The sequence below is a fragment of the Engraulis encrasicolus genome, chromosome 6 (assembly GCF_034702125.1).
Source record: "Engraulis encrasicolus isolate BLACKSEA-1 chromosome 6, IST_EnEncr_1.0, whole genome shotgun sequence".
Taxonomy (NCBI): domain Eukaryota; kingdom Metazoa; phylum Chordata; class Actinopteri; order Clupeiformes; family Engraulidae; genus Engraulis; species Engraulis encrasicolus.
The window spans coordinates 29,937,783-30,006,994 of record NC_085862.1 but is presented as its reverse complement, the minus strand read 5'-3'; the positions used below and the strand labels follow the sequence as shown (position 1 = coordinate 30,006,994).

At 43.0% G+C, this 69,212-nt stretch overlaps 1 long non-coding RNA gene across 1 annotated transcript; it reads left to right on the top strand.

Moving 5' to 3' along the window:
• Positions 1-27,473: 27,473 nt before the first annotated feature.
• Positions 27,474-28,814, top strand: LOC134450326 (uncharacterized). The gene is made up of 3 exons (XR_010035068.1): positions 27,474-27,712; positions 28,420-28,518; positions 28,679-28,814. It is a non-coding gene; the product is annotated as an uncharacterized LOC134450326 (long non-coding RNA).
• Positions 28,815-69,212: the final 40,398 nt, after the last annotated feature.

Sequence of the window (69,212 nt, the reverse complement as noted above, 5' to 3'; positions counted from 1 at the left end):
AATAGCTGGAAGAGTTAGCCAAGTCTGAACGAGCAAGCTTTATAAACTTAGGCCACCAACATATGCAAAAAATCAAGCTATCAGTCTTAACAGTTGCTGCATTTATCCTCTAATTCCTTATTATTCCGGCTGCAGCTTCTAGGTGCTCTCGAATTACAATAGAATAGCAGACAGATCTTTCCCTGAAGGCCGTACCGAACCGCCGTATTTTTTAATTACGGCTTAAAAGTTTAATGCTAACTGTGCACAGAATTCCTGGGTTGCGGTGGGGGGTGAGGGTGGGGATTATCATAACTAATGTACTTTATTAAAGACCAGGTTCAGCGTCACTGAGAGGTTGATTATATGGGTTGGAGGGGCTGTGATCTCAAAGGCTTTGGGCAGGGGGGGGGACGTAATAGGGATTTATAGCACCCCAGCCCCACCTCCTATCCCCAACAGGGGGCTTTCATGAGCATCTTTCAGGGTGGCGAAGGGTTCATTAAACCACATACAAAATGAAAAAAGAAATCTGCCTGCCTGCCCACTCTGCTGTCATGCCTTGGCACGATTCAATTATAAATGATGGAGAAAAATGATTAAATATTCTGTTTTAGTTATTGAAGCTGTTAAGCATCGTAAATGATATATTATTTACCGCATGTAGCAACATTATTTTCATATGTCAATACATATCCGTGGGTGTGTGCTTACAATTATTAATTTCACACATAAGGTCGGTGAGACTTTTCAAATTGCTTGTGAGAAATACTGTACATGGAGTGCTTTCCTTCCACGCATCGAACTGACGTCATACACAGTCTGCCTGTTTGATTTTCGAGATCAACATCTCTCTGGATGCAGCTAGAGATGAATATGCGTATCGATCAGAGACACACAGCTGCAGCAGAAGCAAAGTATGGAAATGCTGATGCTGATGCTGATGCTGATGTGTTAATCACTTGGTGCTGGAGCACGATGAAAGAGCACTGACTCTCTTTTTTGTCTCTTCATTGATTGGTGCCTCAGGTGCCAATACTGACAGGGTGGAGAAAGGTCCAGAACTAAACAAATACGTAGGTGCATACAGTGTAGAGCATGATGGCCAATGAATGAATTCAGTGGCAGAACAATGGCACACAAGGCCCCCCATCATACAGCCTGCCAAGGTCATGTTTGGGCCCCCATCACCAAATACAGGAGTGCCTTGGGCCCAGTGGCAAATTTCCCTCTTGCTTCCCCTATAGCTCCGCCCCTGAATGAATTTTGAAAGTATACTGTACTGGTTGAAATAGACGTGTCGTTTACTTGTTTTGAACATTTAAAATGAAATGTGATGTAAAGTTTGTAAAATGAACCCTTGGAAAAGTGCTGAACATGTTATACCGGTAGTTTGAAGGTCTTCAATTTGAACTCATTTTACTGTATGCACTGCAGGTACATGTCTTGTTATTGCTCTGAAGTCCAACTCATATGTGCATGTTTTCTTGCATGTTGTTCTTAAATAACACATTTTCAAGTGCTGCATAAATAATCTCTCAGTGGTCTAAAGTCTTCTTGGTATTTTAATTATTAGCTAGATGTGCTCCTGTTTGACAAGGTTGGTTGAGTGGTAGATGTGGAATCACCTTGAGACATCACCTTGCGACATCACCCCACCCAAACACAAACAATGATGAAACAGCCTACAGGAAAGAAATAAACAACCTCATGGAGTGGTGTAGAGGAAACAACTTATCTCTGAATGTGTCCAAGACAAAATAATTAATAGTTGACTTCAGGAGGAAAGAACACCAGTTTGAAACGATTAACATCAGCGGTGAGACAATGGAGATGGTGAGAGACTTTAATTTCCTTGGCGTTACCATCTCAGAAGACCTCCCCTGCATGGGACAGTCACACACAGCGCAAAAAGCCAGCAACGTCTGTACCACCTCAGACGATTGAGAAAGTTTGGGATGAGACCCAAGATCCTGAGGTCGTTTTACAGAGGCACCATTGAGAGCCTTCTGACGGGGACCATTATTGCATGGTATGGGAACTGCTCTCAAGCGAACAGGAGAGCTCTTCAGAGTGTTGTGCGTACAGCTCAGAACATATGCGGCTGTGACTTACCCTCCATACTGGAGCTATTCGAGGGAAGGAGCATCAGGAAGGCAAAAAAAAATCTTGGCTGATCCTAGTCACCCCAACCATGAACTGTTTTCTATATTACCATCTGGGAAACGGTACAGAAGCCTGAAATCTCACACTACCAGACTCCAAAGTAGTTTCTTCCACCAAGCAGTTAGATTACTGAATTCATGCTGAAGACAACAAGGCACTTTCTTTGCACTCCCCCCCCCACCCTCTCTTTTTTATTTTTACTTTTTAATTTTTTTTCTTTTTGAGGACACAAAAAACACAACAATTTTTACTCTTTATAGGCTTCAAACCTATAATATGACGTAATAAACTAATCTTGAATCTTGAACATTGAAATCTTAAAACCCTGGTGGTTGCTGCATGCTTCACTCATACTGACAGCTGACATACAGTACGTATACATAAAGAGATCCACTAGAATCACTGAATATAACATCAGCACTGTCTACAATAAAGATGATAATGTACAAGTCATCAAACATGAGCATCAAGAACCTTCTCATGGAATACTACAATATATACGTAACTGGTTGTTGGTCTGTTTTGTTGGCTTGGTGTTTTGAGTGGAAACAGGAATGAACAGGCTGGAATGTGCTCTGTGTAAGGTGATGAGACACTCATTCAATATGACATGAACAAGGCTATGGCATATGCATAGGAAGCATGTGTGTTACCGGCTGTGTCCTGGGCACTGAGCCTCATGGGCTTGCTATGCTATGGTTTACATGCCTGACTGGAATGACAACATGGAAGTGTCCGATGAGTCATTTATTTTTAAAAGAGTGGTTTCCCAAGATGCCTGTTTGACCTGAAGGGGTCTTATACTACACAGCCGGTTCTGGAGTAAACCAGGTTAAGTTAAGAGGTAAATCATCTTAAGAAAATGAGGACTCCAGGCTCTTCTATTAGATGTTTTACCTCTTAACTTAACCTGGTTTACTCCTGAACTAAGGGTGCGTTTCTCGAAAGTGTAATTGCTAGCCAGTTAGCAACTTGGGTAGTTGTCAGTGGGATAGCACTGCAAACAACAAAGTAGCTAACGTATAGCAACTATGATTCATGGAGAAATGCACCCCAGCTTTGTAGTGTAGGCCCAGGTAGCCTGCCTTCAGCACCATGGACAGCGCCCCCAGCAGCTGCAGCATCACACGTGGTGGAAGGTAGGTCTGCACACTGCACACTGCGGAATGAGCTCAAGTTCAATCACCCTGGATCTTCGTCAGGCACATGCAGGGTGATCCAAATGTTGCTGTTTTAATTTAATTAACTTTATTTTTTAGGGCTTATTCCGTAGTGTGCAGACCTACCTTCTTGAACTGTCTGAAACTTCCATCTGGGACCTGCAACAAGTGACATTGGATGTGCGCACTCCTACCCAAAACCGAAAACGGCACAATGATTCTTTTGCCAAACATGGGGCTTAATGGACTGCCTTGGTGGGGGAAAGAAGGAAAAAGAGAGCGGAAGGGGAAGGGAGACAAAGTACAGTAATTCTTTTTTATAACGTGCTTTAAAACCTGCTCCTGCAAAAGGAGCTCCATAATAGCAGTGGATTGTTTTGTCTGAATACAGTCATCTACAGGAATAATTTTATTATATTAATATTCAGTATCAGAGTTACCTAGAAGTAGAAAAGAAGGACAGAATAAATAAATAGTTAGCAAGAAACATCACAATTAAAAAATATATATGGGGGTGGTGAAATATAGCATTACATTAAATGTTATATTTATGTTTTCTTCCTTTATTCAATACCACATATTTTCCTAGTTTTTGGACTGGCAATGAAAGGGTTAAGTAACGTTTTCAAACTCGCTGTGACCCACCCCGAATCCCTTCATGCCTTGCCAGGCTGGGCCCTTCTAGTGCAACATCTTCAGTGTTGCTTCTAGTCAGGCCAGGAGCAATGTAGTTTCTGAGCTCCTGAAAAATTGAGAACCACTTTGTCGGGAAACAAACAACCAGTAGCGAACTAAGGGAGGCGGGTCAATGTCATTTGGGAAAATCATTATGCTCTTGCTCAGACCAAATCTCGAAGAGATTTGAAAGTCGATGATAATCAGGCTATCCATGCCCCACTCCTAACCCACCAGTTTAAGAAACACTGGTCTGACAGCTGTTGGTTTCTTTACCATGCATAGGTGCTAATGTCTCTGATTTGTGTGTGTGTGGTCCTTTGGTGTCCTTTGGTGCTGTGGGCAGAGATCAGATTGAAATATGAAATACACACACACACACACACACACACACACACACACACACACACACACACACACACACACACACACACACACACACACACACACACACACACACACACACACACACACACACACACACACACACACACACACACACACACACACACACACACACACACACACTGCAGATACATTCTCATGATGGCTTTGTTCCTTATATGCTGTATGAAGGCCTATGTTGATGTTAGGTTTCAAATTCAGGTTTTCTGGTTTTTAGCCATGCAGACCCTAAATCTAGTGAATATTTCATAGACGATTTGGAATGGAACATCCTAGAAAGTTGAAACATTTGATGCAACCCTTTTAAACCCTGTTTAAATATTACCCGCAAACATATCCCCTTACAGTAGGCTCAACCCACCAACACGTGCTATTTTGCAGTAATACTGTGATGTTAACAGCATCGGTCATAAGATATTTAGGCAATGGGGGTGTAGTCTACATAGTGGACTGCTGTGAAGTGTAAATATTACAGGCTAGAATCCAGCGCTGGACCAGGAACAAAAAAAGGGGCATGGGCATTTTGGCATAGACCAAATGTGGGCCGGTCTCTAAGGAAACAAAATAAAACAACAACAACAACAAAAAACAACAACAACAAAAACAACAACAACAACAACAACAAACAAACAAGAACAACAACAACAACAACTGAAGAGTCAGCCCCTGAGGACTGGCTGCCCACCAGGAAAATGCCTTATTCCACATTACCAGTCCAGCCTTGCAAGGATGCGGATGTCCTAGTTGCGGGTGAAGTTGTCTACACTGGCTGGCTAGGCCTGGCTAACGTGTGTTGTGGTTGGGGTGGAAGAATCAAGATCAAAGACCCATGCACGATTGCCCTTTGGGAGCGGACTAACCCCGCAAATAACAGCATCTCCATTTTGAACAGTTTCTAGTGAAGCGCACAATAACACTCCCCGCACCATCTTTTCAGATCAAGTCTGATTTTTTTTTTTAAATTACCAGTTCATTTCCTGTGAATAATGTGAACATCAATCCCCCTAAAGCGTGCTATTTTTCACTTACATTAAAAAAAAAAAAAACTTGTTTGAATGTTGGTCATGGACTGCCAAGCATCATTATCGACAAATCCGACAAAGCCTTTGTAAGAATCCTCCCAAAAACGTCTTAATAAAACACTAAGTCAATGATCCTTAAAACACAGTTGGACCTTCCCCACAGGTATTATACCATAATACAACAAGAGAAACCAAATCTGTTGCAAGCGTGTTGGTGGGAGGGGAGAAATCATTATCATTTGAACCTTTCAAAAAACAAAAAGCACCCCCAACTCCCTTGTCCTTTGTGGAAGCCATTTCACATATCAGGGGGGGCTTCTCTGCTGCGCTGTGCTGTGCTGTGCTGTGCTGTGCTGTGCTCTGCTCGGCTCGCTCTGTCCGCCAAGGTAAAAATGACAGCTTTCCGAAGGCTGGAGCTGGGGGAAGAGCATCCTGGAATGTGTCTCTGTTTCGCAGGGGGAGTGTATTGGGGGGGTGGTGTGTGTGTGTGTGTGGGGGGGGGAGGTGAGAGCGGAGCACTGCGGGGAGGGAATACATTAATCATCCCGGTGACTGTGAACCCCTGAAGCTTCACCGCTCGGCTCCTGCCACCCCTGAACACGTCTGCGCTTCAAAGATCCACCACTCTCACCTCCCTCCCTACCTCACCTCCGTACCTCCCTCACTCTCTCATCTCTTCCGCCCTCACTCTCTCATTCTCTTCCTCCCTCTCTGTCTCTTTTCCCTTCCTACGTACCTACCTCACTCACTACCTCACTCTCTCCCTCTCTTCCTCCCTCACTCTCTTCATTTTCTTCCTCCCTTTCTGTCTCTTCTATCTCCCACTCTCCATGTCTCACTCTCTTTTTCTCTCTTTCTCAATCTCTCTTCTTTTCTTTCTTTCGTCCTCTTTGTCTCCTCAGTCTATTTCTCTCACTTCCTTCCTCTCAGTCTTTTCCTCTCTTCCTCTCCCTCTTTCTTCCTCTCGCAGTCGCTATCTCCTCCCCTTTTCTTGCTTTTTCTCTGTCTCTGTTATCTCTCTCTCTCTCTCTCTCTCTCTCTCTCTCTCTCTCTCTCTCTCTCTCTCTCTCTCTCTCTCTCTCTCTCTCTCTCTCTCTCTCTCCCCTTGTCTCTCTCTCTCCCTCCCTCCCCGCATTGACGAGGCTTAACATCATTATGCATCACTGTGAATAAGGCTGTGTGTTCTTTTTGAATTATTGAAATCCCCCATAGAAGTGATTGAAAATGAGTGATGGAGAAACAAATGCCGAGATATGGAGAGGGGAGGGGAGATGGACTGAGCTGCTTTTTGTTCCCTGCGATCACCATGTTCCTGTGAATTACCTTCAGACGTTAGCTGTGGGTCACACACACACACACACACACACACACACACACACACACACACACACACACACACACACACACACACACACACACACACACACACACACACACACACACACACACACACACACACACACACACACACACACACACACACACACACACACACACACACAGGCAGCCAAAAGAGCTACAAGGGACCCGGCGTGGATATTTACAGCTTGTGTGTGTGTGTGTGTGTATATAGCTGTCAGTGGGGGTGACAGTATAATGCCATGGTAATGAGATGTGATCAGTGCCACAGGAGGGCTGACTTTCACAGGTCCGATTTTGACAAGACACATCAATTTCAGATTTATTTCAAATAATTTATTCATTCAGTTGTTGCCATAGGGACATACAAGAGAAAAAAACAACATCAGTCAGGACGAATGAAATAGTAAAAAAGGACCAAAAAAAAAGTCTATGCACATGTTCAGTCCATTTTTAAAGATCTTGTATTTGTTCTCACTGCAATACACGTGAAGGACACTTTGTTGCTGTTAACCACATTTTTTTGATATCACATTGCTCCCATAGATTATTTTGGGGGTACAGTACAATAAATTAATTTCAGTGGCTGGCTTAGTCTTCAAAATTAAAGATTTGAAGGTCATTCACTTCCAATGGAACATTGAAACAATATTTTCAGCACTTCTTCGAAAATATCGAATAAATACCGACGACTGATGAACATGTTCGCCCCGTAGTTCAGTAACTAAAGGCCTTTCATGGATTTATAGCCACAAGTGATGAAGACTGACACTAAAACAAAGTCCTCCTTTTATGAGCGGAATTTATTTTTAATTGGGTCATTATTCAGTGAAATTGCATCCTCAAACTTCCCCTGATTGCCACAGCTGCGGTGCATGCTGTGTCAATACCCGTGGAAACACAAGGTTGTAAGAATGCTGAGAGCCTTCCGGAATCAGCAGATGGAGCCTTTCATTCCGATTTGTGTGGAAATATTTGGGATTTATCGAAGCCTTTCCGGATTTATTGGAGCCATTTCCCTCTCCAATCCCCCCCATCCCATCCAATGCATAATGCTTAACTATTAACGTTGACAAAGGAAGAGCAAGATCAGGACAGCAACATCAATATTCACTGTTTGATCTGCAACAACAAACCCCACTGATGGAGTCAAATGACCGACTGTATTCAGTGCTATGGGGATTGCCATGCTATGTATCACCGTTTCCACGCTTTCGCCCTGCCATATAATACGCTTTGAGTTTTCAGTCTTTAGCTCTGAAATGTCAGACCAAACACACACACAACAGACACCGGATCTCTCTTTTGTAGGTCACGTGGTAGAGAGAGAGAGAGAGAGAGAGAGAGAGAGAGAGAGAGAGAGAGAGAGAGAGAGAGAGAGAGAGAGAGAGAGAGAGAGAGAGAGAGAGAGAGAGGGAGAGAGAGAGAGAGATAGAGAGAGGGAAGGGCAAAGCATCTGTCTGTCTATCCTGTCTGTCTGAGTAAGAGACAGATAGTGCAAGAGAGAGACATACAGAGAGAGAGAGAGAGAGAGAGAGAGAGAGAGAGAGAGAGAGAGAGAGAGAGGGAGAGACAGCGAGAGAGAGAGAGAGAGAGAGAGTGAGAGAGAGAGAGAGACAGAGACAGGCAGGGGCAGAGACAGACAGAGACAGAGACAGACAGAGACAGAGAGGGAAGAGGGCAAAGCATCTCTCTTATCCTGTCAGACAGAGCCCGGCTGTTTTTATCAGACACACAGACATACTGTATATGAGGCAGCTCACACACACCACCCTGCTGCCTTTGAGGGAGACAGGAATTTCAGAAATGGATTTAGCCAGCACAGCGCCATGGCCATCATCAAGAGATCGCAGAGGCACCCGCACAGTGCTCTCACAAACAACTCTTTACCCACACCGTGTCTAAACCCAAAGACTTCAGTTGCCCATTCCACCTTTGTGTACATACGTTGTTTCAACGAACCTCGATAAACCTTGATGAATGGCTTGATAGAAACTCATTATATACTCTGGAAGAGAATGCTGTCACTGACAGGCAGAAACCTTGTATCTCCATCTTTCAAAAAAAAAACAATTCATAATGTATTCATTTTATTTATTCAGTTGTTTATTTTAATAATGAATAAGTAATATTGGTCGGTTTCCATGTGTATATGAGTTTTATAATGCCAACTTTGATTGTTACAAGGTTTCTCCCGGACAGTTACGATATGATGCCTGCTGTGGCTACCATCTTATAAACCCTACAATTTGTCCACCTCACTGTGAGTGTGCAGCCCCCTTTTTGTGTTTTTTTCCACGTCACCCAGACAAGAAAACAGCATGGCACATCATTCCCTATCCTCTTGGGTAGAATTAGAGCATCTTTTGGAAGTGCACTGTAGTCTGTGCCGACTTCTTCTCCACCACAGGGACTACTCACTGTGAGGGTGTCTTCTCATCTCCGGCTTTTGTTCGAAAACTGAAGAAGCTGTTCAGTGTGCTTATGGCTCCATGTGTGTGGGTTTGAGTGGCACATGCATGCTGTGTGTGTGTGTGTGTGTGTGTGTGTGTGTGTGTGTGTGTGTGTGTGTGTGTGTGTGTGTGTGTGTGTGTGTGTGTGTGTGTGTGTGTGTGTGTGTGTGTGTGTGTGTGTGTGTGTGTGTGTGTGTGTGTGTGTGCGTGTGTGTGTGTGAGCGTGCATGCGTGTGACGTGCGTGCGTGCTTGCGCGTGTGTGTGTGTGTGTGCGCGCGCACGCGTTTGTACAGTATTTGTGAGTGGGTGGGTGGGTGTATGAATGTGCATAATATTACATATGTCTCAGAATGTTTCATGTGTTTTTGATCAGGATGTAGGCCTACATGGACGTGGGAACAGTTTGCCAATCACTCTATCTATTCTCCTCTCTATCATCGCAGGCCAAGATATATACCTGTCTGTCTGTCAATTTCAGTCTGGCTACGGGAGTCCATTGATTTTTCCCTCTGCCGGGCGGCAAAAGCTGAATTGATTGACGTTCATCTCCAACTGTGATTGTGTTCATGCAGCGCTGGAGAGTCAATTCTGCGGGTTTTAATTTTAAGAAAGAGCCGCCTTAACTTCACTGAAAAGAAAATTGATGTGCTTCTTCACAGTATTGCCGGAGTAAGTCACTAAATGTTTTCCCTGGACATTTTTTTTCCTTTTTTTCTCTTTATTGGAAAGGTTATTGGTTTTCTTTGGTTTGTTTTTTGTCTCAGAAATGGATTATATACAGCATGTCACAAATAAATATATATTGAACGACACAACACACAATATTCACACGCACAGGGAAGCTGACAGTGGGGGACACAGGGGTCAGTTGTCCCGGGCCCAGGGAGAAGGGGGCCCAGAATTGGGTTTCTCATTACATTGCATGTCTTGGGTGATGGGGCCCTTTCAGATGACTTTGTCCCGGGCCCAGCCAAAGCTGTCAGCTGTCCTGCACACGCATGCGCGCATGCCCACACGCTTGCACTAATGCGCCCACATGTCCGCCTGCCCGCACGCACACACGCATATATGCACAGACACACACACACACACACACACACACACACACACACACACACACACACACACACACACACACACACACACACACACACACACACACACACACACACACACACACACACACACACACACGATATATATATACAGTATATATATGTATAGGCCTACGGTATGAGCAACAAGAGAATGAAGAGACATCAATTGATAGACACAGAGAGGGAATTATTCTGAGACAACATTTTGCTGATCTGCAATGAGGTATCAAACAGCTTTCACAAACTAACCTTTTCGGGGCCCCTGTACAGCCTCAAAGCAATCATTTTGCTAAAAAAAAAGCCAAAGTCAGAGTTTGACATTGAATCAGATTGTCTCTATGGGGGAGTCAGTTGCTCAGCTATGTGATATTTGCAAACGTTGACATCCCGTGGCTAAGGCCTGAGCAGCAGTGCTCAAGGCTGTATCACATACAGTACGTAGAGCATCACTTTAGGCTCTGTGAACACGGGCACCGCAAAAATAGTGATTATTCATATTAAAAAACTTAATTAATTGTACTTATAGCCTCCTATATTGGGCTACTGACAGGACTATTAACATTGTCTTTGCTGAAAACACTCCACACCATCATAACAACATTCTCATGACATGATAAAGCAAGTCTGAAGTAGCCTACCAGATTACAACATGGTCATTACTCGTTACCATTTCTGTGACAGTGATGTTATGGCAGTGCTCTTCATTCTGACATATCCCTGTTAACAGACATATATAAATAACATTCTTTGTGAACCCTCTTTCTTTCCTCTTCCATTCTCTATTTCCCAATTTCTATTTCCCATCTTTCCTGACCCTCGAGTTTAATTCTTCTGTTTTATTTTAGTGGGTTAGCATGACAGACAGACATTTTGGCCTTGGAGTAGCTTTTCTACAAGAAATACATATCTGTTTGCTCGCACCAGGCCATTTGCTACACCTATGACCCTTTCCCCTTGAACTTCAAACCCTTGGTATGTTATAACCCTACTGTCACCAAAATTGTAATGGATATGTCTTAACATATTCTCTGTAATGTTATAGCAATGTTGCTAGGATGAAGTTAAGTATTTTCAGCAAGTAGTGAATAGGCCCACCAGCGACCCCATCTGCAGTGAGAGGCTACGTGCAGCGACTCCAAATCCACACACAAACACTGTATTATGAAAGAAATTGTCCAAAAAAATGACAAAAGTGGATTTCCATGTACCAACCTAATTCACATAATTTGGAGAGAAAGAGCAAAAAATTAATTTGCTGATAAAAAGAAGCTGAAGAAAAAGCAGATCCAACAAATATGGACCTTGTGCACGCTGATTTTCAAGTTTCATGATATTGATTTAAAACAGCAGAAAAGTAGATCAACATTTAACAGTGAACACATTTTGTGACTCGTGTTCTTTTCTGAGAATGTGTTGGTTAGCTCGCCTTGTATTTTGAATGATCACGTAGACAGTAGGCTACAGCCGTCCTCTTTCAAGATTAAGTACAAAGCTTGGATTATCCTATTACCCTGGCACACCCTTTGTGTTGTTTTGTTTGCTAAATAAGACAAGCCGTCTATCACGTACCTGCTTTAGTGCATTGAAGTGACACTACCTCCGTCTGAAAGCAGATTCAAATGGCAATAAGATAAAACTGCAGTCTTGGGAACAAGGGTGTACGTTTTGTCAGGAAGATGTGATTTGTCTAATAAGTATTGCAATGCTTTCGTCTGCTTAAATTATCTCCACCACAACCAACCCTGCCCCCCAACATTCACGCACGCACGCACACACACACACACACACACACACACACACACACACACACACACACACACACACACACACACACACATGCGCGCGCACACATATATATACACACACACACACACGCACACACACACACACACACACACATACACACACACACACACACACACACACACACACACACACACACACACACACACACACACACACACACACACACACACACACACACACACACACACACACACACACACACACACACTCATTCATTCATTCATTCATTCATTCATTCAGTCATTCATTCATTCATTCAATCAATCACCAATTTCATGCCAATGGGATGGTTGCAGGTGTCTTCAAATCTTTTTACTGCAATTCTTCTCTCCACCAATTCCTCGTTCCTTTCTCCTCTTCTCCGGTTAGGTCAGCACCAGATGATGGACCACATCTACAGGTACGCTCAACTGAAGACTCAGGCCCCTGCTGTTTCGAGTGCAAGGAAAGCAGGGACATGCACCTAAAATAACCCTATTTCCTGTCAGCACTCCATGATATCTCTTGTATCACTTTAAGCAATCTTCAGTAAATTATACTTTTATCTTTGTCCGTCGAGGCTTTCTGATAGAAACCTTTTTTTCGGTGTGAGGAGGATACTGTTATTTTTGTGGAATACTGTCATTCCCTCTGGCATAGCCTACCAGAGGCTTGAACGTTTGTCTACATTTTACATACTGTCTGCTGTATGAGATTCCCTTAAGGTGCTCTTGACAAAATACAATTTTAGCAATTTTAGCTTTTCTCAAATAAACTGTTTGAACAAAACAGAAAACATCAGCGGAAGCTGCTGCCGTATTTATTTCACACTGGGTTTATGTTACTATGTACATTTTGTATTTTTTCTGTTTATTTAGATGAATTACAGTAAATGCCTTATCTGGCTCCAAGTTAATTCAGTTGAATGATTCCTTTTTATTACTGTAGCAGTATTGATTTAGGGTTCAAGTCCACCATTAAAAGGGACGCTATGCAGTTACTTTGGCAAACAGAGTAGGCTAGAGCTCAGAAGAAGACATTAGTATTCAGGGCGAATACTAATGAATTGTTTTAGTCATCTTATATACTCATAGAGTAAATGTCTCTATTCGCCATACTAAAACTACTATGTACTAAGCAGGACACATTTCTACATAGGCCTAAATAACCTCTGCAATAAACTAGGCCTACTGTAATGGAATGTAGACATACAGCTGAAATACAGCTTTATAAAACATATAACATATGATGTATAGATAATGTATATACTGTATAAAACATATAATTTTATTGGTAGACCAGATATGTGACGAGGTCCATACAACAGCATGCAGTATACTACATCCTGTACAGGTACATGTGATATGTGGATGCTCCCAGCGGTGCACAAGTGGTTTAATGCCCTTTCATCAGAGGCAGTTCGGGTGGACAAGTACGAACTTGACCTGGCCCATGCCACCTGGTATTTCACTTGTCTGGCAGTGGTGGGATTGCTGGGCGGCTGCCGGCTGGGGCCCCTTCTCCTGTTGGTTGCAAATGAGTTTTTGGTCACATACAGAGCAATCCTGATTGCCTGAGGTCAACAGAGACACTGCTGTGCACTAGCAAAGAGCAGGGTCTGGTTTGCTCATGTCTGCCATCAGACAGTACAAGACTGGTAGCAGATAGTCCAGAATAAGGTAGCGGTGGAGGCAGGGGCGTAGCAGCAATTTTTGGGCCCTATAGTACAATCATCTCCAATGGACCCCCCAGCCATTTATCTTCATAAATCAGACTGTGTGTGGGCCCCCTTATACATGGGGCCCTGGTGGCACAGTCACACTTTGCCCCCCTGAACGACACCCCTGTGTGGTGGTGGTGGTGGTGATACATCTGGTGTTCAATCAGAGCGAAAAAAAGGGCATGTCACTCCACTATTTTATCAGTTTCCACCGGCTCCCCGTGGCCGCTCACATTAGATTCAAGTCACTAATGCTCAGCTACAAAGCCGCCACCAGATCGACAGCCATCAGAAGTCCTGTCATTCTCGTCTATTCTTCTACGTGTATGCCACCATCCCGCAGCGGCGGCTGCTGACCTTGCCTGCCTCTATCACGCCTGTCAGCAAATGTCAGCCCTCAGATCCACCCGCCCCCTTTTCGTATGGGTCCCTGGATCGTGTTGAAGTAGTCTGGTGATAGTCTCACCATGCCGTACACATACAAGGCCAAAAGTCCTTCAAAATGAGCTGGAAAACATTTATTTCAGTAATGTAATATATGTCAATGGAGTTAGATGCATGAATGATTAATCAATAATAGGCAAACTAATATTCAATTCAATTCTTTCTTTAGTTCAGACCTAGGGGGATCCATATCACATTAAAAACAAAACATCTCCACACATCACACACAAATCACAGTAATATTCACCCGACCAATGTGTGGACTGAAATGTAGTGCAGTGCTCAAGGAGTTGAGGTCCAACTTTGTTCGGTGAAGTGCTTTAAAGACCTAATGCTACTGTAGGCCTATGTCTGTAAATTAGCTTTTCCTTCCACCTTTACTCTGTGGGCACGTTACAGTAAGTAACTGTAGACTGAGCGCTCTAGAACTGCATACGGTATATCTCCAGTGGCTAACTCTTGAGTCCTCATTTCTTTCGAGTGCTCCTTCACCTCGCACTTACCTTGGATGAAACATCTCAGAGGTGACTACTGGCAAAATATGAGAGGAAACTGTTCCGTGTTACCCCAGGTGTTGTTGCGGCTGATAAAAGAAAAAAAAGTAGAAGAGGAATCGCTCGCTTCACTTCGTTGTTCATTTCCTCCTTTGCGGCTCGACAATGACACTTTGGAGCTTATTCACCTTGCGAGAAGGCAGAGCACTAAAGCGTTTGGCTCTGACCTACTTCCTCTGTGCCAGGGGGTCAGGGTTCTTCGTGTGCTGTAGCTCTATGGCTAGCTTCTTGAAGCATATAGGTGGGTTTATTTTGTTACACATTCGAATTGTTAGAGGGCGTGTATGCATGTGTGTGCTTTTCTGTTTACATGTGTGTATGTTTGAGACCAGTTGTTGGCAAAAATTCTGTGTGTGCGTTCGTGCGTGTGTGTGTGTGTGTGTGTGTGTGTGTGTGTGTGTGTGTGTGTGTGTGTGTGTGTGTGTGTGTGTGTGTGTGTGTGTGTGTGTGTGTGTGTGTGTGTGTGTGTGTGTGTGTGTGCTTGTGCTTGTATGTCAGTGGCGGCTGGTAGTCTGTCAAACAGGGGAGGCTGTTCAATTACAATATGTCCAGAACGCAAAAAAAAAAGGGGGGGGGGGGGCAATTTTGACACACATCTTATATTGGTCCTGAGCCACATATGGCCTCACACACTAAAGGACTCTTGTTGAAACAAATTTGTTAATCATTAATCATTATCCCCCTTGTAGCCTATTCATAGGGAAATGTTTTTTTTTATTATTGTTTGAGGGGATTAAGTGAGGTGGTTCTTGGATATTTCAGAACGCCGTGGAGAGTCGGTCAGAACTCTTATGAATGCACATGAGTCCGGTATTTCCTTAAGTGAATGTTCTTTATTCTTGAAGAAGGGGTTACAACTTAGCCATTGGGCTTGATGAAAGGACTGTATAGTTGTGTGTGGTCTCCAAGAAACAAATATACAATAAAGTATGATGAGTACTTGAAATACAGACGAATGACCTCAGCTACATATACACACGGGCTACATAACCGAGTGGCCAGATAAGGTGCCTAACGCACGGCAGCATCAATATGACACACAAATATCTCGACTGAAACATAAAAGGCACTTCTTCTCTTACTTCTGATTACTTACAAGAAATCTACATAAAGACTGCATGTACAACTTAGCGATTTCACTCGGCAAATAATTAGTAGGCATACGTTACGAGTTCAAACATTCAAACAGTAACGTCTCACTCGACTGACATTCGACATTTTAACTTTACATTCGGCACAAAATCACCGTCTAAATATTAATAACAAACATACAAGACATGACAGCATTACTCACTGTTTTCAGGACGCACACTTCTTGACTTAAACAGCAAACTAAAATGGCTAAAACATGTCAAATTAACTGTAGACTTAAAACTTAGCTGGCGGCTCCGAGCTGCGCTGGCATCTTCTTCCTGGCACTGCAAGCTCGCGCAGCCAACGTTCTCAATCAGAATGCGCTCTCGCGCTCAGTCCAAAGCTGCCTTAAAGAGCCAGACGCCCTTTTTAACAGCCGCCCCCGAATTCACGGAGGGAATTCGCACCCCAAAAAAAGGGCTGCAGTCACTTCTCCTCAGGGAGGACAGGAAGGCTGATCAGCCTTGCCACAGGCCGAACGTACTTCTTGTCCTTCACTGCTACCTCCGCCGATCTGATCCTCTTGTCTGCTCCCGGGAAGACCTGGACGACCTTCCCCACTGGCCAGAGAGCGCGGGGTAGTTGATTGTCGACGATCATGACGACTTCGCCAACTTGTAGCTCCGCTGCCTCGGTCCGCCACTTCTGGCGAGCCTGGAGACCTGGAAGGTAGTGGGTCAGGAAGTGCTTCCAGAAGTGGTCTGCTAATACTTGGCTATGTCTCCATCTTCTTCGTCCCAAAGTCTCTGGGCCCTCGTAGACGACCTGAGGCAGGGAAGTGTCCCGCCGGCCCATCAAGAGACAGTTGGGGGTGACTGGGTCAGGGTCAGCTATATCAGAGGAAGTGTACTCCAGGGGTTTGGAATTCAGGATACCCTCGATTTCCACAAGGACGGTGCGTAGCACCTCTTCAGATACAGTCTGGGCCCCTATGGTGACACGAAGTGCAGATTTGAGAGAACGGATCTCTCTCTCCCAGCAACCTCCAAAATGAGGAGCTGCTGGTGGATTGAAGACGAATCTGATCTGCTGGCTGGCTAACTGAGCTTGGAGCTCAGGGTGGAGAGCGTTGAAGGCTTGCCGGAGCTCCCTCTCTCCTCCTTTGAAGTTTGTGCCCTGGTCGCACAGGAGCTCATAGGGTTTCCCTCTTCGCGCTACAAAGCGCCTCAGTGCCATTAGGAAGGTGTCGCTATCCATGTTGCTGAGTAGATCGAGATGGACAGCCCGGGTGGTCATGCACTTAAAGATGACTCCCCACCTCTTCTCGTTCCTACGGCCAATCTTGACAACGAGGGGGCCAAAACAATCTACTCCAGCCGAGTAGAAAGGGGGCTTGAAGATGCGTTGCCTCGATGGTGGAAGGTCAGCCATCTTGGGTGGGTCTGGACGCGCTCTCCACTGTTGGCACTTGCCACACTTCTTCTGGTATCGACGCACTGCCTCACGCCCTTGAAACACCCAGTATCGCCTCCTGATCTCTGTGAATACCCTCTCAGGCCCAGGATGACACAGCTTCTCATCATAGTCTTGGATGACCAACTTGGTGAGCGGGTGCTTAGAGTCAAGGACGATAGGGTGAGCTTCTTCTGAGGCTAGGTCAGTGCAGCGGCGAAGCCGTCCACCCACCCGTATCAGACCGGTAGACTCATCGAGCTCTGGGGCGAGTGACAGTAGACGACTTGACTTTGACACTGGCTTACCAGCTTTGAGTAGGGCAACCTCGTCAGGGAAAGAGTCCCTCTGGGCCTGTTGCAGAGCTGCTACCTCAGCAGACTTGAAGGCATCTGCGGTGAGGGGGATGTCGGCGTCAGCCGCCCCGTGAAGCTGACGGGCAGCGGCTTGCAGGTAGCTGCTGAGGGTCTCATGTTGCTCCGGATCTGGTAACGGTGAGGTCGTGGATGCCAGGACGCTGGTCGTAGTCATTATCGTAGCCTTCTTTAACTCACACTCAGGTTCCTGGACTACGAAGGATGGTTGGTCAGGCCACTGAGCGGAGGGTGACTTCAGGAATTTGGGGCCATATGCCCATCGACTGTCATCGCGCATGACTTGAAGAGACAGTCCTCTTGTGATATCGTCGGCAGGATTATCCCCGGTAGGGACATATCGCCAGGAGGCGGATTCTGTCAACTCTTGAATCTCTGCTACACGCGTACCCACAAAGACCTTGTAGCGACAGGAATCTGACAGCAGCCAGGTAAGTACAGTCAGTGAGTCAGACCAGAGTGTGCTGGAGTTGATCTTGAGGGTCAGCTCTGTGGATATGACTTTGAGGAGCTGTGCTCCTGTCAGAGCTGCACACAGCTCTAGTCTGGGAATCGACTGCTGCTTACGGGGTGCTACCCGGGACCGTGCAGCAAGGAAGGAGACCTCCACTTCACCATCTGGATCCTCAGTCCTGAGATACGCAACAGAACCGTAGGCTTGTTCTGAGGCATCGCAGAACACATGGATGTCGCGAATGCTGCTTGGATGGTCCATTCTGGGAGTGGAGTAGCACCTGGGCAGTGTTATCTCAGGTAGGTGTTCCAACTCTGCTTCCCAGGAATGCCAGGAATCCAGCAGATCTTCGGGCAGTTGCGGATCGTCCCAGTCGCGCTTCTTATCCCATAAACGCTGCACCAGGACTTTCGCTCTCGTCGTGTATGGGACTAAGTATCCGAGGGGATCGTATTGGCTTGCGAGGACCTTGTAGATGTTCCTCATCGTGACGGCAGAATACTCCACCTTGCGGACCTTGTACGAGAGCGTGTCTGACTTGCAGTTCCAGTGTAAGCCAAGGGCAGACTCCTGCACATCCGACTGGCCTTGGCTGAGCCACAGCTCACAGCTGGTGGACTTCAAGTCGGAGGGAAGGTGGCTGATGATGGACGGGTCATTACTGGCCCACTGCCTCAACTCGAATCCTCCCTCGACTAGGAGATGCTGGAGTCTGTCTATAAGGTCCTTGGCCGCTTCTGGGGAGGTAAGGCTATGTAGACAGTTGTCCACGTAGAACGCTTGGTCGATGACAGCTCGAACTTCCTCCTCTGGCTGGGTGTTGTCGTGGACGTGCCTCTGTAATGCATATGTAGCACAACAGGGGCTACAGGTCGTGCCAAAGGGGAGTACCTGCCACTCGTACACATCTGGTGCTCTGTCCCGATCCATGTCTCTCCAGAGAAACCGCAGCAGTGGCCGGTCAGAGGGGAGCAGTCGTACCTGGTGGAACATGGCACGTACATCACTGCTGAAGGCAATTGCGTGTTGTCGGAAACGTAGCAGCACGGCCAAGAGAGAGGAGCCTAGGGCAGGGCCAGGGAGGAGGAAGTCATTCAGGTTAAGGCCTCCGTACTGGAAGGAGCAGTTATAGACCACCCGGTTCTTTCCATTGTGCTGGACTATGTGGTGTGGTATATACCATGCTTCCTCTGTGCCTTCAATCTGATGTGGCTCCAACTTGACGGCGTATCCTGCTTCCTTAAGCTTGTCTATCTCAGCTTGGTATGCTGCGGCTTGCTCCGGCAACTTCGTCAATCGTCGCTCGATACCCCTCAGGTGTGGTAGCACTGCTTCTGGTGAGGCATGTAGCCGGGGCATGTTCTTAACTCTGAGGAGGGGTGTGGCGTAGCGTTTGACACCACCGATGTCTACCCTCACTGTCTGCTCTTGGAGCAGGGTCATGGCTTCCTGGTCTTGGCATGACCTGACGACCACCTTCTCATTGCGATACGGGATCACGTCAAGCTGCCACAGTTTCTCAACACATGACATCAGGTCAGATGTGGGAGCTGTTGATGTGAAGAGGCACTGTGGTGAGCTATGGCAGAGGCTGAGGTCTTGGGCTGGCCCTTGTAGCGTCCATCCCAAGCGTGTCTTCACGGCCGCAGGTGCACCCACAGGACCCAGTCGAACTGGTTCTATCGGCGTGATAAGGTGGGTGTAGTCAGAGCCGATCAGTAGCATGGGGTGGACTCGGTTCAAGGACTGGAGAGGTAGCCCAGCCAGATGCTTGTATCTTTCCTGGAGCGTACTCACAGGATGGGTGTGTTCAGCTAGCCCCAGCTGCTCAGCAGAGAATGCGTTCTGTATCTCATAGCTCTTCTTGGGCTCTGAAGCCGGGGATATCGTGAACGAGATGGCCGCCCCATGAAGGACCTGCAACTCCTGTCTGACTGTGCGGAGGGCGAGCTTCTCAGGTTTGCCTATGAGGCCTAGGTCTTGCACTGCAGAATGGAGGAGAATCGTCCGCTCCGAACCGTCATCAAGGACAGCGTAGGCCTCCATGGATCGGTTCCCGTTCCTGATGATGACTTTGCTGATCTTCAGGAGCACTTTACAGTTGTAAGTGGGACGATCGGCATACAGAACCTGGCTGACTGTGTTTGTGAAGCAGCTCTCTGCTTTAGCTTCTGCTGGGGGTTGCGTCTCATCCTCTCTCTCGTTGACCTCATGCAGGACAAGCAGATGTCTCCTGTTGCATGTCTTGCAGGGTGCCTTCAGCGTGCATTTAGCAGCTTGGTGACCACGGCCGCAGCGCCAACACCGGTTATTGCCCTTTATCCATGCCACCTTCTGCTCTTTGCTAAGTTCCTTGAAGTTAGCACAGCTGTTCAGAAAGTGCTTGTCGTTCTCGCAATATGGACAGTAGGCCTTTCCCTTCTGCTCGTTCGTGTTCTTATTGGCTGAAGGTTCAGCTGCAGAGGGCGCTGTAGAGGTGCTGGGCTTGGCAGTGGCATCTGTACCCAGGAGGACAGTTGTGGTCTTAATGCCCTGCTTTGGCTCTCGCTTGTGGTCTTTCTTCCTGTTTTGTGGCTCCTCACTCTTGACACTACGGGGTTTCCCATTGTCATCTTGCATTTCGAGTTCATACTCGAGCCACTCAGAGAAGTCGACGAGGGTAGGAATCTGCACTTTCCTGGGATAGATGTACCTCTTAAAGCTGTAGGTAAGGTCGTAAGGTAGCTTACTTAGTAGCCTCGACACGTGAGAACCACATAGCAGTTCCAGATTGCCTCCTCTCCCTAGCTGCTGTAACATGCCCACAAGGGAGCGCACTTGAAGAGCGAACATGTTAAAGGCTTTCACATCGCCAGTACGGACACTTGGGCCATCCATCACTTCCGATATACGCTGTAAGGCCAGTTTGTGTGGTTGCCCATACATCTTGGTGAGGGCCAGCATCGTATCGGTGTATGGGTGCCAGGAGTTCACATATGAATCAGCCACGAGAAGGGCTTCCTCACACTTGAGATGGTCAGTGAGGATTTGATACTTGTATCTCTCTGTGGCGTCTTCCGGCAGAATGTTCTCAAGTGCTGTCTTCATCCTGGAGAACTGTCTGGGGTCAGGTGAAGTCATACACGGGATGGTTGCCTTGGGCCCCCTGTATACAGTTTCACGTGTAGGGGACACATGCCTATGACGGGAACGATAGGGGGTGTAACCGGGGTCTGCATTGTGCATGCTATCGTATCTTGAGTCATAGGGGGTATGTGAGGACTGAGCTTGCAATCTCTGGCCATACTGGTCTACACCAATGAAGCTGGGATGGGGAGAAGCGTAAGCGTAGTTTGCTCTCTGCTGCTGCGGGGGCTGGAGAGGGGCGTGGTCACCTGCTACCCCGTAATGGTGGCTAGGAAGATGAGCGTGGGGGTCACCATCCTGTGGAGCAGGTGTCTGTGTCAGGCGGGATGAGGGGTGTCTGTACACTGTTGTCTTGGTGGCCGTAAGTGTTGTGACGACACTGGAGCAGCATGTTGGGGTGGAGCTCTGATCTCATTTCCTGGTGAACCAGTAGCCTGTAAGTAACAGGCTACTGGTACACTGCCCTCTCACGCCTCTCCGCAGGCGTGGTTTAGTCAAAAGATGCTTGCACGTGGTTGGAGCAACCTCATATGAATGACATGGCACTTCGACCACTCACGTTGAAGCTTTGTGACGTAGGACGTGTCGTCACCTAAGCGCCGCCAGGTCGTACAGGTCGGGAATCAAAACAGTTACAGCGTGTTAGAGAAGAGACTAGCAGAGAACATAATGGCTGTAAATGACCGATGTCGTCTTTGCAAGGAAAATCTCAGGATAAAAGGTGTCATTACAAACAGCAGGATTTTCCAGAAGGACACTAATGCAAAATCAATCGAGGAACGGCTGGCAGAAATCGGGTTGACATTAGCAAATGTCCAGGAGCGTTCGTTTCGAATTTGTCAGAAGTGTTTTCGCTTCATTGCTAGGCTAGAAGAGAGTTTGAGTACTTTCAGAGAATGGCAAGACGCAGAAAAAGAACCGAATCACCCTACTATAGGCCTATCCAGTTTAACATCAGCCACGACGACCGCGAGTGCAGCAGACACCACCACGGCCTCGGCCTAGGCAATCGCAAGCAAACGGGACAGAGCCCGAACCCCATCGGAGCAACCACCGACCCCTACGGCCCCCCAGCTCCGAAATTACCGAGGCCAGCAGCCACTGACAACACCCCAGCTCGACAAAGCGTTACAGAGGTGAGAAAATATATTGGGTTGTTAGACAATAACCAATGATTTGCGCCAGTGCAAATACAATAAGCATTTAGCCAATTTAATGGCTACTCAACCTGCTTATGTTAGCTCCACGCATCAAGCCAAGTCTACTTAGCACCATGCCATGGTAAGATAATGGTAGACAACTGTACCGAGAAAATCTCAACTGTCTTACAACTACTAGCTGTACGCCTGGTTTAAGCAAGTCTTGATTAGACGTGTGTGTGTGTGTGTGTCAGTGTATTTGAAGAGCTCTTTTCCACAATGCTGTAAATCCATTTTCAAAAATATTCCAAAATGAAGTGTTTTTGTAGTCTATTTATTGCTAATATCACTGAAATGTGTTTTATAATGTTTACATTTGTTCTGAAAATACCACATAACATTAAACCAGTTCCAATTTTCCCAAATGCCATCATAAAGTTGGATTTAAAAAATAAAATAGGAATAAAATGACTTCTCATTTTGGAAAAGAGCTCTTCATTTGGTGTTGGTGTTGGTGGTGTGTGTGAGAGAGAGAGAGAGAGAGAGAGAGAGAGAGAGAGAGAGAGAGAGAGAGAGAGAGAGAGAGAGAGAGAGATCAGTCCACCAAGCTCACCAGTCCACACATTTGCTTGTGGTGCCCATCCCCCATTGTCACCCCTCTCTGCCCCTCTCCCACTTTCACAAGATCTTCTGTTCATAGTCCTCTCCTGTCCATCTCCTGACCACAGACAACATTAGTTGTTGTTTACTTTTATTAATTCCCAACAGACCATTCAGGTACTTCCACATTTCCCAAGTAACCCATGTTTTATGTTGGTCTTTTTGATTTAACCGTGAAGTCAATTGAACTACATGTTGTATGAGTTGTGTTATATAAATACATGTTATTATTATCATTACTTTTATTATTGTTATTGGAGTATCTTAAAACACTTTCAGTGTTATGTGCATATACTAATATAGTATGCACTACTAATATAGTAGTATTTAAGTCAATTAACTCGTATTGTATTGTAAAAAAAAAAAAAAAAGTAATCATGTAAAAACTGTCCCTGACTATATTTTTTGGGTGTGTGTTACAGGTGGTTGTCTATTACCCCACCAGAAGTAAAGGTGAAAGGATGGTGTGTCCAGATGGCACAGCGGTAGTAGTGGAGGCCCTGGCAAGAAAAAACTGGAACTGGGCAGCCAAACAGATAACGAAACACCAAGAGCTGTTTGGACCACTCACAGAACACATTCAAAACATTCTGGAGGAAGAGTGCAAGAAGATATGCAGCCCTTTCACCCATTTCATGCTGGCCAATACATTGGCTGACAGTTTTAAGGCATTTTCATTTCACAAATTGCAAGCAGATTTTCAGATTTTTTTTTGTGATACCTCAGCATACTAAGATGGATATGTGTACCATGATGTGCATAATGCAGAAGTCACTTGCCCTACAACCAAGGACACTTCCAGGGCCCAAACACCTTACACTGAGACACAGCTAGAGACTGTTGATGGCCCATTGGTTATGTACCTGTGAATTTAACAGGCTCCCTCTTGATGTCTGTTCAGCTGAGTGGAAACAGATTTTAAAGGGTTGTATGGTGAATGTATATTCTATTCATGCCATTCATGCCGTCTTATCATTGTACAGTTAATACAACACCCAGATTGGCACAATAACACTTTTATTTACATATGTCACAATAAAAAATATTTACATTTTCTCCAAAGACTTTTGTACATCATTATTTCCATTCTTGTATTTACATTGCTACAACAGCATGTGATAACATTTTGCTAGTTGGACCCAGAACTACTGCTGTGTTGCGTCTCAGTTTCAGACTCATCATCAGACTCATCAAAATAGCCAGTGAAATCAATGTCTGGCACTAAGAAAGTGTCATCAGGGAGAGTTTGCTCTGTTTACTCAAAGTCATCAAACACCTCACTTATTATAAGTAGAATTTCCTGAGCATGCCGTAGCCTACACACTGGTAAGTTGTTTGTTATGTAAGTGATATCAAAGATGTAAGGACTATGGTTGACTGCTGCTTCTATTAGCTTTGTTCCAAACCCGGTGCAGAAAGCCTTGCTTGTGACAAGTGGCATGTTTGGTACTAATGTACGCCTGTACTGCTGCAAGCAGGCCCTGATAACATTCTTGTCATCTTCTGTCACATCTCTAGATCTTTGTGGGGTAGTAGTGCACACCTGTGTTTGCACAGACTCAGAACAAACACCAGATGAACACAAACAAATGGAATGGCAATAGGTGCAACAACTATGACCAGGCTCCAAATTTGTGACATGCATGTCGAAGTGGCTAAATAAGGCTCTCCTTAAACAGCCTTGTGTGCCTGCCTTAATCACTTCTCTCACTGTCTTGTCAACCCTAGGTGATCCTTTGATTGCATACAAGACTGCATGTGAGGGTAGAGGGTATTACTAGATACATGTTTCAGGCCAAGCCTGATGTTATGTCTATTTGGGCTCACTGTCACCCGGGTTGCATTGTGCATGTGTAGCAGCTTGATGACCCTCTCTCTGTTGACAACTTCTGCTGAAGCCGTCAAAGCCATGACAGGTGTGCCTGAAAGATAACATATGCATTCTGTTAGTCATCAATAACCAAACAGCTATAGGCCGGCTCAGCGGCCCTTGACGGGCTTTTGCTTCCCATATCTGATTTCTATTAATACTTTATTTATGGAGGCTTTATCATGTACTGGGTTTGCAAAACAATTGGGGTAGTTTTATTGCACAGAGTCATAATTGGTTATGCCATTAACAGTAACAGTTAACATTACATTACACTTAACAGACGCTTTTATCCAAAGTGACTTACAGGCGGTTGAATTACATACAGAGGGTCAGTGCAATGTACTCTGAAAGTTAATACAATGTGTATTAAGTACAGTAAAAACAACAGCAATAAAAAACTGTAAAGGACCTGTTGATAGACAAGGGTTAAGTAGGTTGGCAGATTTTTTAGAAGGTTTGCTATTAAGCAGTGAGTTTTATTTACAATGTCTGACCTTTCTTTCACAACTGAGCAGAGTTGTCCCAGGCGAGAAAGGCTCTCTCAATGCTGGATTCCCCTTTACACCGTTGCCCCTGAAACAAAGAACGATCTCCGTGAGTACATTGAAATTGCTGGATGTTAGCACACCTTTAGCACAACTGGGTGGGGGAAGGGGTTTGTTCACACCGAACTTCACAAGGCTCTGGCGTCAGCACTGGGCATAGCAAACAGCGAAATGGCCTGATTATGAAACGTTTAAACTACGCCCAAACCAAAACAATCCCTTTACTTAATCTGACACTAAAGTTTCACGACCTGGTTTACCAGCAATGCTTCCTGGTAAACCAGTAGCCTTTAAAAAACCTTGGGCGTCAACAAATAGCTTCTGGTTCAGCAGAAAAGCAGAAATGTGTTGAGTCACAAGTTCAATAAAAACGTTCCAATAAGCCTTACGGGCGTCCAAGGGAAGTGTTTAGTCTGGGTCTCATTCCCATGGGGTATCTGAATCCCGAATCAAAATAGCATGCGTGTTTCTCCAGCACTCACGAGTGTGCTACATGAGCCACAATTTCACATAAAGCACAATAAATAATTGCTAATAACAACCTTGTTTTTTCACTTACCATCTGTAGATTACGTGAACTTCATCCACAACAATTCCCACCAGGTTTTTTTGATAGACTTCAGAAGAAAGCATAGCCAGCCACTTCTTCTTTAGCCATGACTCGGGACTGCTCCTCCTTTAGAGAATCAACTTGAGGTATTTTGGATAACACCGCTGAAATTGCTGCTTCCATCCCGACGCATGATAACTCCTCGCACGCCGCCATTACTGTTGTGATTCAGTGAGGGGGCGGGCACAGCCGAACTACCCTGGGGGAAGGTGTCGCGTTCGATAAACGTCATACCCACTGAAATCCCTCCCTCATATCCTGATTCGTCGTGCTGCCCCGTTCATTTCGTGAACGGAGGAGGAGAGCGAATCACAGGTGTACCAGAAGGTTTGTGTAGCCCAGCCCCCGCCCTGGGCGTCAACACATAGCTTCTGGTTCACCAGGAAACTGATCTCAGCCGGCTCTGAAACTGATGCTGGAGAGTGACATTCTGTTGCCTCACTTCTTGAACGACAGCTACTAATTCAGACATATTGATACTCTGATTGCTCAGAGGAATATTGGTTTGGTGGGTTTGCTGGCGTGGTGTAGGTGCATGAGTCAACGGATGGTTTTGGCTTGTGTCACTTGGGTCTTCCTGCAACAGTTGTATGGTTTCAGGGCCAGTGGGCTGTGTTGCTGGATCAGTTTGGCTTACTGGTGATTCAGATCTGTTGCTGGCCACTTCCTCCCTTTCATACTGTTGTTCGACCACTTGCTGCGACACCGGTGCATGGCCCCTCATTGCTGATCCTGGTCCACTCAGGTCATAATCCAGAAGGTATGGTGGAACATTTCCCTCTCTTCTTCTGGTGACCATGTGCTGTGTCTCATTTGCATCCATCTTCACACAGCTATCTGCTCTATCCAGGCTCGAAGGACCAAATTGTTTGAGGGGATTAAGTGAAGTGGTTCTTGGATATTTCAGAACGCCGTGGAGAGTCGGTCAGAACTCTTATGAATGCACATGAGTCCGTTTTGTCCTTAAGTGAATGTTCTTTATTCTTGAGGAAGGGGTTACAACTTAGATAGCCATTGGGCTTGATGAAAGGACTGTATAGTTGTGTGTGTGTGTGTGGTCTATAAGAAAGAAATATACAATAAAGTATAATGAGTACTTGCAAGGAATTACCTCAGCTACTATACAAACGGGCTACATTACCGAGTGGCTAGATAAAGTGCCTAACGCACGACGGCATCAATATGAAACACAAATATCTCGACTGAAACATAAAGGCACTTCTTACTTACTTCAAATTACTTACTGGAAATCTACATAAAGACTGCATTTACAGCATAGCGATTTCACTCGGCAAACAATTACTAGGCATACGTTACGAGTTCAAACATTCAAACAGTAACCCCACACAGCAGAGGACTCCGATGCGGAGCCGCGTTCAAGTCACCACATCCGTGTCACTGTCACATTCCTTTGGGTTCCACTTGGTGGATCAGGGTCGCCACCGTGCGCCGCCCCAAATTCTACTGTCAAAACGCGGACCATAATCGCATCCATATCTGATTCACAAACGCGGACGCGCTGTAAAATCTAACGGACGTTGGTACAGTTTTTGTTGGGGCAGACACGACCGAACAGCGCTCTCCAGTAAGTATTAATTTATTTATATTAGGTGATACACAAAGGTACAAAAAGTATATCTGAAGCTTTTATACTATCAATGCTTATTGATATTTCGTAGGATTTTGTTTTATGACTTTAAAAAGTGTATGTTAACCCTAGTTGTTTTCAAAACGAGACAGCTAGTTCATTCATTCAAAGACATGGAGAACTACATTGGCTATTGTAGTATTTCCTAAATGCTGTTAAAATATGATGCCATCCGATACATGGAGGAAGTGCAGTTGAATAAAAATTATCTACATTGTGCCCATTTTAACAGCCTTGTTTACGTTAGCTTGCTAGCCAGCTACTAGCAAACCGGTTGACTGAAGCAAACTTTTGTAAAGTTAAACGTAGGTCTAAGTGTTCAAATACTCTTATGAAACGGCTATATTGGTCTGAATTTGGCTCGTGGTACACTTTTACACGGATTGGTGATGCTCTCAACAGGTTTGGCACCAACTGTGTTTTTAACGGCACAAATCCTAAAGCGGTGGCATCATGTTTTCCTCACGTTAACGAAATCCAGGCTAATTATTTATTAGCAATTAATGGATGGCCATGAACTGCGCCCTCGTCCCATATGCTGTCCATCATTGGTGAATGAATGAAGTAGCTGGGCTCATAGTTTGATACAGATGTCCGTGGTTGGGCTACAAATATCTGAATTTGTTCTTAATCTTGTGCAACAGTAAACAGGTGGAAATACCTCTGGGTCGGACAGGGCTAGCCGGCTGTAATCCACCCTGCTACAGTGATGCCCGCCTGCCTCCCGGCTTTTACGACCAAGAGTAAGTAGGACATTGTACATCTTATAATATTCAACATCATTACTGTCACGGGATAGAGATGTGAAAGAGCGTTGGCCATTCCATATGCATGCAATGTCTGATTGTCATCTTACGAAATGTAAATGAAAGCTCTAAGTTTAGCTCTGTGTTGCCTTTTCAGATCGGAGCGCTGATGTGATGTTTCCCCGTCGACTGATGAGGGAAGGAAGAGAAGGCAGCCACGACACGCGATTGTTCAACATGACAGTGAGACAGAAAAATAATGTCAAGATAAATAAAAAATCATGATGAGTGAAGTTCTTCGTCAGGTTGTGTTTTTTTCGGGATCTTATTTAAACGGTGTCTAGGCCAGGTCTGTGTTATCTGTAGAATTAAATCTAAATGCTGTTTGTAACGGTTAACTGGTTTAGTGTTCGTTTATTGGGATTATAGCATAATAAGAAAGTAACTTTATGAGCACGGATCCAAAATGGTCCCGGCCCGGAACATCTATGAGTCCGGAATGGGTCCGTAACTGATAAAAAGTAGTGGAACCGTGACGGATGCAATAAGTGGACACGTAATGAGTCCGCATCGGATGTCGCGCCTCCGAACCGGGCTCACTGCGGAGGTACGCTTCTGCACGCGGACCCGTTGCGGGTGACAAACGGGTCCCTTTTGACTCCGCACCACGCCTCCGCGTCGGATGATAGGCGGCGTGCAAGTGGACGCCGATACGGCCCCGTTTACCGGATCCGTTCCGGAGGATGGCCTCCGGATGGTGGACTCCGGGGCGGATCCATTACGGTGTACTTTTGCTGTGTGGGACGTCTCACTCGACTGACATTCGACATTTAAACTTAAATTTGGCACAAAATCACCGTCTAAATATTAATAACAAACATACGAGACATGACAGCATTACTCACTGTTTTCAGGACGCACACTTCTTGACTTAAACAGCAAACTAAATGGCTAAAACATGTCAAATTAACTTCAAACTTAAAACTTAGCTGGCGGCTCCAAGCTGCGCTGGCATCTTCTTCCTGGCACTGCAAGCTCGCGCAGCCAACGTTCTCAATCAGAATGCGCTCTCGCGCTCAGTCCAAAGCTGCCTTAAAGAGCCAGACGCCCTTTTTAACAATTATTATTATTATTATTATTATTATTATTATTATTATTAGGCCTACCTCCGCCACATAATTGATGTGATTGATTTTGCCTATGTCTTTGTTCATTACTGGGTGCACGACTTAAGAGGTCGCAAAATCTTTAATTATTTACCAGACATTGCCAACACAGTAGGAAACAAGGACTCGCCTATCACGGGACAGTTAACCAGTTGATCAGACACCACGAAAGCTCAAAAGAAACGGTTGTTCTTCCCTACCTTTTTCACCAAGTCAATATTAGGCAGTGCTCTGCTCTGCTCCTTGATATTCATTTTCTCCTCATAAGGACGACTGGAATTCGCCAGAATTTAATCCACAATGCTTGGCATTTTGCATAGCTCTCTTAGCTTTCTTGCAAGCTAGCCCTAACAAAAAGTAGGCAAGTTAACCTCAACTTTTGAATTGGGAGATTGAAAAGGATAAGGACTAATAATGCCACTATTAAGACTTTATTCGCAACACTAGGTTTACAAGAATATGTACACAAAACTGGAGTACACCGCAATGAATAGCTTCCCCGCTGGTTACACGACGAAACTTCTCAGTCAAATTAATAACATATCCGCATTTCGAAATGAAATCAACTACTGTAGCCTACTGACACGGGGTTCACCCAATCACAAGCCGGAGCTTCAGTCTCCGGTACCTCCCCCCTCCTCTCTCTTCTCCATTCACTCCCAGTGAGGCTCAGTCTCAAAATCAAAAAAATTTCACGGCAATAGCCAATGACCGTTTAGCATTTTGCCATTGGAAAAGCGTACAATTCCACATGCCATTGAAGTCCATTGAGACTCGACTCGCTTGCGTTGTCATGAGCGAAAAAAAACTCGTGCGAGTCTCGGGATCCTATTACAGATTGGTTTCATCTCTAAGTTGAGCACATGCATTTTCTATGAAGCTGGGTCTGAAATAGCAATGTTATTAAGTCGTGTAAAGCATTAGTTTACATACTATTCTCCGTGATTTTGGACAGGAGGCTGCGCCTCCCTTGTACTCAAAGAGGAATCGCCTCTGTTGTATGTGTATAAGAAATTTTGACTTTGGCATTTGTCTTAGCTAACATGACAACAGCAAAGCACTACGGTATATGTTAGTACAGTTGTATTGTTGCCATGCAGACATTGTGCTTTAAAGGAGCACTATTTAATGGTTTCCGAATTAAACAATGATGTAATCGAGTGAGAATCATTTGTAGGCAAATGAAAACTCTCATCCTCTCCTGCTGTCTGTGGGAAGGACACCATTAGTCTCCTGGTGCATCCTCTCATAAAGTCCTACAAAGCCTGTGATCATGAATGTGGTACATATATGAATTTCATATGAATTCCCAGGCGATCACCAGAGTGAGCTCCAACAACCATGATATTCAACTGCGAAACAGAAAAATAAAAAAAATAAAAAGTTGCTTGATGCTCCTTTAAAAGCATATTTGTAAAAGAAACTACTGCACTTGGCATAAAGACAAAATGGCACACACAACTGCAGTTCTCCACAGGGCAAAAGAGAGGAACTCCAAACACATCAGTATTCAGGAGGGGTGCACTATGTAAACACACAGTGGGCGGCCACAAAATAGTCCATTGGCTGGGTAATGCTGTAATGTGTATCTGTCAAAAATCTCAAAGCGCACATACACATGACAGTGACATAGTTGGGTGGCTATACTATACCAAAGCCGTGGCTACCCTGCAGCACAGCGGAAACTAGCCTTACTCTCTCTCTCTCTCTCTCTCTCTCTCTCTCTCTCTCTCTCTCTCTCTCTCTCTCTCTCTCTCTCCTGGGTAGATAAAAGCAGGTCTAGGTGGATGTAACGTCTGTGCAGTGGTCTATGTTCCCCAGCACCCCGAGGTGTGAGTCGCTGTACAGGATGTGATGCTTCTGCACAGAGGTGGTAGCTGTCGTGAATTATGATTGAGCAGCAGCCAGCTATGGGGAAGAATTTTGTATTAGTGAAGCGTCATGTATTTCTTTCATTGATGTGCTGTGGTCATACATACGGTATATATTTCACCTAGTCCATAGCCATATTTGTCACAATTTTGTAAAGCACGATTTTAACAAAAAATGTCCCAAAATAACATGTTCGATTCTTTGCAAGATAAAGCACTTCAGGTTTAAATTACATATGAGTTTGCATTATTAAAAACGTCAGGTATGAATACTGTGAACACTGACCAAACACTTTATTTTGCTATCTCAGTCCAGAGTCCAAGACTCTGAACTAAGGAATGTAACATATTTATACTTTTGTCGTTCAAAAAAATGGAATGGTTCACTTCCCTGTCCCATTTACACTCAGCAAACACAGACAGACAGACAAACAGACAAACACAAACAAATACTGTAGGCAGCCGAAACGCACGACCACGCGACACGTGTTTACAGCAATGAAGCAGGTGTTTGACAAACGTCACGCAAGGAAATAAGCTCACTGGCAGTAATAGAACTAGCAGATGGGACACAAAGACAGAAGCCCCCAGAGATTGAACCAGTGCAACTGAGACAACCAGTGCCAGCCCAACTGTCTCTGACAGACGGGCGGGGAAGCATAATCAGACCTTACACCAAATCAACACCGGAGCCAGCTGCAATTCAAATCCCTTTATATAACCCAAATGCCATTTAGCCTGAAATAGAATGCCACCACACCCTCTGTCAAAAACTATTAAGGAAATAATCCTATCCACAGCTATTGGCTCTTATTTTTCCAACATGGTTCCCTGGCAAGATGAAATACTCGGTTGTACAGCGGCAGCTTTCTAACTTACTGGCTTACGGATTGTGTGTGTGTGTGTGTGTGTGTGTGTGTGTGTGTGTGTGTGTGTGTGTGTGTGTGTGTGTGTGTGTGTGTGTGTGTGTGTGTGTGTGTGTGTGTGTGTGTGTGTGTGTGTGTGTGTGTTTACATGTGTGTTTGTGTTTGAGGACAATTATTGCCAAAAAAAATAAATTGTGTGTGTTTGTGTGTGTGTGCGTGTGCGTGTGCATTTGTGTGTGTACTTTTGTGTGTTCATGTGTATGTGTGTGTGTTTGAGGCCTGTTGTTGGCATAAATGAAATTGTGGGATTTGTCAGCATCTTGTCAGTGGGAACGTTTTTGGGAAAACATTCCCAAACGCTGCCAAGAAGAGAAGAAAGCCCTTTGCCCTTTCTTCAACGCTCTAATAGAGGATACAGTACATTTAAAAGTAAAGAAAATGAACACTTGCACAATTCAATATATACAGTATGTAGACATGGAAGTTGTATGTACATAAAATATGTATAAATGTACAAAATATGTTCCTTTTATATGTTCGTGTAAGTTATGGTGTGATGCATCATGAAACTCTTAATTCCGTAATAAATGTTCAAGAATTAAAGTTGTGTAATGCATGGAGCTTAACACTCAGTTGTTCATCCGTCTCTAGCTATGGACATCACGTGGCAAAAAAACAAAAAAACAAACAAAAAAAGCTGCTCAGCACATTTGACAACAATTTAACCCTGCCAATGGATTTATACAAAAAACTCCTTGCAACTTAAATCCCATCCCATGACTTGGTCCATTGCTCTGGGGAACGGCCAACCCAAACCATATTATCACGCACGTGGAAAAAGAGCAAGACAGTGTTCAGGATAATGCCACTAGTCTCTTCATAGTCTGTTCCTAGGGGAGCTGGGATTGATATAGCATCCTTGGGGGGATGTGTCTGTGTAAAAGACCTTAGTAAATTGAATGAGGAATGATTGCAATCACAGCGATTCGGCATTACTGGCCTGCCTGGACTCTTGTAGGGACAGGGAAAGAGAGAGAAAGAGAGAAAGAAGAGTGTGTGTGTGTGTGTGTGTGTGTGTGCGTGCGTGCGTGCGTGCGTGCGTGCGTGCGTGCGTGCGTGCGTGCGTGCGTGCGTGTGTGTGTGTGTGTGTGTGTGGGTGGAGGTGGGGGGGGGGGTACTCCCCAATGGGTCTGTGTTGGGAGGATAGAGGGCTTGTCAGCAAAGTCATCTTCTAAGTGCTGGTCTGTGTGAGCATGCCGTAAATTGAACGGACGGATTTTGCCAACCACTGACGACTACCATACCTTATCTAGCATACTACAAGAAAGAGTAGCAGTGTCTGGAGAAATATGTACAAGCCCAGCAACAAGGGAGGGAGTGGGGTGTCATCGATGCAATCAAGAAATTTGATTTTATGTTGATTATTATATTTAGAACTATTGATATTTGGCGAATGTGATGATGTATTATGTTTAAAAGGCCAACCACCTTTTATGTAATTAAATTGGCATACTAGCTTATGTGAGAGTTTTCAAACAGGAGCATATCATTGAAGATGTGGGTCTGGTGCTAAAAATTGCACCAGCTCAAATCATTTTTGGTGCATTTCATCTTCTCTCTCTTTTAATCATATCACTATTCACTAAATGTGGTCTTTTCATTGTACTGGGTGCACCGGGTGCATTGTGGAAATAACAGCCAAAGAAAAACATTTGAATTCTGGCTTCCAAACTGTTGTGCTAATAAAACGGCTGTGAATCAAACTTGTAGTTGAACTTAAAGTGTGGGCACGAGGGAGGGAGAGTAAGTGAGTGAATGAGTGACAGACAGACAGACGCACAGACAGACAGAGATGAAGGCACCGAATGTGAACGAGGAACTCGTCTCCTGCATCACTGTTGAAGAGAGACTGAGAGAAATCAAACATGAAAGTGATTTCTAAAACACCTGCACAGTCTTTTGGCTGTTGAAATGGATGAAGTGTAAATGAATAAGTTCTCATTATCAGCATGACTGTCAGATCTGCTGCATTGTGTCTGGACACTGCAAAATAGTCAGATAACACTCAAATGATGTAACAGACCCTTCTGGACACTTCTATTTCCATTTTATTGAACAGTGTTGGATATTGTACCGTACCTATTAGAAGGCGTTAAAACAAAGTATAGCAAAACCCTTTTGTGATATTAATCTTTAAGAAGAATGCTCTCTTGGTGGTTGCAAATTAATCTTGCCAAGAAGAACATGCCTTGTGCGTGTGATTCATATACACGAAGCAGCAGATGCTGCTTGAATATGTTGAACTCGACCGAGCAGAGGGCATGAATGGGAAGGAGCATAAATAAACAAGATAAAAAAAATGCTAAGGTGGTGTATGTCTCCTACTATGAGACGCAGGCAGGGACTTGTAAAGAGCTGGGCTATTATAAATCCATCACGCAACTGATAACCTAGAAACTAAAATTACATTGTCTACAAAATTACACTTTCTGCAGCTACGTTAAGTCTGACTTGGTCTTTGCACCACCGCGTACACAATCTCAATGGAAGGGGTGTGTTTTGTGTTGCGATACAGGCTAGGAAAAAAAACCTTATCTGATCCAGGAGTGCGTTTCTCGACAGCGTTGTTACTAACTGCATTAGCAACTTACTTGGTTGCCATGCAATTTCCCATTGGCAACCTACTAAGTTGCTAACTGGATAGCAACAATGTTTTCGAGAAACAGGTTCCAGGGTCCTATACTACAAAGCTGGTTCACGATAAGTTAAGGTTAAGAGGTAAATCATGTAATAGAAGAGTCTGGAGTCCTCGTTTTCTTAAAGGTACACTCTCAGAAATAAAGGTACAGAACTCTTCGCTGTGGCGGTATCCTCAAGGGGAGTACCATTGCGTCGCTTGATTAGTACCCCAAAAAAGAGGTGCGTTCAGTTATTTCCAATGTCGACCAATGTGCATCTGTCACCTGTTTTTTGAGGTACCACCCAAGCGACGCAATGGTACTCCCCTACTGCCACAGCGACGAGTTCTGTACCTTTATTTCTGAGAGTGTAGGCCTATACTGTGTAAGATTTGTAGTTGCTTATTTCCAGAATTCATTCACTAATGTTACCTTTTTCATTAATGCTTACCACCACCATCAAATTCTAAATATTCATTATGACTGTAAAAGGTGCACTTTTCATACATGAATAGGAGGATCTTCTCCATGGTCTGCCATTTTGAATTTCCAGAAATAGCCATTTTTAGCTGCAAAAATTACTGTACTTGGGCCATACTAGAAAATATCAGTTTATTACTTAGTAAACTTTCACGAAAAGATCAAATTTGGCAATAGGCAGCCCAGTTCCAATGAGCAGCATAGTTGCAGTACCTTTTTTCACCATATCCTGCACAGTGTACCTTTAAGAAAAGCTCTTGTATTAGATGATTTACCTTAACTTAACCTTAACTTATCCTGAACCAGCTTTGTAGTATTAGGCCCCTGGTCCCTGACAAGTGAAAACAAGACAAACAGGGCTGTTTTTATGGTCAGTAGAGCCTGGGAAGAATGGCTAATGAGCTTCATTTTTAAGGGTGGCATTGATTCGTTCAAGTGGTGCCAGCTCTGTTGTTGGCACCGAACAAAAAACGAAGCGGTTTGTTTACCAGCTCATTGTTGTGTTGTTGTGTTTTGGTGCGCACGTCCCTCATTATCATTCTCATCAGCCGTCTTGTGTTTCGGCATAAACCCAGATAAACAAATAGAGCATTATCGTGCCTAATCACGACTTGTCATCATTCCTCCTACTTGATGGATGAATAATAGTAGCCTGATGATCATTATTTTAATTCAAGGAAAAGCTGAAATATTTTGATTATTTTATGGTTGTGTACCTGTAGGTATTGTACTGCCTGAGGAGCGGCCTCCCTTCTCCCATCCCTGGCTATGTCATCTTTAAAGATTTATATGGTGAACAGAATACTGTGAGAGCCATGAATGTCAGCTGCTGTAGACCTGAGAAATCAGTCATTTTAACCATTAAAAAAATGTACTCGCCTGTCAACATGGGTCCAGCAACATAACTGATTATTTCCCATTACTTCAAATCCTCTTTTTCACCTTTACAATGGGACATAAAGTGTGTGTGTGTGTGTGTGTGTGTGTGTGTGTGTGTGTGTGTGTGTGTGTGTGTGTGTGTGTGTGTGTGTGTGTGTGTGTGTGTGTGTGTGTGTGTGTGTGTGTGTGTGTGTGTGTGTGTGCTTGTGTGTGTGTGTGTGTGTGTGTACGCAGGCGTGCATGTGTGCAGCGTGCGTGCATGCATAGGTGGAGTGTGCATGTGCGTGCTTTTGTGTGTGCTTGCGTGTGTGTGTGCGTGTAAGCATGCGTGCCTGCTTATGCGTGCATACGTGCGTTCATGCGTACGTGTGTGCATGCGTGTGTGCGTGCGTGCGTCTGCATGCTCACATTTGGAGGAGATGAAATGGTGTGCGCATGTTGCTGCCGAGAGATAGCTCATTCTGCTGGCAATGCCTTATTGCACTTCTCAAATGTGATGTAGTGAGGTGCTGAGTTTGCAGCCAAAGTAGACCCATAGAGAAGCTTCCCTTTCGCAACCTTGCTCTCCTGACATCAGCATGTTGCGCAACACTGTATGGATAACATCATTGTCTTCCCCTCTTGAGATGCACCCCCACACACCGTGTGGAAGACAAAGTGCTTCAATGTTTCCGTATTATTGCAGTTTGTCCATATTAAGGTCTACCTCACTGCATGTGGTATTCTGCAAAGCTATCAATAGAGGGAGGGAGAGAGAGAGAGAGAGAGAGAGAGAGAGAGAGAGAGAGAGAGAGAGAGAGAGAGAGTTTTCACTGTTTTTTTTTGTTTTTTTGTTTTACATTAGTTGGCTATTGAACTCAAAGTTACTGAGTAGATTGAACTTCTAGTAGCAGAACACAGTGTCCTTGTTTTTCTAGGTCTAGTAATCGAGAGCTCTACATTTATGAGCATTTATTATATATTACTCTTACATTTTATTACTTATTTACTATGGCTTATTACATGTCACTTTTGGAGATATGTGACTGCTGGATGAAGATGAAGCCCCCCATATGTTGCATCTAATATTACAGTAATGTTCAGATTGTGATGCACACCACGGCCCACATTGTGTTAGCACACGTTTACTGCATCCCAATCACTTCTCCTTTTCTTTTTTCCCCTTGCTTTGTTCACCATAGGCCCGTAGTAGCAATTAATTTGCAGTTCTGATTAATTCCGCCTTTGGTCTGTCTCAGGAAATAAAAGCAAAAAAAAAGGGATGATTTCTATATTTTTCCTTTCTTTTAAAGGCACTTGAGAGTTTTTACCAAAGTCCATATTAAAAATACAAACACAGCTAGCCTCTTTAAACATGTCTACAATGTGTGTACTTTTTCTAGATTTACTGTAAAATGGCTGACTGTTCTCATTCATTCTCAATACTGGAAGTGCAGGGTAAGACATAGCCACATTCTAGTCTCTCTCTGAGGTTACTGTACAGGTATATTCTGTAGGCTATATTTGTCGCTCAATCATCCCTAAGTGTGTGTGTGTGTATGTGTGTGTGTGTGTGTGTGTGTGTGTGTGTGTGTGTGTGTGTGTGTGTGTGTGTGTGTGTGTGTGTGTGTGTGTGTGTGTGTGCGCGCGTGTGCGTGTGCGTGCGCGCGCGCGTGTGTGTGTGTATGTGTGTGTATTTGGGCATGATTGGGAATGCCAATCTTGAGAGAGAGAGAGAGAGAGAGAGAGAGAGAGAGAGAGAGAGAGAGAGAGAGAGAGAGAGAGAGAGAGAGAGAGAGAGAGAGAGAGAGAGTATGCGTGTACCTATTACAGACACACCAACCCACAAGAGAAGGCTACTGGCACATGTTTCCCTCCCCCTCCATTCTCCAAGCCTCATTCCACTCTAGCAGTTATAGCAGGGGACACATCAGGCCAGCATCATGCACGCCTAACAGGTGCTGCGGGGTCTGTCAACTACAATGAGAGCAATGACATGTAAATTGTCAGCAAACAAACACCTTCAAACATATTGTGTCCATGTGAATGTTAAGTTAATATGAGTTACAAGGAAAAAAATCCCTTCATAGAAAACAAACTGGGATTTTTTTTTAAGATATAAGTTATTCATTTATTTTCATACTGGCAGGTAGTTGCAGCGTTTTTTGAAGGTGACCTGATAGTTTGAATTTTAAATGAATGATGTGGCTACTACCCTACCGTAAGCAAGATACACTTTATGTGCTTCAATTTGGCATTTTCAGTTGGGAGCATCCCAATGTGGGTCTGAGCAGCATTTCAGATAGGAAAGTTATCAACCAAACACCAGTATTTATTTTTCTCACTGGCAGAGATAACTGAGAGAGCAAAAATACTGAAACGCTGGAAGTTGAACGCTTTTTCAGTCAAAAAAATCTGTGAGCAACTTAAACTTAAATATAAACTGATAAACTGTGCAGTTGTACTGTGACTGACACGGTTGGGGGGAAAAAACAGTAGCCTAAGTAAATTATTTATCTATTACGTACAAATGAAGCTAATCAGCGGTGGTGTGCGCGACAAAACGAAAAGCCGTGATTTATAGGGACTCAACTGCTCGTGTGGTCTGCTGCCATTCATTGGGGCCCCATGCAATCATAGAGGAGCTTTGTTCAGAAACACGAGGTTCATTTTGTACACGGAAGCAGCCAAAGAGAACCATTTAGCAGATGTCTTTCATATAGTAATGCCTTCAAAATGGGATTTCTTCAGTCACAGACAGTCACATGGTTTGGAATGTAAATGGCTTTTGAGTGTTACTTCGCCAGTTGAAGCGAGCCGGCTTTTGTCGGTCCAATATTAAATAAATGCAAGTCAAACAGAGGGGCCAGTGAATTAATGGTGGGTGAAAAATGGGGGGAGGATGAGAGAAATTGCCAAATGGTTATTACAAACATGATGTGAAATAAAATATTTCCCCTCCCGCTGCCAGCGAATAAGGATCTATATATAGGGAAACACTATTGAGGGAATATGATTGTGATTCAAAGTCTGTAGGTTTCCTCCTCCTCTTCCCCCATCTGCAAACTATCACAGTGCATTTACAACCTGTCACAGGGGTAAGCCTTGGCAGGCAGGAGGGGTGACTTGTAATATCTTTTCCAATATTCTTTTGTCAAGTGCTGTGTTGTCTTTAAATTGTTCCACACTTGCATGCCCCTTATTGAATTTGTCCTGCTGTATTGAAAACTCAAGGCTATTCAGATGCTATTGGTGCGCTATCACTTTTTCACCGCCTCATTGATATTTTTTACCCTTATTTTTCATGTGAACCCACCCACACATCCACCGTGACAAGAAGGAAATGCACGCTGGCTATTGAGCAAATGCCCACGTCTTCACTACATACAGTAATAATATTGTGACAGGGTGCAGACATTGCACTTACTGTACAGGGGCATGCATGGATTCAGTTGGTCTGAGCTGGTCTGAGGGCTTATGCACCACTACAATATGTAAAGCATTCAAAATGTAACGGGGAGACTGTGGCCTGAAGGATTAAGAGTTAGTCATATGATTAAAAGGGTCACCGGTTCAATTCCCGTCTTAATAGGAAGAAAGTGGTTGGAGGGGTTAGAAACCAGAGATCTTATTCTGTACTCTCATCCATGGCTGAAGTGTCCCTGAGCGAGGCACATTGCCCCAGGCTATTGTAACTAATTCCCATATTTGTCAGTCTGCATAAGAGTGTCATCTAAATGCTGAGCTATAATATATTGCATGCCGACAACGTGGTGGTGCGAGATTGGCCACTAAACAAAACACAGCACGCATCATCTGAAAACTAGACCCTAAAGGCGTTGGAGCTGTGACACCGACACCCAGGGGACGTACTCATATTACATTTCCGTGCAATCAAAATAGGTCTTTTGGCTTACGCCTTTGCCCACATGCTTAAACTTAATCAAATATGATATTAATTTAATAGCTAACTTACTTCCGTGACTATGCTTGGATTGCTATGATTGCTATTGCTTGGATTGCTATGCTACTGAAACATAACTATCTAATTTGATATCATATCATACCTTATCATAGTATAGCTTCTTGATGACATAAAAGTCTGTTAAATATTTGCGATTGGGTGGCTACCCATCATGATTAATATTTTCCTGGGTTCACAGTGTTAAATGGTTGGGATGTCGGACCAAAATACTGGCAAATTATCTTCAAGTGCATTCGTGAGACCCCCACAGAGATCTTTCCACTAGAAGTCTAATGGAACTGCAAATTCATTTCTGCCATGGCAAACGTACAGCATATGAATACCAACAATGTCTATAGCAAGGGGTGTCAAAATAGGTCAGAGTCACCAGGGCCCCACATACCAGGGGCCCCCATAGGGAGTCAGATTTTTTTTTCATATTATCCTCTTCGTCCCAACTGGGACATAAGGCAGCAATCATACACTGCCACTGAACTCTGTCTCATACCCAGGGCAGTCCCATTTTCATATTAACATCATATAAAAGGCCCTACCATGGCCTAATGGTACTAGGGCACTGTGTTACTACGCCAGCGACCCGGGTTCGATTCCCGCTTGGGTCATTTGCCAATCCTTCCCTCTCTCCCCACTCGTTTCCTGTCCCTCTCTCACTATCCTATCACAAATAAGGTCATAACAAGCTCTAGAAATATATTAAAAATAGAAATATATATATAAGAAATATATATAAAGAAATATACAAAAAAACATCTTCTAATAAATGGGAAGGTATATTGGATCTGGGTTCATAGGGCTGAGGCCAAAATGTGGTGCTATGCACCTGTCTATAGCAAAAAAATAAGTCAAGCAAAGCGGATGCCATAAACAGATAACAACAACAACAGGGACCAATAAGTGTTGTGAGCAAACCCCAATGTTAAGGATCAAGAGGGATTAGGTGGTATGGTTCTGTGGGTCCGTAAGGATTTGGACTAACTCCTTTTGCTTTATTTAAAGATCTCTGTAAGTCATCAGTAAGGAATGGCAATCTGGAAAGGGACACGAGTATAGCATGCAGTGACTTCATTTGCCAGTATTTCTATCAACCTTGGTGGGAAACTGGACCATGTTTCTCACCAAACATTGTTGCAAACCTGTTAGCAACTACCCCGGTAAGTAGGTCGCGAACGGGTAATTGCTAATCAACCAAGTAAGTTGCTAACACTGTTAAGAAACACACCTCTGATTTGCATTTTGATGGGTATGCACACAGCAGGTCTGTTGACATTCTTGGTAAAAAATGAGTAAAGTGTAGTTATAAAACACATTTTTTAGATATTCTCCTGTGGGTTAGCATTTTTGACATCCCTTTGTGATGTGAAGAAAATAATGTTGTTACATTGATGTAGTGGTCTCTGGTAATGGTTTGTTATTAATGACTATTGTGATTAGATCCGTTTTATCACCCAATGCAGACATACCTTGTTTACTTTGCAATGATGGCTAGCCTCAGCATGTAGAATATAACAGTAGCCAGTGGCGTAGGAGCAAATTTTGGGCCCTTTGTACAATCAACTCCAATGGACGCCCCCAGACATACAGTATATTGTATCTTCATAAATCGGACTGTGTGTGGGCCCCCTATATAGGCCTACATGGGGCCCTGGTGACTCAATCACATTTTAACCCCCTGAATGAACCCCCTTCCAGTAGCCTAGCTATTAAGCAACTGCCAGAGAGTACATTTCTGAATTGAAAAGTAAAACAAAAAGTGGTGGGTTGAAAATATGTGCTACAGATTCTCCCTGGCAGCCAGTCTGTCTCAGGAGTCCAACAATCTCAGTGTAGGCTATGCGGCAGGTACTGTATGTAGGTGGCCGCTGTACCACTGTGTGGGAGCTGCAGTCCTCCTAACGAACGGAGAGGTGCATTCAAAGGAGAAACTCATTCCCTTTATTGCGGGTGAGTGGGCTCTGGACATGGGAGAATTTCCACAGTCGGATGTGCAGCTGCATACCGTAGCAGCACCAGGAACCAGGTCTGGACTGGGATGAAAAATCAGGCCGGGCATTTTCAGCCAAGACCAGTCCACCAGGCATTGCCAGAGACAATGCAGCCTGTAACAATATTTTTTAGTCATCTGATATCAGTTATCTTGACTGCAACCGCCAAACTTAATATTTAAATCTGACTCTGAGAGGTTTGCTGTAGCTGCATGATGACTGATACCGTTACATACAGGGGAGGCCCAGGCCAAAATCATCAATTGTTCACCGGGAAAATGCCCTGTATGCACTATGGCCAATCCAGCCCCGCCAGGAGCTCTGGAGGTACAGTAAGCATGAAGTCCATAACCTCCACAGTTGCTGCTGTGCAGGGCAGGTAGACGTCATGTTTACTTGAGCAATGAAGGTGTCTTTGTCCTGTTGATGACCCAAGAAACTCACAAAAAACATGTGTGTGTGACAAAGCCATGCATAGCCTACTAAAACATGGGAAGGGAAAGTCAAATGATATTATCCGTATTTTACCATGCTGTTTACAGAAGAGCTACGGGAGTTGTGTGGCTGTTCTATAAAATGCCTCACTGCTGAATGTGTAAATCGATAAACACACATTTAATGTTTATTGGGAAGATAGTACAACGATGCCTTAGAGATAAACCTGTTACTGCTTACTTTATTATCCCAACTGCTGAGTTGGCTCAGTCATTGTAAACCTGAAGTCATTCAGCAATCTGTTTTTAATCAGGTTTACAGCAGTACACCCCTTGTATTTATTTAATTTTCAAGTATAGGCTTTATTATGAGGAAATAATGACATTTTTGTTTCCTTTTTTTGGGGGGGAGGGGGGTATTGCCTTTATTTGACAGGGAAGTGAAGGTAGTGACAGGAAGTGAGTGGGCAGAGAGAGATGGGGAAGGGTCGGCAAAGGACCCAGGCCGGGAGTCGAACCCGAGTTGGCCGCATAGCAAACGAGTGCCCTACTATTTGCGCCACGGTAGGGCCTACATTTGTGTTTCCTAGTCATGGCCTCACTCCCCCACCAAAGAGATGGCAATAACTAAAGCAGACCACATGGGCTCGGGCACGTGTGTGCATTATAGTAGTTGGCACATCTGTTGTTTATTCATCAGCTGTAGTTAATGGTGCTGAATTTAGTGGTGGGAATTGGTATGCACTGACCCTTAAGAACCCCAATTTTCCAAACTTCAAAGCAATTCATGAATCTCGAGTTCCTTCACGCATGTGACCTAACTGACGAGCAAACATTCCCAGCGGTGCTCAAGCCAACATTCAGACACGTTCCAAGGTTACATTAATAAAGGACTTGGCTTGGCAGCATGTTTTTTAATAAAAAAAGATATGGACATTCAACAATAATGTGCACTGTAAAAGTACAGAAAAAAATACTGTCTGATTGAAAGATTGTTTTTATTTTATTTTGTGGATGTGTTCATCATACAGTGTAGCATGTACTGCATCCTTAGTGCTGCTAAAACAACTATTGGGAAGATTTGATTGGATTTGCAAACTTTCCCTACTCTATTAATTGGCTTGTTATGTGGTTCAGACTCTAGTTTTTATATGAATATATTTCATGATTCTGCATTCAACACAGATATGCAATTGAAAAGTAAATTATTTTGGATTGGACCCTGATAAGGCTAAACCTTTTTTTTATTTTTAAAAAAGACAAAGAAAAAGAACATTGTTAACTTGACGATACGACATATGTGGTCTGGCACTTCAGGCAGGATGTTGCGGATTTGTTTTAAATTATTGCTTATCTTGTTCTTAATTATGGAGTGTGCAGCTGTTACAAAAACAGTTAACAGAAATGTATCAGAACGGAGACAACTAACATATGGGCTCTTTCCCCCATTTGACAGTTTGATGTTTGCAATATCTGGAGAGGCAATGAGGGGTGAGGTGGTGGGCTGGTGGGCTGTTGGGGCTGTTGGGTAGTTGGGTGGTGGGGGGAAGAAGAGGACAAATTGAACACACTGCTCCAAGGAACGCGGAACATAAGGACAGGAGAAAAGGAGTGTGGGAAATGGAATGGAAATTCAACACTGCTTATCATACTTATTTCCCGGGGAGTGAGGCAGCCTCCTAGTGGGCCACCAGACTACTCTGCCGGGGACATTATTCTCCAGGAAGACAATCACAGGCTCTCTCTTACACGCCCCATCCATCCTTTTATTGTCCCCTTGAACACTCATCCACACCACTAATACTCCGCATTCACACACACCTTTTCAAACAACAAGCAGGCGACCTGCTGCTATAAAAGCTGATCTCCGCGAGGCCCTCGGCTCACCTGTGGTGGTATAAAGCCAATCCGACCTGTAACCAGAGGACATCGACGACGGGTAGTTGAGGGCGGATAGTTGGGGGCGCGGTGGGATCTGCTATCGAGTGCCACAGTGTGCGCGTGTGAAGAGGCAAATACCATGACATCTCTCTAATGAGGAAGACCTTCAGTCCAAATGCTAACGCTGCACGGTAGGCGTACAGTACACGCCTTTTTGCTGTTTGTACTTGAGCATCAATGCCATGCAGAATGAAAAACACTTTGTTATTAATTAAAATATAGCCTTTATTGCTAGTCCACTCATCAATCCTTTGGAATTTGTAGCCTCTCAGTGCATATGGGGTCGCCGGCGGACGTATTCGCTATTTGCTGAAAATACTCAACTACAACATTTCTATGACATTACAAAGAGCCTGAAGTAACAGATTAAGACATAGCCAGTTCAATTTTTGTGACAGTAAGGTTATAACATAAGCTCTGCGCTAAGGGGTTAAACCTCTCTGCAAACTGTACACCAGTGTTAATTTTGTCAGGGTTTTTTTTATTTAGTCGTAGTCTTAGTCACAATGACGAAAATCAATTTTAGTCTTAGTCATATTTTAGTCATTGCCTTCCCAATTTAGTCTTAGTCTTTGTCTAAATGACGAAAATCAATTTTAGTCTTAGTCAATTTTTAGTCATTTTAGTCATTTTAGTCAACACTGTACATAATAGAACACACTGCTTCTCTTTTTAACATAATCATTGACTGTACAGAATAAACCTTCTCCGCACACTGCTTCTCTTTTCAACATATATCACACTGTGCAGAATGAAACTTCTTCACACACTGGTTCTCTTTTTCTCCATTTTATTTAACACCAGTGTTAATTTCGTCAGCTTTTTAAAATTTAGTCTTAGTCTTAGTCACAATGACAAAAATCAATTTTAGTCTTAGTCATATTTTAGTCATTGCCTTCCCAATTTAGTCTTAGTCTTAGTCTAAATGACGAAAATCAAAAAAGGGCTTTGACGAAATATTTTAGTCATAGTCAAGGTTGACGAAATTAACACTGCTGTACACAGACTCCATGTCCTAGTCAATGAAATGATAGCAAGATGTATGTTATATCACACTGATGTAAAACTAAGCAACAAAAGCATAGTGAACATACTGTATGTGAATATACACATCCAGATTGATAGGGCTGCAGTGCCAACATTGTTGTGCTTGGTCAAATGTTTGGGTCAGGTGTCAATGGTGGGAACTGAAGTGTGGCAAGTAGGGGCAGAAGCTTTTGGTGACTTACGTCGATGCACAGCAGTGTACTGTCTCTTAGCCCAGGGGTTCCCAAACTTAACCATGACAAGGGCCCCCATACCAGTTTCAGACAAGGCCCCCCTTACATGGGGCATGCCATACTATTTTTTTCTGTGCACCCCCAACCATAGCGTAGACCTGTAAGTCAATGCACCACTGGGATATATAAAATTAACTAATGGGAATATTGTTTAGCTTTTTTTTGGTTTATTTTTTTGTACATTAATTATTTGATTTATTCAATCGTTTATTTTGTTTTGCTATACTTTTCCTACCAACGTTCCGCGGCCCCCTAGCATACCCTCACAGCCCTCCCGGGGTCCCTGGACCCCACTTTGAAAACCACTGTCTTAGCCAATCAATTCATTCATTCAGGCATCGGCTGAGACTCTTTGCCATATCTTCAGGCACGCGTGTTCCCACTGCAACCAGTGAGCCATTCCATTACAGCCTGGGAGTTATACAGTACCTGCAGTGACTCAGCATCAAGCTCCTGAATGTCATCTTCAGCTGGTCGATAATTCATGACAGAACAGAAGATCCCACCCCAATGAAAAGACAGGGATCATGCGGCCTGGCTCCTTTAAAGTATCAACATAGTATTATCCTGCACTCCTACACACTCCTATACCACAGAGAGACTGTGAGTGTCAAGTAGACAGGGATGTCAAGGGTCCTTATAGGTGGAATGATGGGTATGGTGCATGAAAGACTACTGCAAGGTTGTCAGAAGGTTTCAGAATATAAAACTACAGAGAACTTGTTAGACACTAATACCGTGTTTTTCGACATTGAGGTCGGGGATCCTATGCGGGGTCCCCTGGAATTCAAATGGGGTCACCTGAAATGTGACTGAAATGTGACATGTGAGTGAAATGTGAGTGAAAAAAAGAATACTAATAAAAATATCTAATCATAACATATATAACTATAATATTCTGACTGAAACACCACATACAATCATAGACTTAAATAAATAATAACTATCGGTTTAATAGCATATTTGCTCGTTTGTGGTGGGGGTTTGTCGCAAAAAACATATATGGGTTCCACAGAAATGTCAATGTCAAAATGAGATCCCAGGTCCAAAAAGGTTGGGAATCACTGCACTAATACAGTACTTCATGAGTGACTCAAAAGACACGTGTTCAGCAAAATCAATCATTTGTTAGGTGTGTACGAATGTTTTGTTCTTTGGCAATTACAGGGGGTTTTTGCTTTTATTTTTGACAGGATCAATCAATTTTAAGTAGGTATACTGAAATCCCTGAAATTTTGAAGTGGGTATACTGCATATACCTGCATTCTACGTAGACTACACCACTGGTCGCCGGCGAAGTAACCCAGTGCACTACCCTTAGGCCACGGCAGGTCCACATTTTTTTTTTTTAATTGATATAATCGTAGGCCTACTGTAAGAAGTGTCCAGTAGACCAGTAACACATGTCTTGTGAGTCACTAGTACAGGCAGTAACTAGGCATGTAGTAATAGAGGGTAACATGTGAAACATGATCTGAAGTACCCACTCCCATTTCTCTGGTGTAACATTGAAATGCTGATTTTCCTATTTTTTGTAGATTGCAGCAAAAATGTTGCGTTTCTATTTTTTAAATGATAACATCAAATAATACACAAATTATGAGGTTTCATATAATTGCCTCCTTATATATAAATGGGTAGATGACGGATAGGCAGCAAAAAACATTTTTTTCACAAAACATTGTTTATGAGGGAAAAAAGTATATGTCTACGTAGTGCAGCAATTAATCTTTCAAAAAATCCAAGTGGTCACAATGTTGGTCTATTCATTGATTATTTATTTACGTTGATAAAGCAATTTGCTGAAAATATGTCCTTTGGTGTGACGTTAAGAAATAAATATATTAAGTAATGTAGAAATGGCTTGATGGAGTTGTATGAACATTGTTACACTCTTCATATTTATTGCATTTTTTTAAAGTCTTAATTTAACGAGAAATTACCATTTAAGTATTTTTTTCCCATTAGATGTGAGATTATTAGAAACCTTCGAGGAAAAACAGGGATATCTTTCTTTTAAATGTTCAAAATTGTCCGAATTTATACTAACTTTTCAGGGACGATAATTTGTTCTTCCCTAATGCAATATTCAGTGTTTATCAAACATATTGTTTAGCTCAAACAAATATTTGAGCGTTTAAAACATGTCACACCGTAGGACATTCATGTCACGCTAAAGGACAGAAATGCAAAACTGAGCCAGAAACAAATATATCAACATGATTATTTTGTCTTTTGATCATAATATAATGTTGTAGTCAATATGGACCTACACTTTACACTTATAAGTCTTTGAATCGTCGATTATCAGCCTATCGTAACTCTTAATGACAGCCATGCGGTCATTAAATGTAACCTGCAGAGCTCATAAGACTCATACTGAAGTGTGACCTTGGCATGACCATCACACTTTTGTAGGTATGCTATGACTGTCACACCATTGAACCTGTAGTGTATAGTGGCCAGTGCCTGTTTGGTATCTCAAGCTGGACAGCACATTTATGCTGTATATTGAGCTCTCCACAGCATACTTTATTCATCTATACTCCTCTATATACTCTCTCACTGATCTTTCCTTCACTGTTACCGTTATATTTTATGGTTTCAAAGCACAATTAATGACATTTTATATCATTTGACAGTATCTAAAATTAACAGCAAATATTCATCAACAATGCATCAAAGTATAAATTCCAAAGGCCAATAAAGGAATAAGTAATTTGAATACACAATATTTATCTAGTCAAACAACAAAACAAAACAAAATATGTACTACCAGTTGTTTTAAAAGCTATTTCTCAAATATCTAGTCCATTGGTGTGACCTGTTTGTCCTTTGGTGTGATACTCCAAAGTGTCACACCATAGGACTTTTACCATCACACCATAGGACTTTTACCATCACACCATAGGACTTTCGAGCTTTTGAGTTAATTTAAAGCCATGTCGTTGCCAACTGAAATACAATTTCACCTTTAGTAAGATGCATTTTCATACATCTACATAAGAAAAAAATATGAAAAATATACACTATTGTCAAAATGTATTTTATGGCTGTCACACCAAAGGACTACAAAACTAATACATCTTGTGGTAGCAAAACATAATTGATTGACTGAAGAACTCTGAGAGAAAAATCTAAAATCCACCCTTGCCATTGGCTTCTTAAGGGTCTAAAGTCACAATTTATGTACCGCTGGAGCTTCAACAATAGATAATTATCCACAGAATTAACCAAAAATATGATGTCACACCACAGGACATTGTTTTCTGCGACAAAGTTTCATAAGTCCATACGGTCTCAGAAAAACAGGAAAAAAATTAAGCATTGCCACTTGCTAAAATAGACACCTTGAAAAACATGCCAGGGTTGTTTAGACAAATGACTGAGCTTTGATTATTTATTTAAAAATGTTTTAATATGGAGAACCAGGCTTGCCTCAGTCACACCATAGGACAAATGTGACATTTGACTCAAAATTAAGTATACTTATTTAAGCTCTGTATTTATTACACATTACTTTTTCACAACAACGACATTAGTTTAATCATTTAAAGCATTGACAATTTTGAAAGCATGAATTTACTTAATTTTAAGAGCCTGCGACAGCAAAATTTACACGTCACGTCATCTACCCAAATACTTAAGTGACATACAAAGCAGACATAGACCTACTAATAATAAAGAAAGGCGACAATAGTGCTGAATTTGTCAGAATTATAAATGGGAGGGTGGTAAACTCAAAACTCCCCTGGGAAGCAAAAACTGCTAACTCCCTTTGATGAGTTGAGAAGCAAATGATGGGACTCGATAGAACGAGCCAGGATTCCCATCTGTGCAAAGAGCAAGGTGAGCCTATAATGAAGTGTGATGAGAATATGGGATGGAGAAAGAATGAGATGATAGGCTTGGTGTGTGTGTGATGAGACTGTGAGAGAGTGATAGTGTGATGTGACTTAGAGAGAGAAAAGGAGTGAGAGGAAGTGAATTGGAGTTGAGAGAGAGAGAGGGAGAGAGAGAGAGAGAGAGAGAGACAGAGAGAGAGAGAGAGAGAGAGAGAGAGAGACAGAGAGAGAGAGAGAGAGAGAGAGAGAGAGATGGTGCCTGGTGTAGTTTGATACATGTGCAGCAAGTCACAGTCAATTAGTTGTGTCTCACAGAATGAGTGGCTCTTAGGATGTTATGGTTTATTGAAGTAATATGTTTAGTCATCATTAGAGTGGAGTGGACACCGAGAAAAATAAAAATGAACAAAACTATACAAACTATAAGTACAAACTATTCAACTACACAAACTACACAAATGTATGACATCTGCGCCGCTTAAAGCTAGCATCAGGAGACCCAAACACATCACGAAAGGTAGGATAACACTAACCATATCTCCTTAAAGTGACAATAATTTTACGCAAATAACTTAATTTGTCCTTATTCCTGTACTAACTTCTTGGAGGAATGTCCTTAACATCAACTTTTAATATTGCCCTACTGTGTCACTCTAATTCACTGCCGAACATGTTTGTGTACTTTTCTCTGTCTCAACAGGTGGCATTGAAAAGTATACTTCTTATTCAGGGCAAAGTGTCTCAATCCAGGTAATTGCATAGCTGTTGAGGCCCAATCATTTTCGTCATTTGTATTTTTTTCTTCGCTAGGTTCTCAGAGAACTTTTCTTTGTTTGGTCTAGACATTAGTGGCATTCTGTCAACTTGCTGTGTGGAACAAGGAGGCAAGCTGGACCTCGCATGGCCATTATAAGAACAGGGAGCAAGAACATGCTTTCATTACCTGAATTCATCTCTTTACATGTCTGAATGCATGGTGATGGTGATGGTGATGTTTCTTTGCTGACTTCAGTCCATTTTCTTTCTGTGTACTTAGCATCCTGGGTGCATGTACTTTGTTTTTTTTATCAAACAGACGACTTAAAAAGTTTCAGGTCTGTCTAATGCTGACATTGCCTTAGCCCCTTAGCGAGTTAGCCCCTCCAATTACACTAGTCTCTCTACATTTTGATGTGATAAAATGCATAATCAAGTACCAGTCTATCAGAAAATCAAATAAAAGGGTAGGAAAAAGATTAAATACCAAATGTGTAGCTTCTCAAGAGTACAGTACATCCCTGATGATCAAGTGTGCATCCCTTCTTGTGTTTATCGTCATGCAGGTTTACCTTTGTTTCTTTGTTTATCCACTTCTTGTTACACTTGCCTCGCACATAGGACATAGGAAAGGATGGCAACTAGCAGAGTTCGGCAGTAGAATGTTAGTAAACCTCCCTCTCGAGGCCTTATGCTGAGCTATCCGCTTAGGCCAAGCTCAGTGGTTGCAGTGACTGGGAGGTCACAAGTTCGAGTACCGCGTGGCAAACTAGCACAGACGTGCACTGTCACACATAATATCCAATGGCATCAACAGGGAACGAGAGAAGTGCTACCGCTGATGCTGCAGCATAATTGCATTATCATTCGTCGCTTTGTGTTAACACTTGGAACACCTGCATCACAGAATTTCATTTGCCATATGGTGTGCTGTTTATCACCACCCACTTCTAAACAAACGCGTTTCCCCACTTGTCAGTCAATAGTTTCAGAATTGCAAATGATGATCAAAGTGAAAGGGTTGTGTTTGTATCTGACATATGCTAATAAGTGAGTGAGTCCCTCTGGCTACCTCTGGCTTTTTGACCTCACCATAGCCTGTCATGTCCTGGGGAGATCGTGTTGATCTTTACTCTTTTTATTATCATATGTAATTTAGCCCTAAACCCTCTGTGAAGTGTGACAGGATCTCGTTTATTACTGAAATGCTTTATATTGATTTGGAATATTGGAAAATTGATTTTAGAGGAAGTCCATGTATTTGCTATTTACTGTAGTGTGCATTGACTAAGTTGTCCTAAAACACATGCATAATCCATGAATCAATTATTTGTTTTTAATGTCACTGAGCATATAATCTTTCACGCATAAAGTAAATAAAAAACAACAACTCCATGTCCCCAAGGGCTGTGGCTATGGGGTGATGTTGGTCAATAGGTCAGTGGCCTAACCAGAGACATATTTAAACCAGAACCATTCGTTACATTTTCTCATACTCATTTGTAATAGCCCTAGATTGATCACTGGATCTAAATAATTTCTAACTTAAAAAAAAAAACCCTAACCACTTTTGCCCTTCAAATATCACACACCGTTACCAATACAGAAGTGTATATGGTTCAAACATTTACAGTAGGTATGTTGCAATCTAGGTACCTATATTATTGCTGTGTGTGTGTGTGTGTGTGTGTGTGTGTGTGTGTGTGTGTGTGTGTGTGTGTGTGTGTGTGTGTGTGTGTGTGTGTGTGTGTGTGTGTGTGTGTGTGTGTGTGTGTGTGTGTGTGTGTGTGTGTGTGTGCGTGCGTGCGTGCGTGCGTGTGTGCGTGCGTATGTATTTCTATACGTGTGTCCATGTTTGGTGGGTGGGGGGAGGGGAGATGTGTATGGTGGTGGTGGTGGTGGTGGTGTGGTGATTGTGCTTGAGGCAGGTGAGGCTAAGCCCAGCTCAAATTGTCTCAGTACTGTAACAACACCCTCTGGGTCTAACCTGTATAGTGGGCCATGAAACTGGCTAGCCATGGGAGCAAATAACAAACACTTTATTATAGCCACTGTTGCTGAGGTAATACCCTCAACAGTTTCATTGGGATGGCCTCCATTGCATTGGTGTTTGTGAAATAATTTGTCAGGTTTGTAGATTTTCTTCTACTTTTAAATAAGAAGTAGACCTTTGTTAAGTACGTTTTTGTATATAAATTTCAAGCACACACACGCATGTATGCACCCAAACACCGACACGTACGCACACGTGTAAACACATAAACTCACTATGCTTAGGCTTTGAAATGACCCCAAAAACATAAATATAGAACAAAATATTTGCCAACTGTTTTTAGGTGCTGGAGTGGTTAGGTTTTTTTTTTTTTTAAAAGGCGCAACACAGGGGGTGCATGTTAAAAGGGCATATTGTTTTAATGAATATTGTTTGCCTCTACTTCATTCTGTCCTTATTAGGTCCAGAGGCTCAGAAGATGTATGTTGTTAATGTAGCTACAGCGAACGGTTTGCTTGCTCATGGGTAGGAAGAGGATAATATTTATACACGGACTCCCCTGAGGTTGTTGCATGGTGCTGGCTCTGAGTTTCCTCAGCATCAAATGAGAAGATACAACATGTGCGTTTTTGAAAATATTTTTTTGTTGTTTGACGAAACACCCATCTGCCCCCATTACACGTTCAGTCTGAAAAGTCATTCCCCTTTTTTCCCCCAGACTCTGGTCCAGGCCAATTTACTGAGGACAATGTCCGATTTTTTAGCGGCACACTTGCACACAATAAATTGAATGAGAAGAACCCCCATTTCCCTGCCTCTCTCGAAACAAAAGAACTTGCTGGTAGCTTTTGGCAAGGTTAACTCTGCTGAAAAATTACTTCAGGAGAAAAAGGTGGGCTTTCATTTTGCTCACCCAGACCGAGAAGTAGGTCTCAGAGTCTAGCCATTCAGCCCCAGACTGCCATGAGTATGGACAGTTTGAAGGGATGCACACAGTGGAGTGAGAAGCCTCTGCAATATAAAAAATATAGTCTTAATTCAACATGTGAGGAGTCAATTTAACGTCTTTTAATCCAGAGCGTATGCGGTACCAGAGTACAGGTAGGTGTTGAATTAGCACTTCAGTTTTTATGGCGTATGTGACTAATTTAGCAGGGCTGCACTCGGATGAAAATCCAGTCCGGGCATTTTAAGCCAAGACCGGTCCACCGGTCCTGTGACAACATTTTAGTCATCTACTGTACTGTGAGCGATTTTGACCACAAGAGCCAAAATTAATATTTAAATCTGACTTGGACTGATACCATTAGATACAGTAAAGGGGAAGGCCAGGCCAAAATCATCAACAGTCCACCGGGCAAATGTCCTGTATGCCCCATGGCCAGTCCAACCATGCCCATTAGTCATCTTTTATTCATTCAGAGGACATGATGGAATGTAGTTGTGTACGCACATACTGTACAGTACAGTACGACACGCCGCCTGACATCGCACAGGGAACTAAACCTGTCTGAGAAGTTATGACACACACACACAGTCATGCAGGGGTGTCATTCAGGAGGGTTAAGTGTGACTGAGTCACCAGGGCCCCATGTATATAGGGGGCCCACACACAGTCTGATTTATGAAGATATATGGCTGGGGGGTGGGGGTACATATGGGCCCAAAATGTGCTGCTACACCCCTGCACACGGGCCAGTGTCTGCAGAGTAAGGGTGACTGGCTGTGATGTGTGGAACTACAGTGAGTCCAATATGTATTTGATCCCTTTCTGATTTTGCCGGTTTGCCCACTAATAAAGACATGATCAGTCTATAAATGTATGATAATATGTATTCAAACATGGAGAGACAGAATATCAAAAAGAAATTCCAGAAAATAACTTAAAATAATATATTTTAATTTATTTGTATTTAATTTAGGCAAATAAGTATTTGACCCCTCTAGCTAAAGAAGATAAAGTGCTTTGTGGCAAAGCCCTAGTTGTCTAGCACTGAGGTCAGATGCTTCTTTTAGTTGATGACAATGTTTGTGCATATAGTAGAAAATATTTTTGCCCATTTTTCTTTGCACATTATCTCTAAAACATTAATAGTTTGTGGCTGTAGCTTGGCAAATGGGAGGTCCAGTTCTCTCCATAGAATTACGATAGGGTTAATATTTGGAGACTGTCTAGGCCACTTCACGACTTTAATATGCTTCTTATTGAGCCACTCCTTCGTTGCTTTGACTGTATGCTGTGTATTATTGTCATGTTGGGAGATCCAAAAATGCCCCACCCTTCAGTGTAGTGGTGGAGGGAAGGACGTTTGCGCTCAGGATTGCACATTACATGTCTCCCTCCATCCATTCGTTGACGATGTGAAGTTGTCCTGTGCCTTGGCCACACACACACCCTCAAACCATAATGATACCACTTTCATGCATGATGGTGAGGAGGGTGTTCTTGGGATCATAGACAGTAGTACTCTTTCTCAAAACACATTGAATTGTGATAATGCCAAACATCTTGATTTTGGTTTCATCTGACTACAGCACCTCCTTATCATATCCTAAATCAGTCTGATGTCCGTGTTGGCAAACCTCAAGTGGGACTGCACAGGTTCCTTCTGAAGTAAAGGTACCATGTGTGCACTACAGGAATTTAAACCTCTATGGCATTAAGTGCTACCAGTAGTTTTCTCAGTGTTTTTGGTCAGTAGCTTTGATATCATTGCCTAGTTCATACCGTATAGCTCTAGGGTGATTTCTTTCTGTTCTCATGATTATCAAATCCCTACAAAAGGTCAAATCTTGTATAGAACCCCAGACAGGCTGATGGATAGTCATTTTGTATTCCTCACATTTCGGAAGAAATGCATCAACAGCTGGGTCATTAATACCCAGTCTCTTTCTTGTGGCTTTGCAGCCCATTTAATCTTTGTTCAGGTCTAAAATCGTGTCCCTGATATCATTTGACCACTCTTTGGTCTTTCCCATGCTGGTGAGGTTGGCGTGTGACTGATTCACTCATACTATGGACTGATTCTGCTGATTCAATGTGTCTTTTATGCATGTTAGAATGTACAGGTGTCTTTAATTCAGATGACAAGTTGATCGGAAGTGCCCATCTGGTCTGTGGGCCCGGAACTGTAATCAGTTGGCAGGGGATCAAATACTTATTTTGCTCGATGAAATGGAAATAAATTAATATATATTCTCTTCAGTTAATTTTTGGATTTTCTTTTTGATATTCAGTCTCTCCATATTAGAATACATATTATCATAACATTTATTGACTGATCATGTCTTTGTTAGTAGGCAAACCAACAAAATCAGCAAGGGATCAAATACATATTGGACTCACTGTATTTGGGGAATGGGCCATTCTCAACAGCAGTCAGTGAAGTGATGGAAATTTGCATTTGCATCCCTCTTTTTGGCTGACTCACTTTTTTCTGTCTCTGCCTCTATCTCTCTCTTTCTTTCCCACACAATCAAACACAGACACACACAGACACAGACACACGCACACGCACACGCACGCACATGCACGCGCACACACACACACACGCACACACGCACGCACGCACGCACGCACGCACGCACGCACACACACCACACACACACACACACACACACACACACACACACACACACACACACACACACACACACACACACACACACAAAGCCAATGGCCATTGTGACTGTCTGTTTTCATGTTTTAGAGAGAAAATTCGGAATTCACTGGGTATTTCAGGGCAGTGCATTTAATGACTTTAACTGAGCAGACCAGAAGGTTGAATTCTGATTAACTAAAACAAATGGTAACACTTTATAATAATGTCTGCTAAGTTAAGACTTAAATAATTAACTAATGATGATCAAAACATTAACAAATGTTTTTATTATTAGCTAAGTTTTGTTAACGTTTTTTTTTTTATCTACAAATAGTATATTCAAGATTTTACATACCTTATAACAAAGTATTTTATTCATTTACAAGCAATTTGTAAATGTTTGATCAATATAAAATACTAACATAACATTTCCTAGTCATTTACAAACATTTGTTAACATTTCCTAGTCATTTACAAACATTTGTTCATGTTTTGTTCATCATTAGTTAATTATTTACTAAGTGTTATCAATGCTTTATAAGCGGACATTATTATAAACTTGGGAACTTAGGAAACTCAACACAATTAAAAAAAAACAAAAAACCTTAAAAACAGAGAAAAAAAACCAAAACGCATTAATACTCTACAACAAACTTTCGAGTTTCAGTTTCAAGATTTATTGAATCAGGTAGGGGAAAAAAACAGAAGAAATGCAACAAAAATTATCACATGTTGCACATGCAATAAAATATAAATATACAATATAATAAATACAATATAAACATTATTTATTCAAATGTATTCCTCTGATACTTGATCAGTACACACACCACTGAAGCAAACAGAGTATTTACACAGATTATAGGATAAACCAACACAGATTTGTTCAAACTGGGATTTAGTAATTGAATCCTCCCTGGTGTGTAAAATCAACAAAGAGCAGAGGTGTTGGCATGGCATTCAGGCCAAACAGCAAGAAAACAAATGACAGCCCTGCCCTCCGGAAGCGAACATAGGCTATCAGATTTGACATTTTCTACGCCGGCTGATGACAAACACGACACACTCATCAGACATTTAGATCTAATTTCTTACATTCCCCACGTTCAGCGCATAGACAGGAGACATATACTGTATGTTATGGTTGTTCTATTTTGACCCGTTGACCTTGACCTCTGTAAATGGAGTACTAAAAAAATGGACCCGAAACACAGTACACATCATTAGCTACGCACTGTATTATCCAGCAGTGCGGAAATGCATAATGTCAACATGATCACTGTCTTTAAATTCACAGCACAGTGGGTGAATGCCTACTAATTACCAGTTCACAGGCAGTCTCTAAACAATTGCTCTAAACATTTACAGGTACGATGTTAATGTGTAATGTGATGTTTATGCAAACTAGAGGCAGCTACATTGTTTTTGCCAATCCATGTCACACACGAAAGCTCTTTAGACAACACATTCACTCAGGTGTTGTTTGTGGCATAGGGTGGGAATTTGAAAAATACATCTGCGAAATTGATGCAACTACTCAGTTGTCTTATATGCAATATCCACTACCGTCTGCTATTTCCACGACATACATAAATGAATTACATTTCTTATATTTTGACGAAGGCATGGGTTTTTGTACCCTTTGCAGGTTATGTTTAAATAAGTAATTTCCCCTCACACAAATTCTAAAAAGCAGCTTTTTGGTTAAGATGAACTCCCATAATTAAAACCCCCTCTCTGTCAAATGGTGCAGAAAATTGCCTCATTGAAACATTTTACCTTAATGCTTGTTTGCCTGAGATTGCAGCCGTTTGAATTGTTGGTTCGGGATATTTAATCAACTAGAAATTACGTTCACGCATCACTTGTCACATTAGTGAGGGGGCCTGTGTGTCATTCAAAAACACCTGCTATAGATTAAACATGGACTTGGGAATATAGGATGTACTGCGCATGTATATCTGGCAGACCTCAGAGGCTGTCTCTTTTGTCTTTCAGTAATCAAGGGGATCAACCTTTGATGCTCTATTCACGTCAGGGGTGTTGATCAGGGGGGTAAAGTGTGACTGAGTCACCAGGGCCCCATGCATATAGGGGGCCCACACATAGTCAGATTTATGAAGACATATGGCTAGGGGGGTCCATTGGAGCTAATTGTACATAGGGCCCAAAATTTGCTGCTACCCCCCTGATTCACGTTAAGGGTCTATCATACAGGAAGTGTGTAATGCAGAGACGTCTCAGCCCCTCTGCAGCTATACTGTAGCTAACCTATGATTCATGTTGAGATTTACGTTTCTTGGTAGATGTGTTTTTCAGGTGAGTCCAAGTGCAATATTGAAATGGCATGTCATCAACAAAAATAGTTTGTGAGAGTTTTGCAGGGAAACCATGAAACACCTATATTTCAGATGTTGTTGACCAAAGAGCTACAGCTACATCCATAGCTGTGATCTGTCCAGGATCACTGAGTGTGTTGCAGTCTGTACTTTTTTAAAATTGAGCCAAACAGACGTCCGACTGAAGCTTGAATAAAGTTATCTGGAGTTCCAGTGTAAAATTGAAGCCATGTTTGTTGAATTTCCCAACTTTTTATGTTTTTGCTCTGTGATCTGTGATTCTCTCACGTCCATTTCCTTCATTTGTTCATAGGCCTACATGTTGAGCACCTTTTCTGCTTTTTTCAGTTGTCAAGCAAGTCCTTGACTTAAAGGGGAACAAGGTAGCATTACATAGTTTGCACGGTGCCCGTGGCATACCTGTCTCAAAACCTACACCTTCATGAAAAAATGCTGTTTAAATGAGCTCGCTGTGAGAATGTTTTTCATCACAGAATGCCAGCAGTTGATACAAATCTGAATATGGTGTAAAACTATTTTTTGTAAGAAAAGTGTTTCCCACCGTACTTGTAGCGGACCGCTCTGTCCAAAGTTACATGTGGGGTTCTCAGCGGACGGACCGTCAAAGTGGTCGCGAGAATCATCGTTCACTTACTAAGGACTCAAACTCAAACTCAAAGAAGCATCAGTCGGGACAGTGATTAATTAAACTTTTAATTCTACATAGAGCCTCTGTAGCCTCTTACTGCAGGGGTCGCCGGCGACCCTATTCACTTGCTGAAAATGCTTAGCTACATCATAACAACATTGACATTACAGAGAGACATAGTGCTGCGCTAAGGGGTTAAAGACCATCCATACAGGGATTTTGTAAGAGAACTTCTACGAAATAAGTAACATGCCAGCAAAAAACACATTTTGGCACATGCATTGTATTGTGCATTTGTATTTTTAACAACACAGAAGATATATCTGTGCACTTAGGAAGACAGAGTGCCAGTGGGAGGAGAAATTTAAACCTTCTTCCTCACAGCAAACTTTATTTGAACCATTACTCAGGAGAGCGTGTAGCCTTTGAGGTCACGAGATAATCTATGCAAAGTCATCAGTGTCTGAATTCAACATCTGCTGGAGAGGGGGGAAAAATGAACCAGCACAGATGTGAGATTAGTCTGTCATGCTTTGATGAAACAAACACAAAATAATATTATAGGCTGCTATGCATATCTAGGCCTAAACAGTGCTTCAAGACTACTGCGGACATTGTTTCAAAAGTCAAAACTTCTAACTTGTATCCAGATGTTATCAAAGATTTTGGGATGACATTTTTTTTTTTCACCATTTATTTGAATGGTCTGAGATAAGGTCATTAATGTGTCCTGTGGGTGCTGTGTCGGAGATTCTAAAAAAATGTGAATGATCAGACCATCTGCTCTGAAGGCCAATAAAAATACAGGGGTGCATTCACAAGTGTTAATTAGTGGGACGAGGGCCATAAAGACATGAGAAGCATGCGAGCATGTGAACAGGGCCGGATTACCGTACAGGCAAGAAATGGCTGCAGCCCGGGGGGCCCCACCTGCCGATTGGAGAAACAGGGGGATAAATCCATTGTAGAATTGTGACAAGATCTACAACTAGTCTGCTGTTGAAAAGAGAAAAGGGAATGCTTCACTGGGTCATCATGACATGCATGTAGCCACTGTTTAATAAAGGCTTTTTAACTTTAGTAAGGAGTACCTCAAAGATTGTTTTTATCTTTTCATAGTCTGCTGTTGAGTCAGAGTTTTCGATCTTTGTCTTCTGCGGGGGCCTACTACAGCAACCTATAGCCCAGGGGCCCAATGCAGTCTTAATCTGGCCCTGCATGTGAGCAGAGGCGCATCTTGCCACCAGGCAAGGCAGGCAGCCGCTTGGGGCCCTCAAGCCCCTAGATAGTGAATAAGAGCCCACACTTTACCACTGTAGTGGCGATTTTGGTTCAAATGTTCATTCTTTTGAATTTTTGCTTGGGGCCCCATCTGATCCTAGAATCGCCTCTGCATGTAACGGTAGGGACACATAGGAGGCGAAGCAAGCGAAGCCAAGAGAGGCGAAATCCAACCGTCATCAGGTCGTCGCGGCGAATCAAATGGAATGGAACAGTTATGTTGTTGATTTGATTGGGCCGCGGCAGGCGAATTCGCTCCTCATTTGCATAACATTAAACTTTCTTTAATAATTTCGCGTCGCTTCGCTCCTGCTCGCTTCCTTTCGCTTGCCATCGCATGCCTTCGCCTCTCTCATAGGAATGAATGGCAAAGTTCGCAAATTCGCGTGTATGTGTCCCTACCGTGAGGGTTGGTGCAGATGTTGCTACGGATGTAATCCCTGTCCTGCTCTCATACTCATATTACATCCTCATGCTCAGACATCTTTTGTGTCTGTTCATAATTATGGATACAGACACACTGCATAAAATATCAATAAGTGAAAATGATCCAGACAACAGACACAGTCCCAGACTGATATATTACTGCTAATGATAGCCATATCAATTCTTCTCTGTCTACATTCTTATTGACTTATGTCCTCCATTTCTGAGCACCTCGGCTCCGTTGGAGAAAAAGATCCGCTTTGAATAATGTTCAAAACATTATTTGATCTACAGCATAGTTTCAGCTGGCAAAACATCAGTTTATGTGTTGAAGGCCTGGTCTAACCGTGTGCGACATTGTTTAGACCAGAAGGTGAATCATTCAGATTAATGACAGATCCATTCATTAGTATTAGTTCTTAAAAGCAAAATTCTGTATTCCAATGAACATTTCAATAATCAATTCAATTATATTTCTGTTCTCTCCATCACAGTGACAATGTGCTACATGCCGACAACAGTATTCTTGGGCGGGCACTGAGGCACATACATACATTATTTGGATGTGTGACTCTCCAGGAAAAAGAGCCAAGTCTGACAGACAGGAGAAGTGCCAAATCTGTCCAGCAGACGAGGACAGGCAATGGACACTGACTGTCTTAGGAGAATTGCAGAATTGCATGGATGAAGCCTGCCTGGCAAATGCCACCACGACTGAAGTAATTGATTGCCTCACTTACAAGTAATTAGCTTCACAATTTACATGACAGAAGTGGGATAGCATGTCTAGTCCTCATATGTAATAACATCACAGACCACTGTCATTATAATCATCATCACCACCATCATCAACAACAGCATCACCATCATCATGTCTAATTGCATGCTGGATTTGGATCACACAGGGATTCCCATGCTATGCATCCTCCCCATAGAGAGACACATCTGAAAAAATAATGATGACTTCACATAATGCTCAAACGATGACAGTGTAATCACTCAGAGCAACATTGTTTCATGTGGGAGCTCTTGAATGATGATGTACCTCCTACTGTGAACATGACGTGATGTCTGGGAGACATGTCAAGACAGCACAGGGAAGAATACGGTAAGACTGAAAGTGGTGGAGACATGCAGACAGTTCATTAGGAAATGTTGTTTTGCCTGTGTTGAATACCAGGGCTGGACTGGGGGAGAAATAGGGCCCGGGCACTTTTGGCTTGAAAGGGTCCCTCATAATTAGCGGCTGAGAACTGAATCACCGGTGGGCCCTGCACCCTGGTGGGCCCTGCACCCTGGTGGGCCCCAATTTTCAGAAATGTAAAAAATAAAATAAAATAAAAAACGAAGAAAGGGGCCCACCAGGGTCAGGGCCCACAGGGAATTGCCCGGTATGCCAGATGGCCAGTCCAGCCCTGTTGGATACTGAGGGACCTCCTTTAGAGACTGTGAGAACAAACTGCTTCAAAACTCATAGCAATTACTATTGAATTCTTCAGAATGTCTTTTCAGGGTTCTTCAACTTGAAAGATTTATTGAAAGATTTATTGAAATCTTTCAAAACCTCTTCTCATGACTTGAGTGGCTACAGCACCAGCAAGTTCTTGAAAACTGAAAACTGGCCTTGGATCGAATGTTAGAGTCTTCATCATCCCCATTGGTGTTCTTTTCATTCAGAGTCAAATGTACAGTAAGTTCACACACACAGTCAGCACCATGAATATCATATCTCCTCAAACACTTTCCAGAATCTCACAGACATAACGCACAGTAGCATACACAAAGACGAGACGGATAAAGAAGACAGCACGAGCACAAACAGACAACATAAACTCAACTGCATGCAAAGGGTCCGTGGGCCGTGGCTGTCATATAGGTGGAATGACAGTGGACAAAACCTTTCTTGACGCATGGTTGGATTGGCCATAAGGCAGACAGGGCATTTGCCTGGCAACCTATTGATGATTTTGGCCTGGTCTTCCCCTCATTGTAGTGGTATCAATGCTCGTGCTCTCATAGCTGACCTCAGATTTAACATTCAGGGTCAGATTTAAATATTCATTTTGGCTGTTGTGGTCAAAATAGCTTGTAATAGATGACTAAAAATGTTTTCACAAGCTTCATTGTCTATCTCAATGCCTGGCCAACCGATTTTGGCAGAAAATGCCCGGCCAGATTTTTTTTGTACCAGGCCAGCCTTGTGCTTTATTCTTGCCCAGGGTTATACTGTATATATCTGTGGTCAGATGGGTATAGTGAAAAGGATGGTCAAGACTATTACCTGCTGTATGTGTAAGGCGCATGGTAGCTGTGTACATTCCATCAAGCAGGTGAAAAATGTATGGTATTGTCCGCCCGCGAGATTGAAAGTTCTTTGTATGTAATGATGCGCCGGAGGGAAGTCCTTCACCCATCGACCTACAGTACCACTGCACCGGTTACCTTGAAAGCCAATATCATGCTTATCTCATGCTTGCGTTCAAGTCTTAATGTTTCATTTCTTTGTTTTTTATAAGACAAGGCGAGACCGTAAAAATAAAGCTTACTGTTGTCTGTACACAGTACTGTTTTCTCTTCTGCTTACCGGTATGTTTGCACACACAGACATTTTTCAGTAAACAATGACACGTTCGTTCATTAAACAATACAACAATGTTTGCAGAGGAGCAGAACGGTGTCAGTCAGTGTCATTTGAATTTTAGAAGACTACATTATTAATTTCTTGACGGTCTTGATGGAAGATATTGCTGTGCAACTGCATGTGCCACTTTTGCCTCCAAGTCATCAATTCACTTCAATGGACTAATAATCTATGCTACTACCATAACAGTCTTTAAAAAATGTTTTAAAACAAAATAAAATAAATACACTTACGTTTCCTATTGACGTGAGGAGGTGTGGAGCTATGAAGGTCTTCATGGTTTCATCTGTACGCTTAGCCCTATTTGACCAAAATGGCCAAGATATAGTAACTGATATCAGAAGCTAATGAAGCGTATCACCCAAAATCTATCTGCTGCCTGATGCCAAGAATGTGGTGACAGGATCAATAGTGGTGCGGGCGGCCATGGTTTTGGCACTGCTTGTTCGGGGGTCCTCACCTCAATCTGTCTGTCATTATCTGCCTTTGTAGAGCACAGCACACAGACACAAGTGTACTCACTATTATCGCTTTGTATGGACAGAGAGTCACCAAATGTTAGACTTGTCTCTATGTTGTAATTTGGTGCAATTGTATTCATTTGGTGGATTTCATGCATAAAACTGTTAACTATGGATGTGTCACAAAGACATTGAAATAGCATTGAATTCTTCTTAAAAATATACGTAAATACTGATGAAACAGCAATACTATATCTACACTACACATCAGAGAAAAGAGTCACCTTGCCTATAATCTGTGTTTATAATTGCCCATTGTTAGTTCATTTTCGTATGGGTGTTTCCAGTGACCTACGAAATACATGGCCACAACACTGTAGTTATTTCTAAACAAGAACAGTAGCAAAAATCAATTCTGGAAAGTTTCAGCATTTGGTTTGAATATGATCCATTTCCCCAGCTTTAGTGCAAAGTCCTGTTGCTGCATTTTATTTGAGAGTAAGCCGTTTGTGGAAGAATCAAATCAATGGACTGAGCCAAACGAAAACGATGTGCTCGCCTTAGTCAATTCTATTGATGATGAAGTTTTTCCAAGGTCAAGTTCTGACACAACTCTCTGCATAGTCTATAAATTCTGATAATCATGTGTTCACAGACCTACAAACGTAATGAGGAGTTATATTGTGTTGTAATCAATAAAGATCTTTGAGATGAGAAGTGTGTGAAGAATGGCTAGCAGCACACATTTCACTAGCGTAACGCAAGCACTTCCGCCCCCCCTGCAAGCTACCAAGAATGGACCCCGAACGAAAAAAGAGGGCCTCATATCATGTGGAGGGGGCCCGTTTCTTCAAGTCAAGGGCCCATGTGCCCCCCCCCGCCTCGTATGGGCCCCCGTGCCTCGCGGGGGCTGCAGGGGTATACTTTACGCCCCTGACACATTTGTTTTGCGAGGAAGCATGCTGCAAAGAGTGTCAATCTTGGCACAAACACAAATGGCAATCAATCAATGTTCAGCTGAGGAGGAGAGAAACCACATATATGAAAGAACTTTTTTTTCCTTTGATAAAAAAGAGGTTACTTTAGATAAACCTGCCAAGTTACAAAAATAAAGACGTATTGAATATGCATAAAACAAATCAACAGACCCCTTCAGTGCGCAGTGATGGCTGTATTTTTTTTTTTTCGTCGGCAAGCCTCCACTGAAAACTCCCTGAAGGAGGGCACATTTGAAATTGGGCCACAATCACTTCCATCATATCACTATATTAATGAAAAAAAATGTGGGCTGCAATCTAACTTCCTTTTAGAAAATATATTGGGGAACAAAATAGCAGTACAAGAAAATGAAATTCAACGTGCTGCTTGATGTCAGTTTTCATTTTGCTGCCTTTTGACTTGAAAGGGGCCTCGGGGTGACAACTTTCAGTTTTGAGGCAGCTGTTATCTAATCCCGAATTGGGAAACAAGGCCATCTTGTGCCCATAGTAGTGAGCATGGATAATTGAGGATTGTGTGTAATTATTGATTCCCATTTCAAAATGGTTGCAGCGAGTAAGATAAATTAAATGATAAGGCATGGGGGCTGCTGGAAGACTGCTTTGGCATTGCTGCATTGCTGCTGACTAAGTCATAATGAATAAACATTTAATAGGAAGTGGTTGAAATCCACAATTTTCTCGCCTCCCATTTATTTAGCCCGCATGCTCATCTCTTTCTGTAATTACAATTAGGACTACAAGGAGCCCTTCAAAAAGGCCTGTTAGTAATTAAAAATAACCTACATCAGAGTTGCTGCATGAAGGCAATGACGTGTTTCAAAGTGATGAAAGCAAAAACTATTCTCTACACTCAACAAGTAAGATGCACATGAAACTGTCAGACAAAATGGTCAATGTGGGATGAATAAACAAGTTATTCAATTATATATTATTATAAACTATGTAAATTATCCCTTGTAGTAGGTTTTGCTGGGCAGGTGCAATACGCTTGGGCTTACAACCATATTGTATGATGACCAATTGTAATCAATAAAATGATGAAGTTAGTATAGTCATGGGTACGTGGCAGGGATGTCAAACTCAGGCCCAGGGGCAAAAATGAGTTTGACAACCCTGGGTTAGGGTGTCAGACGTGTAGCCCAAAGGATGGCGGTTTGACTGCTGACCTGCCAAATTGGTAGGGTGTAATTAACCAGTGCTCTCCCCATCCTCCTCCATGACTTTATAATTTTTTTAATAATAATTGTATTTGTATAGCACTGTTTCATACAAGGCATGTAACTCAAAGTGCTTAACAAATGGAAAAAAAAAAAAATTTTTAGAGATAGATTTAAAAGGAGAGGTATAGAGGAGAGGCAGAAAAAGCAGGAAGGCAGAGGAAGAAGAGATAGACAGAGAATGTAGAGTCATAAGGTCAACGTATGATAGGACCAGGATTCTTAGATGTGTAAGGTCCATAGTGGCTGGGCCTATCATAAGTCATAGATAGTCACACAGAGATTGGGCGCTCAGGTGCGGCCCCTGGTGGCATCAGGGGTGAGGAAAAACTCCCTTTCGCTTGATTCATAGTTTGTAAGGGGGAAAAAAAAGCTCAGTGAAGTCTGAGAAAAAAAAGACCCCCTATAGTCAGGAAGAAACCTCAGGCAGAGACCAGCGGCCACCTAGGGGAGCCCCCTGCCAGGGCTGGTTGCGAGTGGTAAGGGCGCTGCGGCAGCTGGGACACTATGACGCCTTGGCAGCTAGGAGTTGGCAAGGATGAAGAGGTGGGTCTTCAGCTGCTTCTTAAAGGAGTCGACGGAGGTGGTTGATCGAATCTCGATGGGGAGGGCGTTCCATCTCTTGGGCGCATAGCAGGCAAACGCGGCGTCGCCGATCTTCTTCTGCGGGGGGTGGGGGGTCCTTAGCAGCTTGGCATCAGTGGACCTGAGAGCTCGAGCAGGGGCATAAAAAGAGAGCATGTCTGAGATATAGCTAGGGGCAAGTCCATTTAATGCTTTAAATACTGTGAGCAGAATCTTAAAGTCGATTCTGTAAGAGACAGGTAACCAGTGCAGGTCTGCCAAGACAGGAGAGATGTGCTCTCTCATTCTGGTTCTTGTTAGGATTCTTGCCGCAGAATTTTGAATGAGTTGCAATTTGTCAATTAATTTTTTTGGGAGACCAGAGAAGAGAGCATTGCAGTAGTCTATCCTACTGGTGACAAAGGCATGAATAAGTTTCTCAGCGTCTTGTTGGGGGGCCAAGCCGCGCACTTTGTTAACATTTCTAAGATGGAAAAAAGCAGATTTTGTTATCTTGTTGATGTGAGGCTCAAAGCTCAAATCCGAGTCTATGACCACACCTAGGCTAGTAACCTTATCTTTAATGTGTATGCTTAGGTCACCTAGGCTTGAGTGGAGTTTTGCACGTTTTTCCTTAGGCCCAATGAGCAACACTTCAGTTTTATCCTCATTTAATTTTAGGAAGTTACTGTTCATCCAATCTGTGATGGCAGACATGCATTTAGTCAAGGCATGAATGGCAGTGGTTTGGCTAGGCTCGACAGAGATATATAGTTGAGTGTCATCGGCATAGCTATGAAAATCAACATTGTGCTCTCTGATGATGGAGCCCAGGGGCAACATATAGAGAGAGAAGAGGAGAGGGCCCAAGCAACTACCCTGAGCAACTCCAAAAGGCACATCATACTTGTTGGAGACGTGTTCTCCGATGGTGACAAAAAACTGCCTTCCTTTATACCCTGAACATGGTACTGTCCTACCACACTGCTCCTTTGTGGCGTGTTTGGGACTGCCCCCTTGCAAGGGTAAGGCATAAATGAAATTTCATTGTGTGCATTCTGTGCTGTGGAGTGCTGTGTCACAATGACCATGGGAGTTTCAGGTGGGCTTTCGTTTATGCTATAAAAGCAAGTCATATCTTAATGTCAACTAAATGAGGATATACTTGAAAAATTTGGTCCAAATGTGATAATACACATGATAATAAATCCCACTTCGAAGTTTAATAGGTCAGGAAAATGCCCAGTTGCAGGGTTATTACTAATCATGGTGTTGGCCCTGCAAATTATGACAAGATGCCAATTATACAATAGCCTAAAGCAAAATATGCCAATTATATTGTTTTAAAGTGAGAATGAGAATTCATCCAGAATTCGGAGTTCTATACTGTATACTGTATTTCAAACAAACAAACAAACACGGTTGAAAGTCACAATTGTCCTTTAGAGCTTTCATATCAACTTTTAGCACAACCTTGCCATCGTAATAACAGTATGTGTTGAAACTCACGCAGCGAAGCCTGTCTAATTTGAATGCAATCTGATAGGCTATGGGACAGTGCCCGACTCAGTTCAAGGCCACCAGCTGAGATTGAATATATGATGTGTATGTGTGAGCGCTATGTCCTGTATTAGAAACGAGTAAATGGTTATATTTCTGGGGAAATATTTTTCCATAAAATGTTAAGATGCTAGTGGCAAAACGATACATATGAAAGAGATTGCAAATGCAGTTAGAGCGCTACGTGAGTTATGTCATGGGGAGGTTAGCGTCCCCTTTGAGATCTAATAATAACATCTTAGTCAATCTCCTGAATAATAATAAAAAAATGATGACTTCCCATGTCATGCATATCCTCAGACGTTATATGATGTGGTTTATTGTGGTGTGCATGAAAAAAAAAACACTCTTTTCCCGGCTCACCTGTCTGCCGTGAGTCCGCCATCTTGATGAAAGGGCATCTGTCAGGAGATATGATTTTTATCGAAGCCGAGCAGGTGTATAAAGGCTGAGATAGAGGCAGAGGCAGAGGCAGAAGCAGAGGAGGCAGACTGCAGCAGTAATACCAGAGGTCCAGGCCAAACTGGCTCAACCAAGACAAATGGAGTGATCTTTTTTCTCATTTCCCACTGCTGCCCTTATCGCCCGTCTGAATCAAAGTGGGCCGGCGTGACACAGATTTTCTGAAAGAGTTGTGTCAGTTTGGGATTGGTAGGGCATACTGAAATTTGGGTGGAGTTGGAGCAATGTGGTCGAAGAAATATACTGTGTACACAGCGTACTTGAGGGGAATCATTGTGCAGACAATGAGGTGCATCTTAAAAAAACATAACAAAACAAAAAACAGTAGCAGCAATAATCAATAACAGTTTTAA